We start from the raw sequence: 72089 nt of genomic DNA on the forward strand, positions 1-72089 counted from the left end.
GAGAAATAAATAGAGAGAGAGGCTATTATGATTTATTAATATGTTATAAGAATAATATATTAAAGGAGAAATCATATTTGTTTAATTAATATTGGTCAATAATTAATAAAGAATTAATTTTGTGATCAAGTGTAATTAATTAAAGTATAGGGGCTGAATTGTAATTATGTGATAGTTACAAAATAAGGTAAGGATTATCTTATATATAGGGTGAACGGATTTAAGGTGATAATGCCTTAGAATTCGACTAGGGTAAGGGTTTCTAAGACTTATCTTATGGTTACTTGGTGGGCAAGCAACTAGATAAGGATAAGGACTAAAACCCTAATCTTTACACCTATATAAACCCCCTAAGGCTCATGAATTCGTCTAACCCTTCCCAAGAGGTCCTAAGGATGAATTCCTACCTCCCTCCTCTCTCTTTATACCTTCTCCACTTGCTTATGGTGTTTGTAAGCCATTAGAGGAGTGACACTTGTGACTCTCAGCTTTCCAAGGTCAATTCAAGGAGGAATTGGATTGTTATTGCTATATAACAATCAAGGTATGTTCTTAAACCTAATTACATGTGAATTCTGATTTCCATATGCTAGAATTAGGGTTCAAAGTCTTGGATTCAAAGTATGTACAATAGAGAAACCTAGATCCAAGCTTTAGGGTTTGTATGAGGACATAGGATGTCTTATGACCAAAACCCATCACCATTTGTGTTGACCTGATGAAAATCGAAGTCGATGAGAACAACTATCTGTCTCACACATTTGATTCACTAGATCCGTAATTGTTAATAGACTCTTCTCTCTCTCTCTCTATCTCTCTCTCTCTCTTTCTCTCTCTCTCTTACATCGATGCCATCTCCGCCGATATCAGCAACTATGATCATGACGGCAAGTCGTCGACGTTCGGCAACCTAGCCTCCCACACCGAAACTCGGTCGTCGTCATCTCCACCGCTGACATCGAAGTCGGTAATTCTGACTTTCTCTCCCATAACAATCAATTGGTGAGCAAGTTGAACCGATTTCAACGAATTAAAGGTCCAGGATAACATCTTTTTGGTTAGGATTCATAGATTGGAGAAATTTTCCTCTTATCTCTTACAGATTTCAACTGATATGATGCTAGGTCTTGATCATTAATTATTTATAACTCCTATTCTGTAGATAGTGATCTCAGCTACTTGCCTTTTCTGCTCTGCAATTCCTACACTTCTGGTTAGTTCTTGGAATCTTGAACTTTTTACCTTGTTGTTTACAATCATTTACGACTAGCATATACTAATATAGTTTTCCAGTTTTACCCTTTTGTTACAATGCAAACATAGCTACAGTACCAGGGTGTGACGATCTTGGCTTGTCCTTACAGTATCTCATTTGCACTAACACATGGCTGATAAACGTGACACAAATAACTCAACATGCGTTTTTTACACAAGAAACACGTTTTCTAGGCTATTTCTAATGATATATATGAGGAAGGCATTAATGTCTTTTGCACAATCGAGAGATCAAGAACAAGTCTATATCCTATCTTTACTGTGGGCAACAAAAGCAAACGAAACTTAAAGTTAAATATGTTGATCATTTACTCCTGTTTTTGAATCTCCTATTCGGTTGACTGAACTCTGGCTTTTAAAAGGGCAATAGAGTCTCTTGAAAAACTGCTTGATGTAACTAGGGAAGAGCTTCCTGACACATTGGTTGTTGTTCGTTTATCAGGAATGGAAATTAGTGACTTAACAATGGCTAATGTTCGTTTATCAGGAATGGAAATCAGTGACTTAACAATGGAGCTCAGTGATTTAGGGTTAGCATTCTTTTTTCCCATTAATTTATGTCTGGATACACTGCTCTTTGGATAAAATATTAAGTGGAAGGAAAAAGTAAATGAGATCATATTTGTAAAAAGTCAGGACTTAACTTAACCCAGTAAGCTATATATATGAGTGTTTCTTTTTTTACTTACTACATAAAGAATGACTTAATAGAGAAAGTCAAGAAACTGAACTTTTCCCCCTCAAGTCCTATCTTTTTACAAACTTGCCCCAAGGGTGCCCTCATTTCTCAGAGACTTTTTAAACATAATTTATCCACATAACAGTGTATTCAGTTATTCAGCCAAGAATTAATCTGAAAAAAAAAAGAAACAAACACCATAGTCAATTCTGATATTTCTGCAGGCAGGAGATAACCCAAGGTGTTAAAAGCTCCACACGTGCAGTTCGTTTGGCTGAGGAAAGATTGAGGCGATTGACAAACATGAATCCATCAGGTTAGCAATAATCTATTCTCAACATCATTCCTAGTCATACACACAAGGGTAAAATGGTCATATACTAACACTTGCTACATACAAAGATCATTTATCTATTCAACACTTTATCTAACTAGTAATATTATGTTATAAATTTACATTACTTTATTTATTTGGTAATAACCGTGTCTTAATATAATTTATAAAGTTAATGCAACAAAAAAGTTGCAAGATGAATTTGCAAAAAAACTAACAAATGTAAGGGGGTTTTTTTTTGAAAATCTATATAAGTTTAAAAAAAAAAAAAGAATATACTTTTTGGTGCAAAAATGGTATTATGGATTGAAAATGGTCTTAAAAAGGTCTCATTTTCCTAGTTCCACATGTTTTGTCAATATTTGCTTCAATTGCTTCCAAAATATAAAAAATAAATATAAATTAGTTTCTCGTATTTTATATTATACAAAAAGATATAGCAACGTACTTTGTCTTACACAGGGACCATTAATGTAATTTAATTTTACACAGGGACCATTTATGTAGTTTGATTAGATAATGATCAAAATAACACAACATTCACATTTCAAAATCATAATTCATAATGGTTCATGTTCGAATTTTTTTGAATTTTTGTATTTGTCTGAATCATGGTGTGACAGTTGTAAGTAAATCACATGTAATTCATATGTGAATTTTTTTGGCTGTCAAACCAACAAATGATGGGATAAAATAATATTAATAAAAATCAAATCACTGTCATTTCTAATACTAAAGATAGTATAGAGTAAGCAGGGTCGGTCCACAGGAATACAAGACTTCTTATCTTGCCATATTTTCACACATAATACAAATAATATTAAAATGTGGGATTGTGTTTGAACTTGAATTAAACTTCATAAATAAGAAAGATTGATAACAAACGCAGTAAAAGAAGTACATTTCCGATTCTGACTCTTATACATGTATTATGTTGAAAGATGTAATATGATTATAACTCATGTTCAATCTAGGTTGGTAAGTTGGATATTAATAAACGCTAATATCCAAATTGGTAAAAGTATTTTATTCAAAACAGACTCTTCAAATAAAACTTCATTTAATTGATTCAATTCAAATAAGCTCTTGCATCAAATCATTAAATGACATTAAATTCTTGCACTAATTACCAATAATGTTTAACATTCCTCTTAAGCTTGGGAATATAAACATTTAATCTTTGATTGCACTAATTTTGATCTAATTACAACCAAGTAAGTGTGTGTTACTAACATCAAATCATATAACATATACGAATTTCATAATTTGATTAACTAGATTGACTAGAACCCTAATTCATTGATCAAGTGAAAAAGAGAACCAACCAAACACATGATTAAGATCAAATCAAAGATTACTAGATGTTAAACACAAGTCAAATTCAAGTTACAACCTAACAACACATACTTAAGAATTCAGATTCGGAAATGATAGTGAAATCAACCACACATGTCTAGGTTGAACTACAAATTAAACAAGTTTAAACTTCAAATTGACTTACAAAAAGGAAATTAAAGTGTTTCCAAGTGTTAATCTACTTGCAAAAGCTCTGAAAATCGTCTTCTCTCTGCCCAAAATCCGACCTAACCTCCACAAAACTGATTGTCTGAATTATATTAGAGTAAAACTACTTTAAAAACTGTCGAGACGTTTACACGGCCCGTGTAAATTAAAGGGTGCGATTTACACGACCGTGTAAACAAGAAAAGTAGAATGCTTAATTCTTCCAGGTCTTCAAAGTAGAATGCCCTTGTATATACGTTTACACGGCCCGTGTAAATTGTAGGTATACGTTTACACGACCGTGTAAACTCCTGTGAAGCCAAATTCTTTATTTCTTCATTCTCTCTCTTCTAAGCTCCAAAACTTCTGCAACTTTGTCTCTAATTCTTTTTAACTTCCTCCAACAATTTCCAACCTTCAAAAAGTCCCTAAAATATCATAAAAGTGTGTGAATGGAATTGCATCATGAAAAATCCCGAAAAATATGCAAAATGCATGAGTTTAAACTTAAATGCAATGCACTTTTATGAACTAAAACTACAAAATGAATGCATGAAATGCACCTAACAGAATTACATGTGATTCACATGTAAAACACATATGAATTACATGTAATTCACATGTAATTATGAATTACATGTGATTCACATGTAAATTACATAAGAATTACATGTAATTCACACATGATTCATATGTAAATCACATGCAATTCACTTATGAATTACTTGTGGTTCACATGTAAATCACAAGTGATTCACATATGAATTACATATAATTCACATGTAATTCACATATGAATTACATGTAATTCACATATGATTCACTTGTGATTCACATGTAAATCACAAGTGAATCACATATGAATTACATGTGATTCATGTGTAAATCACTAGTGAATTACATATGAATTATATGTGATTTACATGTATATAATATCTAATTTACATATAAATTACATGTGATTCACATGTAAATCACATTTAATTCATATATGATTCACATATAAATTACATGTAATTCATATATTAATCACATGTAATTCACATTTAAATCACAAGTGAATCACATATCAATTACATGTGATTCACATGCATTTTGTGTGAGTGGTCTTTGTTAAAAAAAATTATTTTCTTGTAGATTTCACATTTGAATCTTAAAAGATACAATCACATGTGAATATCACATTATATAATCACATTTGAATCTTACATGATATAATCACATGTGAATATTACATGATATATAACTATGCATTTTTCTGAGTGTTCTTGCATTAATTATTTTTTTTTTAAAATTTTCTTCTATATTTTGAAGAATTTGTTGAAAATATTAAAGAGGTGAAAAGTGATAAATTGAAGAAAATATGGAAATTTTGATATGAAGAAATGATAACACTGTGAATCTTTGTAGTTTTTTTATATTTTATTTTGTATCAAATAAAATACTTGTATTATGTTTATAAATTGATTAATAAAAATGATATTTTTTATAATTTACTTACGAATATTATAGTATAAGAAATATGCATTTGAAAAAATATGTATATATGCACCTAAAATGTTGATTTTTTTGTTAAAAAAATGCAGTTTTGAAAAAAATTGCACTTTTTTTATAAAAATCATAGTTTTTTTTTTTGAAAAAAATGCAGTTTTTTTCTAGAAAAAATGTTGTTTTTTTTTTTAAAAAAATACATCTTTTTATGAAAAAAAAAGATGCAGTTTTTTAAAAAAATATTTATTTTCATTTTTTTTGAAAAAATCATGTTTTTTGAAAAAAATTAAAAAATATCCATTTTTAAAAAAAATCGAATTTTTTTTTAAATAAATCCGAAATTTTTAGACATTTATATTAATATATTAACTAACACAAAAAATAATCATTAAATGAGATTGGTAAGATGACGATCATGTCCTTAACGAATTATTTTTGATCCAACGCTCCACTTTTAGTTCTCGGGAAACTATGAGTTCTCAAGCGATCTCAACCTTTTATATATATATATATATATATATATATATATATATATATATATATATATATATATATATATATATATATATATATATATATATATATATATATATTATTGGTTATGTGCAATATTTTCAAAGGTTATTTAAAGATCGAAATGGAGCATGATTGGTTCTATGAAATTTAATAGTAAAGTGTTGACAATGTCATTTTCATGGTGACATACCAGCTGTTGTTTAATCGATTGGCACATACCTCTTGTTTTTGCGCATAACTCTTGTTTTTAATGATTAACAAGTTATTTATTAAAATTATAAAATTTTGTAGATCCATATTATATGATCAAAGACAATTTTGTATATTCGAAGAAATACAATTCAGAGTACTTCTTCGTAGAGATTCCACTACCAAAAAATAAATAAATAAATAAATAAATAAAAACACACAGTTTTAGTGGCATTTAGATTTTGTGCCACTAAATTAGCTTTTTAATGACCTTTTATATTTTATGTCATTATATATATATATATATATATATATATATATATATATATATATATATATATATATATATATATATATATATATATATATATAAAACTTTCCCAAGATGCATCAAATTTAATTTTACATGAAATATATATTAATTGTTAGAAAGAGACTTAGAATTGACGATGACATATAAAAAAATATATATGCATTTAAATCTTAAAAAAAATATCTTATCTTATTTTGAACGAAAGATATATTCACTTTTTAATAATGTCGATCTATTTCTTTGTGGGTCGAATTCCTATATGGTCAAGCAGCAAGGTTATATCTAGGCAACACACATATCAGGTCTTCTACTGGGGTTCAACAAGGAGACCCCTTGGGACCACTTCTCTTTGTCATTGTGTTGCACCCGCTCTTGCATAATATTAGAGACAATTTCAAGTTTCTTCTCCATGCCTGGTACTTGGATGATGACACACTTATCGGAGATTCGGAGGAGGTGGCCAAAGCATTGGACATCATTACGGTGACTGGCCCAAAATTAGGCCTTCAGCTGAATATCAAGAAAACCGAGCTCTTTTAGCCCTCGTGTGATGGTAGGAAGTTACGGGAGGGGCTATTTCCGGCAGACATTGGGAGGCCGCCTTTGGGGGTGAAACTTCTTGGGGGAGCTGTTAGTAGAGATGCTAGTTTCATTCGCAGTCTAGCCATAAATAGAGCCGAAAACGCTGTGAATTTGATGCGCCTTCTTCCACAATTGTCTGACCCCCAGAGTGAGCTCCTTCTTCTTCGGTCTTGTATGGGTATTGCTAAGCTTTTCTTTGGGTTGAGGATGTGTCAACCCGTTCACATGGAAGAGGCGGCAATATTCTTTGACAATGGATTGCGCGGGGCGATTGAGGACATTGTGGTTTGTGGGGCCCTTTCTTTGGTGACATACAATGGTGAATTGCTTCCTTACCCATTAGGTTTGGGGGTTTGGGTTTATACTCAGCAGTAGAGGCCACCTCCTATGCTTTTGTTGCCTCATGGGCCCAATCTTAGGTATTGCAAGACCATATCTTACAGGATAGTGGTATACATGCTATGGATTCTGATTATGATTATGACTTGGCATCCCTTCACAACAAGCTTCCAGATTTTGACCTTAACAATTTTACTACTAAAGATACCACCCCCCTAAATCCCAGAATACACTGGCGAGTGCCCTTTTTTGTAAAATTGTCCAAGATATGGAAATGCATTTCGACATGATGGCTCAGTAGAAAGCGGTTTTCCAGTGCTTACGTGCTCCACATGCTCAAGATTTTCTTCTGGCTATCCCTATAGATGGGCTTGGCCAACACATGTCTCCCGTGGAGTATCGTACTATTCTCAAATATCGACTCATGATTCCCATTTTCCCAGCTGACGAGATATGTCATGTGTGTCGCAAGGCATGTTTGGACTCTTTTGGAGAGCATACAGTTCACTGTAAAGAACTCCCGGGGTTCAAATACAGGCACGATATGGTTAGGGATGTTTTGTTTGACATATTTAAGCGTGCCGGGGTTTCTGCTAAGAAACAGGCACCTGTTAATTTCTTGACTGATCCGACAGAAGGAAGGTCAACCCTCAGACCGGCTGACATTTTGATTTTTGGATGGGTCGGAAGGAAACACGCATGTGTCGATCTTACAGGGGTATCCCCTCTCGTGGGCCTGAGGGCTGAGGGTTTCACAGCGGGACATGCTGCTTTAAAAGTAGCCACAAACAAAGTCACCAAACATGAGAGATCGTGCATGGAAAATCAACACGTGTTCATACCATTTGCATTTGATACGTTTGGTTTCCTCGCACCAGATGCGGTAGAGCTTCTTAAAAGAGTACAACGAGTCATGCATAGTAATGTTATATCCCTAGATCTTCGGATGTAGTCTTTAAAATAATTAGCTTTACCATTCAAAAAGGCTTAGCGGCACAGCTTGTTGCTCGTTTGCCATCTCACTCATTGTACGATGACAATTGAACTTGTTGCTGTAGTTGAAAATGAAAAGTATTAAATATACTCAAAAAAAAAAAAATTAATCATATTTGTTTTCATTAATATGTTTTAGGTCCCTGTTATTTCTTCAGTCTCTAACAAGTCTGTATCAGTTAACCAGATGTCACCAGCAAGAAGTCAGGATAATAATGGTAAAACCTTTATTGTTTCAACTTTTCACATATGTAGTGGACAATACTTTTACTTGCATTTTGAATCATGTTTTCATTGTACGCATATTGAAAGGTGTTTTTTTTAACAGGTAACCGCTAGTATCATTGCTAAGAAAGAGTTCACATGAGGATCACGTTACCCGCATGAAGATTTTGAGAGAGGTTCAAGAGCGTAATGATTTTGTGTGTTTTATCTTAGATTTTTAGACTTAAATTGACATTTGTAGCCATTTGTTTCCAAACTTTGGGAATGTTTTTGGAAGACGATTTAAATTTTAATTGAAATGATGGTATTATGATTTCTACATTTTATTGTTTTGTTTATCTTTTATATTGTAAATAAATAATGATTTTAATTAATCAAAGCTAATGTGATAAATGTCTATAGTGGCATTTAAGTTGGTAAAAAGTTTTTTCGTAGTAAAAACTATGTGCGATTAAAATTAGTATAGACTTTTAAATAACAATAGTTTTGAGAGACACAAAACTTGTGCTATAAAAGCCTTTTTATATATTGTGGCAGAAAAAAGTGTCACTAAAACCTTAAATGTTTGTAGTGGCAAACCAAAAAGTGTCACTAAAAGTTTTTAGTGGTATCGATTTTAGTGGCACTTTTTTTGTGTGCCGCTCATTCCTACATGGGTCTTTAATAGCACTTTTAGATTTTTTGTGGCACTTTTTGTATGCCATTAAATGGCTATTTTTTTTGTAGTGCTGGTTTAGAATTATGTAAAATTATGGTTATGATCGTAAGATCGTACGATCCTAGGGCTGACAAATATGTATCACAGAAAACCATCCAACATGTTACCAACCGAACCAATTAAATCGGTAGTCAAGTTGTTTGGTAGCCAATATGCTTAGTCGTTAATACCATGCCAATTAAGTAGTCTTGGTACGGTAACGATATGAAATTTTGAATACCACGGTTGTACCGTACCAACCAATATATATATATATATATATATATATATATATATATATATATATATATATATATATATATATATATATATATATATATATATATATATATATATATATATATATATATATATAAATTCATAAATACAAAGAAATATGAGTTCTCATATCTTCATGTTTTAATTAGAATAACAACTAACAAATCTTAGAATTACTAAACTAACACATTGACCAGCAAATTTCTTGATGCTTATTGTTTGATATGCACGAGATCGGTGATAAATACACTAAAACTTAAAAAGGAATACTAACTTCTCATTCATTGTACTTGTACTGTTACCATTTGTTTCCTCTAGCAACTTGGTAGGGGTGGACCTTTTTTAATCCTTTTAGTGGTTTCCAAAAAAAATACTACTAAAAGCGAGTGAAGCAACGGCCAAATGTCCACAAATTCAACTTATATTCATGTATACTATATATTAGTTAAAAATTTTGGTATATACCAAATACCAATATATACCAACGAAATTTGTTGGTAGCCAAATTAATTGGTACCAAGTACACTTGGTACGGTACTTGTAGCTAAAATCTTATATCAACTATAGTTGGTACGGTACACGGTTCGGAAAAAAAAAAAAAAAAAAAAAACTTGGTACCGTACAAAATGAACGTCGATTTTGATGTGTTTGTTTCGTTGATGTTGGACCAGATTGGTCGATGGGTAAATTGCACTAATGGTATCACAAAACAAAAGAGTGGTTTTCGTGAGTAGAAGCTCAGTGAGAAGACTACGCAGCCATGTTTTTTTCTGTAACTATGTTTACACTAATGTTATCAATACATCCCTAGACATCGCACAATGACTTTATATTTACCAAAATATTTTGTTACTACCATTTAAGTATCCAAATTTGATTAATTACGTAAATAATAAGCATAGTGTAGGGATGTAAAGCGGTTTGGAACTGGCTTGAACCAGAAGAATCGAAAACCATTTAAGGAGTTAATAAGGAGCCAAAAACCAGACCGAATATCATTAACTGGTTCCAACCACTTTCGGTTCGATTTTACTAGGAAATGTGTTATCTAAAAATGTGTCTGGTACTAGAATCGGCTCGAACCGGACCAAGTGATCTTGAAGAATAACTATTTTGATAAGTCGATAGCTTCGAGACAGGTGCTCGTGATTCATAACTTGTGTTTCAAGTCGAGTATTTATTAACATACATATTATAAAACTGTTTAATATTATGTTCAAAAAATTTTATATTTCTATTTATTTCAATTTCATTTTGAACCATAAGTTGACCGATAATAGTTATACTCTTAGTTACACCTTTAAAATTTACAAAAAAAGATTTATTGTCGAATGAATCATGAAAATTTTACGAAAAATTGTCAATAGATTTTATAAGTGTTGTCATTTCATTAATAATAGCCTCTAATTGTGCATCTAACAATTCAAGTCATGTAATTGTTATTATCAAAGACAGTGGTGTAGTTTAAGAGAATATTAGAGAGTGTATCGTCATTCTAAAAAAATCTAACGTATCTAAACCCGTCAATGTTTTAAATATTTCACAAATATTAAATAAGACTACGTTAGATGTTGGAAAATAAGTTTGTGATAACATCGTTGTTGCTTGATAATTTTTTTAGAGCAGCTTACACGCACACACTACTTTACTCTTAAATCCATACATTTCGTCCACAATGAAGACATGAACCCTCAACCTTTAGCTGAGGAACATTTATCCGTAAACTCCAAAAACTCAAGTCGTGAAAAAAAGTCCAATCAACGAGGGTATTTTCATCTTGGAGATAGTAGGAAAGATGGTCTTTATAGTTGTAGAGACCGCTTTACACGTACCTAAGACCTTTTTATTGTGGTTACATTCAAAAAATGACCGTTGAGTTGGATCCGGATCCGGATCCAGATCCAGATCCGTATGTGGATTGAAACCACCTTTGACCAACTCTAACTAGGTTTTGTAGATCGGTTCAAGACCGAAACGACCCGTCTATGGACCAACTTGAGACTGCAATAAGACCATCCAGTACATACATGATATCAGAGACCGACCCGATACCATGGGTCTAAATTAGACCAAGACCAAACAGTCCTAAACCACTCCAATCTTGACTTTCTTTTTCCAGAATCACTGTGAGCCAGGCCTTATTATCATCTACCATAACCCCATCCTATTTGATGTCCCCTCCACAACAAACCCTACTTTGTTGTCTCATCTATTCATAAATACTAATACAACGTGCATTTTAGACCGTGCATTAAGCATACGTATACAAAAAATTGTGCAAGTTTTTACGATATTTCTTATAGAAAAGTAAATTGTTAGGTTTAATTAGGAAGGTTGTGATATGCAATTACAAAAACTAGAGTAAAATAAATTGTATCACCAAAGAATTAAAAACAACTTTTGATAATACACCATATACTCGTATAGGAAATTAGGAATGTGATTAAAACATTCGTTAAGAAATGTGATTCGTGGATATTAGTTAACATGTCACCAGTTTTCTATGAATTAACTAATTAGTAATTACTAATTAATGGAAAGTTTCATGGATTTTGACAAGTGTCACAAGTTTGTTACGATCAGAATTATCTGAGAGAAATTTGTTATGATCAGAAAATCTCTCTCCGTCATCCTCCTTCCCCCGTCGCCACCTACAGCCTACTTGCATTAACTATCTCCGCCGCCGCCGATCGATCACCAATAAGTCGCTGTTATATATTCAATTGTGCGTACACATACGTGCAGAAGCGCGATTAGAGAATGGAGCCGGAGAAATTTATAGTAGAGGTTGAGCCGGCGAAAGAAGCGAAAGATGGAAAGCCGTCTATGGGACCTGTTTACCGTAGTGTGTTCGCTAAAGACGGTTTTCCGCCTCCGATTGATGGTTTGAATTCATGTTGGGATATTTTCCGGTAAGCGTTTGTTTAGATTTGCACTTTTTTCGTTGAATTATGTATTTGATAAAACTGCTTGTCGTTTCAATTAACGTAGACGGATCAATGTGATCGTGCATGTCGTTCGTTGCGATTGATATCATATACTTGCTTCATAGTAATAAAATTTCGAAGCACATTACCTAGATTTCATTCCGGAGATGAGTAATTTTGGACAAACCGTAGACACAAATGCAAATAGGCAATGGTTCTAAGCATCTTTTTCACAACCTCATTCTTCCTAACCTAATGTTTGCATTGCATTTGGCAAGTACGGTTTATGAGAATCGAAAAGCTAGATGAGATGATATGAAACGCCAACAAATCGTTTGATTTTGTAAAGAACTTGGAACATCATATGGCATTCGTGATTTGAAATTGGATTTGGAGCTCTTGTATCAAAAACTTTTTTTCTCCAACATTAGTGCTCTAATATGCATTTAGTTGGACTTGGCATAACTAAATTATGGTTTTGACTTGATACACTTTCAAACCGATTGATTGAAACAAGGAAAGTTGTGAACATGCATTAATACTGGAATTCTAGATAGCTTGTTCGAGTCCTTTTCTACACTCTGTACGTATAGTATATATGCCAACCATATAAACTAGAAACACCTTTGTACATACTACATATATAATGAGAGTTGTATGCCCTTTCTTTTGGGATCTTTTAAAATGTTTGTTTGGACATGTTGCAGCCTTGCTGTCGAGAAATATCCGGATAACAAAATGCTTGGGACCCGTGAGTTTGTCAATGGAAAGGTATAATACTTCAACTGTAATCATGATACTGTTCTCTATCTGTCAGAGTGTGGGATTTTAATTTTTATGTTTCTGTGTTTCAATTGGCAGCATGGGAAGTATGTGTGGTTGACTTACAAACAAGTATATGACAAAGTCATACAGCTTGGGAATGCTATACGTGCTTGTGGAGTTGAGCCAGTAGGTGACCTTCACCTTCCTATTATATATATATATATATATATATATATATATATATATATATATATATATATATATATATATATATATATATATATATATATATATATATATATATATATATATATATATGCTTTTCTATAACACATTCTGGGATCTGTAATTCATTCCATTTACTTAGATGAGATGTTCATGCTTGCTTACAATTACAAACATTAATTGGTGATGTTAGGGAGGAAAGTGTGGTATTTATGGTGCCAATTGCACAGAATGGATAATCAGCATGGAGGCATGTAATGCTCATGGCTTGTACTGTGTACCATTATATGATACATTAGGTAACTACTTCAATGGTTCTTCTTATATATTTTTAATTCCAATCAAACCCTTTCTTTTTTACTTTTATTTCATATACATATGTATTATAGGATTGAGGTAATGTAGATTTTAAATGATCTGTTTTATGTAGGTGCTGGTGCAATTGAATTTATCATATGTCATGCTGAGGTTACAATTGCTTTTGTAGAAGAAAAAAAGATTAACGAGGTAATTATTTGCATTCATTAAGACTCTCAATACATTTACATAGGAGGTCATCTATTAGCAACTCTTTCGGGCGTTGTTTTATAGAAATTTAGTTGTTATACTCCATAGAAAACAAAATCTATATATCTCAAAAGATTTATCAAGCTATCAATAAGATCTGTTTGTTGGTTCACAGTTGTTAAAAACATTTCCGAAAGCTGGAGAACATCTGAAAAGTAAGTTACTTATAGTGTCTATTTTTGGAACATTCGTAAGATATACTAATATTTCTCTACTTCCTGTAGCAATTGTGAGCTTTGGACAATTTACTCCTGAACAAAGGGAACAATTCAGTAAATTTGGTTTGGCAATACATTCATGGGATGAGTTTTTGTCTCTGGTAAGTTTTTTTGTTTTTTTTGTTTTTTCCTCTGTTTATATGAGACTGTTTCTGATTATTATTATTGTGTGTATGTCTTATTGGGTTGAAGGGTGAAAACAAAAAGTTTGATCTGTCAGTGAAGGACAAAGATGACATTTGTACAATCATGTACACGAGTGGAACAACTGGTGATCCTAAGGGTGTTCTGATTTCCAATAAGAACATAGTCACACTGACAGCTGGCGTCCGGCGTTTGCTAGAGTCTTGTAATGAAGCAGTGAGTTCTATATATATTACTCTATACCCTTTCAGTGAGTGGATTCAACACCTGTTTAGGATAATAATAATAATAAAAAATATAAGATTTTGAAATTTTGACTTTGGGAATTGTTACAGTTGACTTCAAGTGATGTGTATCTCTCATTTCTACCTCTAGCGCATATATTTGATCGGGTGATTGAAGAATGTTTTATATATCATGGAGCTTCAATAGGATTTTGGAGAGGGGTAAATAAAATGATCTTTTTATATCTCAATAGAATAGATTCATCAAGTTATAAATATATATATATATCCAGGATGTTAAATTACTGATTGAAGACATTGGGGAGCTAAAACCTACTATTTTCTGTGCTGTTCCTCGAGTCTTGGAGAGAATTTATTCAGGTATTTTCAATTTTTGCCTTCATTTTTGGGAACTGAATTTGACATTAACTGATTTCTTTTATAATATTAGGTTTGCAGCATAAGGTTTCTTCAGGGAGTTACTTCAAATATAAACTGTTTAATCTCGCCTACTCTTAGTGAGTCTTCCAACAACAAACAATTCTTTATTTTTTTTGCAAAAAAAGTTATAAATATCTTCATTATCTGCATCGATTAATGATGGATGATATGCAGTAAGTTGCATAACATGAAGGGCGGAAGTAAACATGAAGAGGCATCAATATTGAGTGACAAACTTGTTTTCACTAAGGTCACACGAGACATCAAACTCCTTAACATACAATGCAAACGTATGGTGAGGTCCACTCTCATTATCTCCTTCATTTCATTTTCTACAGGTCAAGCAAAGTCTAGGTGGCAGGGTCCGCATCATCCTATCTGGCGCTGCTCCACTCGCGCCACATGTCGAAAGCTTTCTCAAAGTTGTTGCATGCTGCCACGTCCTACAAGGATATGGTAGAAACAAATAGATTTTTGGTTTATTATGTTTATATGAATATATGATTAAGTATAATCCAATCCATGTAATTAATGATAATTGTTGAAATGGTGCCACGTAGGATTGACGGAAACATGTGCTGGATCATTTGTGTCGCTGCCAAATCAGATGAGCATGGTGGGAACGGTGGGCCCGCCAGTACCAAACCTGGATGCCCGTTTGGAATCTGTTCCTGAAATGAATTATGATGCTGTTTCAAGTACGCCGCCACGTGGAGAGATATGCATAAGGGGAGACACTCTGTTTTTGGGGTACCATAAACGTCAAGACCTCACAAAAGAGGTCTTGATTGATGGCTGGTTTCATACAGGTATAGATTTAATATTACTTTGATTAGAGACCAATCAAAAATAAAGTTAATCATAAAACATGACCTTATCTTAAATATTTATCACAAAAGAACTATTTGTTTTATAAAAAAACATAGCAGAATTGTTTTTTAAGTGGTCTCCAGTCTCCACTCCACCATCATATTTTGTGAATTTGTATTTTTCTTTTGCGAAAATGACCAAAATTTGGATTTTCAGTCTTTTTTCACGAAAAATGTTATTTTCATGAAATTAAAAAAAAAATCTTGAAATTGGCTAACATAAATATTTCTTGAAAATATACATAAAACTGGTTAAGGTGTTTGGCTAAATTTAATGTGAAAATTATTGGTCTTAAGCTTAAGAAGCCAAGCACCTTAACAGATTTTAATGTAATTATTTTTGCTTACATTTCAAATGTATCCTGATTTTACCTAATTTATTGGGGTTTTTTTTCTCCATGAAATGATCTGCTTTCTGCAAAAAGTTATGTCATTTTTCATGAAATTGATGTCAGAAAAGGTAATTTTGTGAATTAACGACCATTTTCCGTGAAATGACATTTTTTTCACAAAAGAATATTATTTTTTGTGAAAAACTGGTCATTTCTACGAGAAAAAAAAAATCGCAAAATATGATGTTAGAAAAAAGTAATTTACCTAATTAGAAAACCTCTCTTTATGCAAAATAGATGGTCATCTAGTGATAAATGTTGAAAATATGGTCAATTTTTGATATTTAACTTCCTATTTATTGTCAATTGTGTGATTAATTAACTCTAAAAAAAACATGTGACTTGATTTGAGCATGCATGTTTTAGGTGATATAGGTGAGTGGCAACCAGATGGAAGCATGAAAGTAATCGACCGCAAGAAAAACATTTTTAAGCTGTCACAAGGAGAGTATGTGGCTGTTGAAAACTTGGAGAACATTTATGGACTTGTTCCTGCTGTTGATGAAGTATTTTTTTTTTTTTTTTGCTATACTATATCTTTATCATATGATTTAATTGCAAATTTATATTCACGTTTTCGTTTCTAATAATAAAAAATCAGATATGGGTGTATGGGAATAGCTTCGAGTCGTATCTTGTTGCTGTTGTAATCCCAAATAAACATGCTGTTGAAAACTGGGCGTCTGGAAATAATTTATCAGAGGATTTTACTTCTTTATGTGGAAATCCCAAGGCTAAAGATTATATACTCGGAGAGCTTAATAGAATTGGAAAAGAGAAAAAGGTTTGTCTTGTCCTCTACTCTATTTATTTTAAGCTTCATTATTTATATATTAATTATTATTATTATTTTTTTTTTTTTAAAAAAAAAAAAAAAACCCTACTATTTTTATTAAATTTTGCAGTTAAAAGGGTTTGAATTTATTAAGGCTGTACACCTTGAGCCTGTACCTTTTGACATGGATCGTGACCTTTTGACCCCAACTTTCAAGAAGAAACGTCCCCAGTTACTTAAATATTATCAGGTATGTAATCGTATACAACACTTTTTAGCCACATACAACAAATTATGCTTCATAAAGTTGTATAGTATAATCATCTAAAGCATAAATTGTTGTGTACAAATCACCACCATACAGCTACACATGTTTTATATATTATTTGTTGATGTCGTTCAGCTAATTATAGAATAATATGATATAGGTTACTCTTCATCTTATAGCATGATATAACTTTAACTAATTGTATAGGTATGTTTATTCTCAAAAGCAATGATTTTGGAAGAAAAATTGACTGTAAAATAACATGTCAAACAATTCTATCCATTTAGGCAATAATATACTTTATATTATAAATAACAACTTACTTACATGTTCCTCAATAATGGCAATATCTAACCTCAAACTTTTGACATGCTTACTTACAACTGTATTATCAGTAAAAAAAATGAAAGTATGTTGCTATTATGGGTAATATGTTGCTACTGCGGTTAAAATATAAAGTAGCCTACATTGACAGTTCAAGTAAATTACATAAGAGATGATTTTATTGTATAAGGTACAAAATGTTATTTAATTATATGACTGATCTTTGTTGGCAGAGTACCGTTGATGATATGTACAAGAGCCTTAATAACAAGTGAAGTGATGTTTGGGCTTTTCCTTTTTCCTTAAAGTTAAAGGGTTTCCTTCCTATTATTTAAATAACATGTCCCTTTCTTTGTACTTTGCTATTCTTTTGACATAATGTTTATGAAAACAATTTCATGGATCTTTGTTTATTTTATTAATTTATATCTAATTAAACATGTTAATTAATTATTCCATCTTTATTTTACTCAGAATCTTAATAATTAGTAATCCCTTGCTTGAAGGTCCGTCCTAACCGATGTTAACCCAGATCCCTTAATTCAAAAAAGGGTCTGATTTGATTTGGCAATTTCCGGTTGATATTTAAATCAAATTTTAAAATATCTTTTAAAAATTCTATTTTACAAAGAATAAAAATACAACTCAATTCTCTTAAAGATGCCTCAAATTAGTATTATAAAACATAAATATGCAATGCAATTTATTTTACATTCCATATATAAATAGTAGCTAACAAAAGGATTAAATAGCATACAGAAATCATTCATTTAGGCCTATATATATATATATATATATATATATATATATATATATATATATATATATATATATATATATATATATATATATATATATATATATATATATAGTACATCACCAACTCCTTTAAGAAAATTTTGAACTTGGGTAAATAATATATGGTCAGATATGAAACACAATCATCAACCAATCAATAATAACGATCAACAAATTAAAAGAACAATACCTCAATGTCTTTATGAAAAACAACAAACAAGCCTGCTCATAGTAACATAATACTTCGCACTTGTTTAATTTTTTCACAATAAAAGCTTATCATTCGTACAAACTTGTTAAAAAGGATTTTCTTTTTTTCAACAAATACAATAATGTTTTTCTACTCGGGTGACATTGACATACCTGAATCACTGGGAGGAACAATCGCCATGGACGCAAACTGCATCGATAGTAATTCTGCTCTGCTATATTTCAACCTCTCATCTGTCATACATTTCATATTTAAAGAAAATTACAAATAAAAATCAACAGTTTCCAAGTCTACTATATCTACTTAAAAATCATACCTATAATGGCAGACATTTCATATTTAAGTGGTGATGATGAAAATCTTCTCCTCACACTTGTTTGCAAAGGTGAAGTATGTTTCGCTTCTTCAAAATCACAAACAAGTTCATGCCTTATTTTGATCCCAGGATGCCTCTCAACAAATGAAAATATAACATCTTTGGTCAGCAGCCAACATCCCGTCAAATCCAGTGATTTTAGAAATGGTGGAGGGTTAAAACAGTCAATTCCTGCGCTTGTTAAAATCGCATCTCGAATGCTCAGAGTTTTTAACTTTGTGACAGATGTCAAATACTGCAACGAGACATCTGTCAAGAAACTGCTTCTAAGAGACAAATGGCTAAGTTTTTTAAAGTTTGAAATCGGGCCCACTCCTTCATCCTTGAGTGGGGTTTCTTCAAGATTTAATTTTTCCAAATTCTTGAGGTTTCCAAGAACTTCCAATGAGGAGTCGACACCTGTCACATACGTAGCCTTTACGTCGATAGCTTTTAGTGAAGGTATCATGGCAATGTATGAGATAGCAAGATCATCAATTGGTGTGGAGGACAATGATATAGTCTCAAGTTTCGGAACATGTCCAGCTAGGATACCAACTCCCGCTGATGTCACTCTCGTATTGCTAAGATTCAAAGTTTCCAAATTTGCCCCTACAGATGCAATAAATTCAACCGAATCATCCCCGATTAAGTTCCCACTCAGATCTAAGTTTTCTAGGGCTTTCATGGATAGCAAAAAAGATAGGTCGCGAAGAGAGGAGTTTGATAAGTCTAAAAAAGATAGACAGATGGGATCGAAATATGAAAAGGCTTTTGTAACATCTTTAAATGAAGTTCCAGAAAGAATTAACTTTTTTAATGTCGCCTTATTGTCATTGTCATTGAATCCCCCTTTAAAGATGGAATGTATAGTACAATTGCTCATGTTTAGGCATGTAATGGAGGGCAAATTTGGCAATACTGTCACTTTTGTCCACGCGAGATTTAGAAAGTTTAGATTTGGGAATTTGACAAGAATAGATGCGCCTTCGTTTGTTACATCACTTCCCCATATATCAAGGTGTTGTAAATTTGTCAAAACCTAAAAAGATCATGATAATTTGTCAAAACCTTAAAAGGGTAACTTTCAATTTGGTTAATTTTTTTAGTGAAGAAAGGAAATGAATACCCGAAGAGATACAAGGGCAGTGTCGGTAATAAACAAGCCTCCCAATTCCAACTTGGATATTTTTTTGAGTGATGAGAGAAGTGTGACACCATTTGTGGTTACACTTGTTTCTGATATGCATAACGTTTCAATGGTTCGAATAGAGAGAAGATGTTTAATGCCAGCATCATTGACTTTAGAGCATCTAGAAAGATCCATCTCCTTTAAATGATTCATACCTGAAGCAAGATACAAAACATGAAAGAGTGTATTAATGAAACAACATATTTGCAAAATATTAGCAAAAGAAAGAATGTATATTGCATATACCTGAGAGAGACCAAAGTGCAGAACTGTTGATTCTATGACATTCGGAAACATTTAAAGAGTACAAGAAGTGAAAGGCACCAAGATATGCCATCCATTCTGCATCAACAGAGCTTTCACCTCTCAGATCAACCTTCTCTACATTGTATTTGAATACTCTACACATGAAAGGCATAAATCAATAAGTTCAATAGGTTTGAGTTTGGACTTCCGAGTAACATAAACTTGAGACTGACGTGCACCAAAAGATAATACAGAGAACAAGTAGTGAAGGACTTGTTAGCACTTGCCATCATTGATTCTCTCCTTCACTCTCAAAATCAAGCAGTATCTCCTGTAATTAGTGCATAATCTTGCTACACTCACTGGAGAAAGATCGGTTTTATGCATCGTGACTTACCATGTTCAACAACTTACAAGAGTAAATAAGTGCAGGCGTTTCAGTATTACGAAAGATACAATGTGATAGAGGTTGCTTCCAACAATATTTTCAATAGAGATCATACTAAAACTATACGGAACATTAGTCTATTGTGGATCTAAGACTCTAAATACGCATATATCTTCAAATCAAATAACGATTTCAGCATAACTATATTCCTACTTAGACTTCACTTAATATCGAATACTAATGGCATCTATTTGTTACAAAGACATATAATACGAAATTTAGAGGGCAGAATGCTACATAGTGATCGAGAAGCTTACTCGAGAAGAGATGGATATAGGAGGCGGCGGCTGAGAAGCCGGTGGAGTAAAGCTTCAGCGAGTTGAGATGGCAAGCGTTCGAGCGTCCGACGCTGTCTCCGCCACATTTCTACGGCGTCTGCGCTTTGTGTTGCCGCTTCGATGCACCGACGAACAAGAGGACTCTCCAGTTCTCCTCCTGCTTCTATAACCAAACTATGATCCGCCATTTTCACTAAATTGAATTTTTCTTTTGATGTCGGACAGGCTTCCGATTACGTATCTGTCTGTTTGTAAGGACTTTAGGACGATTGGATCAAAAACCAGATTGGGGAAGAAGACCGACTATTTTATCCTTGCTCGGTACGAAATGGAATTACGAATTAGTCCTTATATTTAGGGGACAAAACTGCAAATTGCAAATTTGGGTGGTGAGTATTCAAAAAAAATTTGGATAGGGTCCAAAAAGTTTCTAACTTGCATAAAAAGTCCAAAATTAAAGTTTTTCTGGATTTTTGGTCCATGATACACTTGAAAAGTCAATTTTGCCCTTTTCATTTCTTTTTTCTATTTTTTTTATTTATTTTGGTATTTAAATAATTAAAAATAAAAATAATCTCTCTCTCTCTCTCTCTCTCTCTCTCTCTCTCTCTCTCTCTCTCTCTCTCTCTCTCTCTCTTATATTTCTTCTATATTCAAAACAGTTTTCCTTAAATAACCATTTCAAACAAACCCAACAACAACAATCTAAAATCAAAAAACAAATCAAAGATATGTATGTGTTTGTCGTTCTGTGTCGTCTCAAGAACAATTTCAAACAAGCTTAGCAACAATAATCGAGATGGAAGAAGAAGGGGGCAAAACATAAAAAACACATCAACAAAAAATTTCTTGGAGTCTAATGCTGAAACTAACAAGAACATATATATACACACAAATTTCTTGATTTCTTCTAAAAATCCCATTTTTTGGACCTCCGATTTTGGATCTACGTGTTCTTGGACCTCCGATTTTACTCTGTAACTCAACTTTAGATTTTGTCTTCCCCCATAGAGCCCCGACGAATAGAAATTGGTTCAAAACTCGATTCCAGAAGTTCAAGGCTTCCAGATCAAAAATCGATTAAAAAAATAGGTTGGATATTTCAAGAAGATGATAGTGTTGTATATTTGGCAATTCATGTTCCTGAATTGAGATGGAGGAAGACGGAGACAAAGTTTTGTTGAGAAATCAATATCTTGCCTTTAATTTTCATTTCGTTTTTAAGGTTTTGTTGAGATATAGGCTTCGCAGCACCGCCTGCCATGGAGGTTATCTCAGGATTTTCAGAGTTAGGGTTTGCAGCAATGGTGAAATAGTTATGGTTTTTCTGCTTAATCTTTGTTTCCTGGCGCGAAGTAAATGAATGTGAGGACGACAAGGCGAACGTGTGGATCGGAAGAGAGGAAGGTTTCATGCAACCAATTACAAAGAAAATCCTCACCGGAGCCGGAGTCGAGAGAGGATGTGAGCGAGGAAGATACAACGGTGTTCTTGAATGATGAAGAACAAAGCAATAAATGTAAGTGTTATTGGTTGCAGACGAGAGAGAGAGAGAGAGGGGGGGAGAGAGGTTGGGTGAGATTTTATTTTTTATTTTTTATTCTTAATTATTTAAATACCAAAATAAATAAAGAAAATATAAAAAAAGAAATGAAAAGGGCAAAATCGACTTTTCAAGTGTATCAGGGACCAAAAACCCAGAAAAACCTTGATTTTGGACTTTCCATGCAAGTTGGAAACCTTTTGGACCCTATCCAAAGGTTTTTGAATACCACAGGGACCAAATTTGCAGTTTTGTCTATTTGGGGTCATCATATATCCGATAACAACAAGTGTTAGCCCACTTGACTAACAACAACCCTCTAAACACTCTAAACAAGGTGTTTCTACTATAAAGGTTATGGATTCAATCTTAGAGATCTAGACCGAGGATGAGAAAGCGATGTAGTGGCAAATATAGAATCGAAAACTTAACCGAATACCCGATTTCGGTTCTACAAGAAGTGTGCTCTTTAGGGATGTGTTTGGTTTCGGACCAGGACTGATAACCAAAAATCGGAAACCGATTTAGTTGTAAATATAGATTTTAGAACCGGACCAAATACCATGGTTCCAGGATTTTTCCAGTCCGGTCAGTAACGAATTGAATTTTCCACTCCGTCGTCGAGGTTAGTTTTCATTACATTCGTTTGTTAAGATTATCATTTTATATATTTCATCATGTCAGAGTCAAGTTTGAGGGGCCAAAGTGTAAGAAGATGGAACTTGATTGTGTATAAGGGTCAAGGGGTCATTTGGCATACTTTGGGGTCCTATACTCTTACTTGTGGAGTATTTAATCATTGTTGACCCTAAAACTCGGGAATATCATCCCATTTGCAGCCAACAAACCCTAGAGTGAGTGAGAGAGAGAGAGAGAGAGAGTCGTGTGTGCATGCCATCTTTGGAGTAGTTGGAGTTGAAGTGAATACTTCTTGCCTTTTGTGGTGTTCTTGGATTTGCTCCCCTTCCTATCTCACCCCTTGCAACACCATGAAATTTCTAGTAGGTAAGTGGTTCTCCTTTGTGTGTTTCTTCTGTCCTTGCATGTCACACTCGTGAACAAGCCATGGATGATGCAAAATAATGGAAAAAGGGTGTTGGATTGATCCTTAGTTGTAACGTCCCAATTTTCAAGACTAAAAATTCCATTTTTATAAAACATTACTTAAAACACATTTAGCTAGCAATCCATAGCATAATCAGAGTATTGATTCCAAAACATATTTCTATTATCAGAGTAAAACATTCTCAGGTTGTCTAATCTATGGTGTGTGCCATGCGATCACCCCGAGCTCTTCCCTCCGCTACCGGAAATACCTGAAACCAAAACTGCAAACCGTAAGCACGAAGCTTAGTGAGTTCCCCAGATACCACATACCATACAAACCATCTGATCCATACATGCCATACATAGCCAAGAGCCATACATAACCAACATATCCATAATCAAGTAAGGTGTTATGTGCCAAACATAGTCTTTCCAAGGTGCTATGTGCCAAACATAGTCTTGCGGTTATGCTACGGGCCGCACGTGGTCTTCCTGGTCAAGCCTGGGGCCACTCCCTGGGTCTTACAGACAAGTGCCAAGGGCCACCCCCTGGTCTTTCATGCAAGTATCACAAAGACAACTAAACGTACTACTCTACTAGGCTACTCCGCATATAGTGTGCCAGGAGCCACCTCCTGGTCTTTCATACACAATAGCACAGTATGCCAGAAGCCACCTCCTGGTCTTCCTTACATAATGCCTAAGGCTAATCCCCGGGTCTTCCTATCATACATAACATACTGTGTGCCAGGAGCCGCCTCCCGGTTTTTCATGCATAATGCCTAGGGCTAACCCCCGGGTTGTGACATCCCCATTTTCACGGCCAGAAAATACCGATTTTGTTTATGCTTTATAAAAGTCAGAGTACTTGTTTTCATAAATATGTTGCAGAATTTGTTCCCAGAAAAACACGATAAATACGTTATTAAAACATTTTCGAAGAAACGTATTTTATTCATTTTAAAACATTTGGGATGTCATTGTCAATACATAAACATAAGCATAATCAGAACTTACATTTATTTAGACTAGTGATCTACATGTCTTTAATCTCTCAGTGTAATGTGACTTCATATCAACACCTGTGATGTAAATAAACTGAGTGGGTCAGGTTGGGAAACCTGGTGAGTACATAGGGTTTTCAACCCACAATAATATAATTATTATGTTTAAACAATCAAGCAATAAACCCAATTACCCATCCCCATTATCTTCTTTACTCTTAAGGATCTACCCTAAGAATCAGCTATTTCTTGTTCATTCATTCCTAAGGATTATCCTAAGGAATCGGCACGAAGTCTATCGTTACCAAAACTTATAGATTACAACTGGTGAACACATAGTCCAAAACATATGGTAAACACTTAGTTTAAAAGCAACTAGTGAACACACTTAGTTCAAAATACATAGTGAACACACTCAGTTCAAAGATGCGTAGTGAACACACTCAGTTCAAAGATACGTAGTGAACACACTCAGTTCAAAATACCTAATGAGCACCTAGTTCAAAAACACCTACAGGTTACGAGCTTACTAGCGTTCCACCGGACCGTCTAGTATCGCCCATGGTCATCATCTATACTCCACTAGATGACTGGATCACTGACAACATTGATGTCTCCCATCGTGTTATCACAAAACAACTATTTCATCTACCCAGGTTTTACCCAACACATTTTGTAGATATAAACTACATATATAGTTTAAATCATTTAAAACATGTATAAAAATCTTTCACCCATCATAGACAGCAAGTATTCAGACAATATGCACACACAACACGTAATTTATATTAAAATACTTCATATCTATGTGTAAGATGAAAGGGACTATGCACTCACCTGAGAAGGTGGTGACTCGGTACTCGGACAGCGCTTCGTTTATTTTAAAATAATTTCCTTCGACGAAACCTAGTATTATTACCACTAGATTTTATTCTAATATTTACCGTGACTAATTATTAGTCTTATTATTATTATATAAGCGTTTAAACAATACTTTCCAACCACTATGTACAGACAGGGGCCAGACATAAAACATCGGAGGGCAGGACCATTTTGGCATATAGCACTTCTGAAATCCAACAACCCTATGCGGTCCATTAAACCAAATTCCTCGTACTGCGAGTAGTTAAAAAGATATTATAACGACACTTATATAAGTCATAATAATAGCTCAAATATTTATTATAAATTTATAATAACAATACTAATTTTAAATATAAACTATATTTAAAATAGGATAAACATAACTTACTTACAAGGGGATTTTAGCTAGGAGTCGGGCTCTGTAGGGGCAGAACTTCGTCGTTGAATCTTTCTAAGAAAGATTCGTGCAGCGCTTCAGCGCTCACCTTACTATACTAAAACTACAGAAAGGGAAGTCGAATCACGAGAGACCGAAATGCTCGGGGGATAAGGAGAGAAAGACTCTTGAATCAAGAGAATGGTGCAAGAAATATGAGAGCGCAAGCCTCTTATTTATAGTAATTGAATTTACAAAAACTACCCTCCATAATTACTTAATGGCCTTATAGTTATATAAACAACTAAACACCCCTTTATAATACTATTTTAAATAGATTTAATAATATTTGCACTAAACTAATGTCGAAAGGAATCAACATTAGTCTTATAATTACCGCATCGTCGATACCTTTCTAATGATATATACATATGTATATATATGTGTACGTATATATGATTTATACTTTATTTTAATACGTAAATATGCTATTATAATTTGTAACTCGTTCATACAAACTCCGTTTTTGACGTTCTTTATATCCACGCGTAGATGGAGACGTACTCTACAACTTTCGTTTAGACTTTGTCGGCTAATTTTGACTTTATTTTTAAAGTTATATTTTTAACAGGCCGGGACAGGATTGGTCCGTTAAATCCTCATAACTTCTTCATCCGACGTCCGTTTTCGCCCATCTTTTTCTCGTTATGCTACTCTTAACGAGATCTTCGATTCTTGTTCAGGTCGTGTCGGCTAAAAATCGCTCGATCTAATATTCGAATTTCGGGCTGTACACTGCTAATCCGAAACTTCGAAAAATCATAACTTCTTCATACGAAGTCAGATTTGGGCGTTATTTTTATCGAAGTTCTTAGTTTAACATATTCTACGACTTTCATTTAGAGCGCCAAGGCTAAATCTCGCTCTATCGTAAATTCACTATTTACGCCTCCCGGTATCGAGCCGGTTCCGTTGCGAAACTTCGATGGGTCATAACTTCTTCGTTATAACTCGGATTTCGGCGTTCTTTATATGTATGGAAACCTAGTGACATATACTACAAATTGGTTCAAATTATTTATAAGCTTCTATCAAAAAGTCGTTTTCGACACTTATTGCCTCTAATTTGACTAGCCCGGATTTGCAGGCGTTACACAGGTCTTCCTATCATACATAACATACTGTGTGCCAGGAGCCGCCTCCCAGTCTTTCATGCATAATGCTTAGGGCTAACCCCCGGGTCTTCCTATCATACATAACATACTATGTGCCAGGAGTCGCCTCCCGGTCTTTCATGCATAATGCTTAGGGCTAACCCCCAGGTCTTCCTATCTTACATAACTACATGGGCCGGCATTGTGGCCGTAGACCCATACAAACAGCGAGGAGACTCACCTGCACTGTTGAACTTGTTGATAGTCCTCTGGCTGCTGTCTGATAACTCTGAACCACTACTCCACTAGCTCCCTAAGCTACCAATATCAATATAACACTTAGTCTAACTGCCCTCCGGAAGCCAACTAAGTCCACTCTGGCCAAAGTCAAAGTCCTGGTCAAGGTCAACCTTCCAGGTCAACCCTACTCGCCAAGTCTGCCTACTGACTCGCCGAGTTCATACACTCAGAATCCTTTCACGACTCGACTCGCCGAGTCAGCCCCTGACTCGTCGAGTCTACCGATTTCCGAGTCCTGTCCTGTCCAACTCACTGAGTCCCCACTCAACTCACTGGTCCGAGTCTTAACTCGAAGAGTTTGGGGGTTTCACGACTTGACTCGCCGAGTCCAAGAACAGGCTCGCCGAGTCCAAGGCAATCTTCAACAGACTCGCTGAGTTATTCATCCAACTCGTCAAGTTCATCTCCATCTTCATACTACTCGCCGAGTCCACTCGAAGGACTCGCCGAGTCGCTTCAGTTCTTAATCCATACAGTGGCTTTTCGAGCCATGTTGGGGTTCCAAACTGTAGATCCACTCTTCCTAAGCCTATTCCTCACGTAAAGTTGCAAACTTTACGTGTAGCTAAGGAGAGCTAGGCACAAAACACTCAAAACTAGGGTTTATGGAAACCATGGTTCACCAACACACCAAAGACTGCTACTTTATGGTTCTCTAGGCCAAGACACACCTAGATCTGAAGTAGGAACTTCAGATCTGGACTTCTAACTCCAATTGGCTCTTAATCATGCCATAAAAGCCCCAAATCTCATATTAAGGTAGATCTAGATGCAAAAGAGTGAAGGTAACGACTTATTACCTTCAAATGAAGCTCCAACTGAAGTCGATCTCGGATCTACACCTCTCCTTCGAAGCAAGCCTCTTGATCTTCAAATTCCTTTCAAAGATTCCCTCTTCCAAAGTTCTTTTTCTCTCAAATGATGAAGGCTCACTCGTTTCTAGGGCTTCTGGAACTCAATTGGGGAGTAAAGAGGCTGAGGGAGGAATATAATGTTCTTTATATAGGGCACAACCTCTGGGATTAGGGTTTTCCCTCTTCAACACCAACTCGTCGAGTCTAGCTTCCGACTCGGCGAGTTGGTCACTTAATCTGTGTCCCAAACCCGCTCCAACTCGTCGAGTTCCTCCTTGGACTCGACGAGTTGACCCTTTGACTTAGGGTTTTCTTTCCTTTCTTGACCTTTCTGATCTTGGGTGTTACATTAGTGTTTCAGCCGCCTGGAACACTTAACCATATTCTCTGAGGGTTAGAAGCATCCCAAAAGGGGTGTTTATTGGACCCAAACTAGAGTAGAGAAGACAAAAATGTAACATCCCGAGTTAAGGAGTGCAAGTTCAGGGTTTGATATTGCCATATTTATACCTATTTTTAGGCAATATTTAACTACATTTTTATTAATAAGTTGATAATATGTTTAGAATAATGGTACTTATGACTTTAAATTGTTATTTTTAGTCAATTAAAAGGATTTTCGAAGAGAGGGACCAAAAGTGACAATATGTAGAACATGGGAGACTTGGAAGACAAGAGATGAATAAATCCACGAAAGTTACTAAACCCACGACGTGGCAAAGTCAGCCACGACGTGGCATGAAAATTCTAGAAGATAAAGATCACGATTCGAAGGAATCATTGCCCGGTACGGATAACTTGGAGCCCACGACGTGGCCTGGATATCCACGACGTGGCGCGGGATTTTGGAGTCTATTTAAGTGTTCCTAATCATTACGAGAGGGAGAACTTTTGGCTGAAGGAAGGAGTTCCAGAAGACGATTTGGAGCGAAAGAAAGGTTCTAGAAAAATGTTTTCAACACCAAAAAGAGTAAAGGTCTATATTTTAGTTAATTAAGAACATGTTTTCTATTACTTCAATTTGTGTTGGTTTATTAGTTGCTATGATGAGCAGCTGAATCTAGCTACTCTTGTTTAGCTAGATGAAGCTTCCAACTTATGAATAACTCAACTTTTATGGATTAAGTATAGTTGGTAAAAATTGCTTGTGTTTGATTGGTAGTACCTAGCATGCTTATGTTTGTTTTTCTAATTGCTTGATTGCATGTTCTGTGTAGCTTAGTGACCATTAACTGCGTGAACTTGTTTACCAAATGATATAGTGAACATTGAATTGTTAGAGCTAGGATTGACCAATCTTAGTTAGTAATTAGAATAAATAAGCTTAGCTGTGCTAGAGAACGTGTATTGTGACTATAATTGCGTTTATATAACAAATCTTACATAGCATATTTACATTCATAATTAGTTCTGTGTTTAATTATGTGTGAACATACATGGTTTGACATGAACTAGTTAATTATTGGTAAAGTTAGAACTAAATTACTAATACAACTAAAAACCAACTTAATAATCCGTAATCATTAGCTAGCCATAAGGAAGAAGTAGATTCAAACTAAACAAGAGTGTGTTTTTACTTATTGAATTTGATTTAAGTTCATCTGATCTTGTAAAATCAGATAAAAAACCCTTTTAAACTTGCTAATAAGTAGGTTAATTTAATAGTAAGTAGATTAATTAGTAACACCGTTCCCTATGATCGACACCCGACTTACCCAAGCTATATTGTAATCTGATTAGGTACACTGCCTATAAGTGCATAGTTAGTTTAAGTTAGTTAGGTTATAAATAGTGAGTACTTTTGTGCACATCAAGTTTTTGGCGCTGTTGTCGGGGAACGACACGTTTATTAGTTTATTTAGTTGCATTAAATTAATCGACCCCTTTTTGTGGAATAAAATCTGCAAAAAAAAAAGGTTAATTGGTTATTTATTTTTGTTTATTAGCTTAGCTTAGTTGATTAGCATAAATATTAAAAAAAAATCACAGAGTCCACGACGTGGCCAGATACATGCCACGACGTGGTTTCTGAAAATGTTAGTTTTTATTTGTTAGTTAGTTTTTCTTATTTTAGTTCAGTTTTACGTTTTTAGTTTAGCAAGTTGCAGGAGTTCATGACCAGAGGCTCAAACACACCCTTGGTGACACCACTTGAAGATCCCGAGTCTGCAATTCACAAGAAAAAGACGCCCTTACAAAAATTGAAGTCAACTTTTTCAAGGAAGTCGGGAAAGAAGACAGGAGAGTCAAGTTCATCCGCGAGGCACAAGAGCAATTTTGAGCACTTGGATCAAACACCCGTCCAAACCGAGTCCGAATACGATACCGAGCCGGAATTTGAAGAACACACAAGCGAACCCGAGAACGAGCCAAGGAACGAGATGACAACAATTGAAGAGATGTCCATAGGAGATTACAAGAAGTTGATCCAAGAAGATATGGGTCCCGTTTTAGTCCAGCCCGCAATACCTGTCACTGCCACATTCGAGTTGAAGGGGCACATATTGACTGCACTGAAGGATATCCCATTTTTGGGAAAGATCATGAGGATGCTTTTAAGCATCTAGATGAAGTCAACGACATTGAGGATTATTTCAATGTCCCAAATGTCAACAAAAACACAGTCTTACTTAGGATGCTTCCCATCACTTTCAAAGGAGCTGCTAAGGAATGGTTAAAAGCACTTCCACCGGGTACAATTACCACTTGGGCTCAAATGTGTGAGCAATTCCTGGACCAGTTTTGCCCGCCATCCAAGATAGCCAAACTCAAGAACGCAATAGATAACTTTGAGCAACAGCCGGGGGAGTCATTATACGAAGCATGGGAGCGGTACAAGGGCTTGCTCAGAAATTGCCCTCAGCATGATCTAAATGTGCAACAGGAGATGTCAATCTTCTATGATGAGGTCAACGTTATGACAAGACAACTCCTTGATTCTCAAGGACCTTGACAAAGAAAAATCCAAGGGAGGTCAAGGAGCTGATTGAAGAATTCGCGAAACACTCTCGCGAATACCACAACCTTAGGCAAGATGGAATCAAAGGCGGTGGAGGGGCCCAAACTGAAGAAATAGCAGCTGTAATAGCCATGCTGAATAATTTGGATCGAAGGATAACACAAATGGACAAGTCAATACATGCCATAAGAGTGGGTTGTGAAAGATGTAGTGGTCCATACTTGACCAAGGACTGCAATGTAGATGATTTTGGGAACAAAAAAGCTCAATTGTGCTACTCTAGTGGGGATAAGTTTGATGAGGACTGGAGGAAACCGAAGAAGGAGTGGCTGCCATATGAAGAGTATAAGAAGCAAAAAGAAGAGAAGTATAGGCAGATAGGTCGAGACTTTTATCAAAAGGAGCAACCACCAGCCAAGTAGAAACCCGATCTAGAGACCATTTTGATGAAGTTTATGGAAGCTTCAGAAAAGAGACTTGATGCCACTGATTATGCTATTATGTAACAACAAACTTTAATAAAGAATCAGCAAGCCTCCATCCATAACCTTGAAGTACAATTTGGTTAACTAGCCACTCTGGTTCATGAAAAATTGTCCCCGAAGAATCCCGAAATAAAGACCCAATCTCATGTAATGGCCATCGATACTGAAGAAGAAGCAATCTCTGAGTTCCTAGAAGCATTGGAAGAAGAACCACAGCAGCCCGATCCAAAACCCAAGAAGTCAAAGTTCGAAAGTGAAAGGGTTGCTGAAACAGCTTCGCCACGACGTGGCACTCCTCTGGCCACGACGTGGCACATGTCTGATCAAAAAGTCTTTGAACTCGTTCCTGTTTGTCAGCCACCGTTGCCATTTCCACCCCGAGCTGCACTTAGTCTACTGGAGAAGGAGCATATAGAGTTTGTCAAGCATGTGAAGGGGATCCCGATTAATACTCCCTTTGTCGAGTCCTTATCCAAAACTCCCAAGAATCAGAAATTACTGGAAGATTTGATAAACACTCGCATCCAATTAAAGAAGCAGTCTAAGGTGGTTCTAAGTGAACACACCTCAAAAGCCGTGTTGGGAGAGACACCAGAAAAGATGGGGGATCCTGGACGCCTCACTCTTCCGTGTGAGTTTGGTAATAAAATGAAGGTTAATGCTTTAGCCGATTCTGGGGCTAGCATTAATTTGATGCCTTTTTCATTTATCAAAAATTAGAAATTCAAAAGATGAGGGCTACAAAAATGAAGATTCACATGGCGAATCGTTCAGTGACACAACCCCGGGGCATAGTGGAGGATATTTTGGTAAAAATTGGAAAATTTGTTTTTCCAATAGATTTTGTAGTGTTGGATATGAAGGAAGATCCCGATGTCCCAATTATCCTTGGCCGTCCATTGCTTAACACTGCTGGAGCTCTTGTTGATATTCGTGAGTCTAAGCTCACTTTGAGGGTTGGAGATGAACAAGAAGTTTTTGGAATACAAGATGACTTTCAAAAGGATCATGTTCAAGAAGAGGTGTTCACAATTAATGAAGACAATGAACTAGAAGAACTGGAAAAGCTTATGGAAGAAGAGATCAAGGCAGCTCATCAAGTCAAAAGAACAAAACCGAGGGCATCTGTTCCATATTTGATTGAAGTCATAGCTTACAAGAGTCCGCCTTCTTGGGTGAGCAAAGAGGATCAGGAGATGACAAGTGATGAAGAGGAGGTCACTTCAAGAATGACAAAGCCGGTGGTGAAAGAAGAGGAGGATGCTATAGAGTGCAAGGAAGAACCCAAGGGCACAAAACGCAAGCTTGAAGAAGAGGGCAAAGCTAAAAAAGAGAATTCAAAGAAGACATATAAAAGGCGAGTTCAAGCTTACAAGAGGCGATTCAAGGAACAAAAGATTTTAGTGGTGGACTCTTCAGAAGATTCAACGTAGAAAGCACAGAGTCCAGCTCAAGACTCCAAGAAAAAGAAGCGCTTCTCGGGAGGTAACCCGAGTTTGGTTTGCATTTTCTTTTCTTTTAATTTTTGAGTTTTTAATTAGGAAAGATATCAACTCATCATCTAATAACTGATACTTAGTGAAGAATTAGCTGTGGGGAGCTTTAATTAATAAATGAAATGCAAAGTAGATAGTTAAAATGTATGATTTTACAAAATTTTGCGATCAGGCATTTGCCACGTCGTGGTAAAAGTATAATCACGGGATGAGATGAAAAATTCAAAGTCCACGACGTGGCCGTTAAAAAGTCACGGGGGGGGGGGGGGGGGGGGGGGGGCATTTCTTAAAACCCTTTGACCAACATTCCCACTCCCCATTTGCTACTGCCGCACGAACGGGAACAAGGTCCCCACAGCTAAATTCTTAATTTGCTTCCAAATTCTTTGCAAGTTCTTGTCATTTAACTCTATTTGGTATGTGTTCTACCCATTAATTGTAGTTATATCTTACAATTTTAAATTTTCATGGTTAGGGTTTATATGAATAACGAGATTCACGAAATTGGTTGAAACTAGTTGTTGATTCTAGGTTGCATGTCCCTTAAATATCCATAGGAACAAACCCCAAGCATTATTTTTGGTAGAAATCACATACAAACTAACCGATCTATACACAGGTTGCGACTGCGGTCCACGACGTGGCGAGCCTGGCCACGTCGTGACTTCTGAACAGACAGTTTAAATTGTTTTAATATTTTGGGTGTTTGCTGCTTTGGTTTGATTTTGTATGTAGAAATGGGACCACGAAGAGCTATTCCACATGAGGAAAACCCGATTGATGTGGCGAGTATACATCCTTTATATCAGTTTCCTCAAAACATTCCCCGACCATTGTTGACTACATATGAAAATCGGCTGGGATGGTTGTACAATAGGGAATTTGCGATAGCCCCAATTATCGATTGGGGATGGCTCGGTGGTGTGGGAATGGTTGCTGAGTTGGAACGCTATTGGACGAAAACATATGAAGGGGATCAATTTTCTTTCACTTGTCACGGGTGGAGGAATTTGTTTGCAATTCAAGAACCCGTATACCGGGAATTATCGGTGGAGTTTTTCTCTACCGTATGCTTCGAGGAACGCACCATTGATTTTACTTACAACCGGGCACTTGTGTTTCGTTTGGGTGGTGTTTATAGAGAGTGTTGTCTTCGGGAATTCGCTTGGCGGATGGGGCTTTATACCGAAGTGGAGACTCAATCTCCATTTTTCATACCATTCCTACTTAGATGTGTTCGGGATTTTAATCCTGGCATTATGGATGTTCAGTTCTGGCGGGGCATTTCTAGCCATGAGTATAATACTCGTGATTCGAGTGAGTCACAAATTCGGAATCCTGTTTTCCGATTTCTACATCGCCTGACCACTTTTTCTATAAATCACAAGCATCATGGCGATAAAGTCCCTATTCAGAATTTGTTTTATCTGTGGACTCTTATTACCCCGGGGGTTTGCTGTGATTTACCGTATATGTTGGCGAGGTTCATGGGGAAGAAAGCGGCTAATTCTAGGCCCGGGAGTCCGATTACGGGGGGCATTTGGTTACTCGCCTTGCTAGGTCGTATCGTATTTTGACCCATGATTTTGTGAGGAATCTTACTCGATTCCCGGACACTGATTTGACCATTCAAGTCTTGGGAGTTATGCGGGCGGTGGTGAATGTCGGGGGTCGTTTTGTTATACCGCCGATAGATGAGGAGCAAGAGGAGGCGCAGCCAGGGCAGCAACCACCAGCCAGACCGCGGCGTCGGAATGTGCGAGCTAAAGGAGAGATCGAGAGAGAGCGTGCTACTTTACAACATGTACAAGGAGTGCCCACCGACCCTTTTCAGAGTCGGGTGGGAACTTATTTGGATAACCTCCGGGGGCACACCATTTATCATACCCAACTTACTGAGGGTATTTATTCGCATTTGGGAGTGACCCGACCACCTTTTATGCCACCACAATATCCTTATTTTCCAACATGGGAGGAGCTTTGGCGTCCACAAAATGACGGGGCAGGAACAAGTGGAGCGCAGGACCAAGGAGATGATGATTGACTTTCTTTCTATTTTGTTTTGTTTTGAGTAGTGTTTTCTTTTTATGTTTGAATTTGGTTTGTAATGTAAAACTTTCTTGAACTATGATGTTACTCTTTTATTTCTTTTGGGTTGTTCTGTTTCTCAGATTAGCATTGGAATTCTAAGGAGCATATAAGGTTAACTCTAGAGTCGTGTTTGTCTAGTCAAGTCAAGGAAGCTTAGAGTCGTGAGTTGGAACCCACAATTCAAGATAAGTGTGGGGTACATTAGTAGGAAAGAGGTTACAGCTGGGAAGTATATTTACATAGAAGCGTCTTAAACCATTTAGACATTGGTCAAGATGCTAGGATGCATCAAGAAATAAGGCATTTTTGTGATGTCCAGTTTCCATGACGTGGGCTCCTTACGCCATGTCGTGGCGCTCATGGAATTTGAAGAAATAAAAGCAGCCTGCTGTTCGCGTTTTCATCTTATATCACGACGTGGTGCTCTTTGCTACGACGTGTATCAGTTTATCCTTTCCAACATTCTTCTACTTACTAGCATCCACTTTGAAGAATTGAAGTTTCGAGTCATGTTCGTGGTTTATTTACATATTCATCCAGTTCTACACCGAGTTTTTATTTTTGGAGGTCCATATTCAGGATGCACGTTTTCCACACTTTTGGAGAAGTTCACGCCACTATCCCAGGGGAGTCTGTTCCTTTTTCTCCCTTTTCTTTAATTTTGATTTATTTTTATGCATACAATGAGGGCATTGTATGAAATAAGTGTGGGGTAGGGGCAGAAAAAGTAAATTGCTAGATAATCATAGAATTTGATAGTAAAAATTGAAAATTTGAAAAATTGAAATTTTTAATAATTGAATCTAGTAATAATTTGAATTATAATTGCTAGTGTTATGTGGGATGATCCGATGAAAGTTCAAATGTTTAGTTGAGCCAATACACGTTATAGTGCATTTGTGGCCTCCCTTATTTTAGTGAAATCATGGAACAAAAACATAACCCCGCTTGGTTTGAGGGATGCAATATGTTAAGCAGCCTAAACCTGAAATGTATCCAGGAAAATTATTATCATTAACCAATAAAGGTAGAGGTTGAGCGCCTCTGCTTAAGCATGTAGGTTTTGAGTGAAAAAGTGAGGTACATGTAAAAAAAGAGAGAGAATTACGAGAAAAGTTTGAAGAATTTTGGAGCAAATAAAGTGAAGATCAAAAGATCAAAATTCCAAGAAATGCAAAAAGTTGAAGATACCAGAGATCAAATCAAATAAGGTGGTGAATTCAAAGAAATCAAAGATCAAATGTCAAAGAAGTGAAGAATTCCAAAAGAGCTCCATAGTGGTATCATAGATTGTAATTGTAGATTATGTATGCTTAGGTTGCTCAACTAAAAATACCTTGAGGATAGGGAGGTTTTCTGCGGATGGATTCGGAGGGTTGCATAAAATGAGCATTGTTCGGAAAAAGTGGGCGAGTGTTTATGAAGATTGTGAGTATTTAAAGTATGGGGGTACTTTAGGAAAATTTTAGACACAAATGCATGCGTTGAGGTCTTGGCATAATGGCTGAGCTGGAGTCGGATTGTTCTATGTGGTGTTAGTAATTAAGGGTTAAGTTTAAATTTGCTTGAGGGCAAGCAAAGCCTAAGTGTGGGGTATTTTGATATTGCCATATTTATACCTATTTTTAGGCAATATTTAAGTACATTTTTATTAATAAGTTGATAATATGTTTAGAATAGTGGTACTTATGACTTTAAATTGTTATTTTCAGTCAATTAAAAGGATTTTCGAAGAGAGGGACCAAAAGTGACAATATGTAGAACATGGGAGACTTGGAAGACAAGAGATGAATAAATCCACGAAAGTTACTAAACCCACGATGTGGCAAAGTCAGCCACGATGTGGCATGAGAATTCTAGAAGATAAAGATCGTGATTCGGACGAATCCTTGCCCGGTACGGATAACTTGGAGCCCACGACGTGGCCTGGATAACCACGACGTGGCGCGGGATTTTGGAGTCTATTTAAGTGTTCCTGATCATTATGAGAGGGAGAACTTTTGGCTGAAGGAAGGAGTTCCAGAAGACGATTTGGAGCGAAAGAAAGGTTATGGAAAAAGGTTTTCAACACCAAAAAGAGTAAAGGTGTATATTTTAGTTAATTAAGAACATGTTTTCTATTACTTCAATTTGTGTTGGTTTATTAGTTGCTATGATGAGCAGCTGAATCTAGCTACTCTTGTTTAGCTAGATGAAGCTTCCAACTTATGAATAGCTCAATTTTTATGGATTAAGTTTAGTTGGTAAAAATTGCTTGTGTTTGATTGGTATTACCTAGCATGCTTATGTTTGTTTTTCTAATTGCTTGATTGCATGTTCTATGTAGCTTAGTGACCATTAACTGCATGAACTTGTTTACCTAATGTTAGAGCTTGGATTGACCAATCTTAGTTAGTAATTAGAATAAATAAGCTTAGCTATGCTAGAGAACGTGTATTGTGACTATAATTGCGTTTATATAACAAATCTTACATAACATATTTACATTCATAATTAGTTATGTGTTTAATTATGTGTGAACATACATGGTTTGACATGAATTAGTTAATTATTGGTAAAGTTAGAACTAAATTACTAATACAACTAAAAACCAACTTAATAATCCGTAATCATTAGCTAGCCATAAGGAAGAAGTAGATTCAAACTAAACAAGAGTGTGTTTTTACTTATTGAATTTGATTTAAGTTCATCTGATCTTGTAAAATCAGATAAAAACCCCTTTTAAACTTGCTAATAAGTAGGTTAATTTAATAGTAAGTAGATTAATTAGTAACATCGTTCCCTATTATCGACACCCGACTTACCCAAGCTATATTGTAATCTGATTAGGTACACTGCCTATAAGTGCATAGTTAGTTTAAGTTAGTTAAGTTATAAATATTAAAATTAGTGAGTACTTTTGTGCACATCAGGGTTCAAAGTGAAAATGTGAAAGGGCAACTCGGCGAGTCCATGGGTGGACTCGACGAGTAGGGTCGCGATTCTGGTCGCGTGTTAAGTGGCCAACTCGGCGAGTCGGCGGCTGGACTCGGCGAGTTGGTGTTGTGTGGAGAAAACCCTAATTTCGGAGGATGAGCCCTATATAAAGGACATTATACCCTCTCCCCAACCTCTTTACCCTCTCTTGAAGTCTAGAAAACCCTAATGCGCGTTTGTGAGTGATTGGAGAGCATTTGAGCCTTGGAGAAGAGATTTTGGAGAGTTAAGAGCCTTGGAGCAAGAGGCTTTGCAAGGATTCGGATTTCTCTTCTGTTGGAGCTTTCTTTTGAGGTATTATTTCGTTGGTTGGGCCGTTATTCATCTAGATTCATCATTTTGGAGTATTTGGAAAGAATAGCTTGTGATATTTTGAGTTTAGAGGTTAGATCTGAGGTTTCTACCTCAGATCTGGAATGGAGAAGGTCTAGAGTGCATTAAAGTCCCTGTTCTTGAGTGATTGGTGAAGCCATCTTTGTCCCAAACCCTAACCCAAGAGTGTTATATGCTTAGATCTCTTTGGATTCACGTAAAGGTTGCCACTTTACGTGATGGATGGGTTGTAGAAGGGTAGATCTATGGTTTGGATCATCTGCATGGCCTAGAAAGTTTCAGTATGGATTAAGATCTAGGGGTACTCGGCGAGTTGCATGAAGGTGGGCAGGAACTCGAAGAGTTGGAAGAACAGCTCGATGAGTTGGTTGAAGATAGCCTTGGACTCGGCGAGTCTGGTCGTGAGGTCCTAACCTTCTTCTGGTTGAGCCGTGAATCGGTGAGTCAAGGGAGGACTCGGTGAGTTGAGTGCGAGGGGACTCAGAGTTATTGGACTCGGCGAGTCTCGGGGTGACTCGGCGAGTTGAGTCGCGGATTGGGGAAGTTCTGAGCATGGGGACTCGACGAGTCATCGGGTTGACTCGGCGAGTAGAGTTAGTCAGGAGGTTGACTTTGACTTTGACTTTGACCAAGGGTTGAGCAGTTGACTTCCAGGGGCATTTTGGTAATTATTGACATTTGTTTTGAGTTCAATGTTGGTGTTGGCTAATGGTGGAGATCGTGTCAGTGGTCGGAGCAGCTCAGTCTTATCTTTTCAGTCGGCAGTTGCGAGGTGAGTTATCCTCACTATATCGACAGGGTCTACGGCACCAAGGCCGGCCCTTTATCAGATTGTGATCCAGGTATCGTTGTTATGTTATTGATTTGCTATGTTTGCATCCTGGAAGTTAGGATGGTATATGTTAGAGACCTGGTTAAGGTCGGTATCCTGGTATATAGGATGATGCTATGCTAGTGACCGGTTAGGTCGGTATCCTAGTTAGGATGATGTTATGCTATGTGATCTGCTAGATCGGTTTGATTGGATGTGAATTGTTATATGATTGAATGTTTATGTGCACATGGTTGTTGGACTGGGGTTGGGTTGAGGCGGGTCCTGCTTTGTGCTGTAGGCCAACATACCCAGGGCAGACCGGTTATCCCGAAGGCCCAGCGAGCGGTCCGGATAGGCAGTAGGCCCCAAGAGGGCGGACCAGACGTGCCGAGGCTCAAAGAGTGGACCAGGCCAACTGAAGGCCCAGTGCGGGCGGACCAATCATACTGTAGACTAAGAGAGTGGACCAAGTGGATTGAAGGCCCGGTGTGGGCGGACCAATCACACTGTAGACTCGATGTATATGGCTAGACTCAGAGAGTGGACCGGGCCGACTGAAGGCCCAATGCGGGCGGACCAGTCATACTGTAGACTCAGAGAGTGGACCAGGTGGATTGAAGGCCCGGTGCGGGCGGACCAATCACACTGCAGACTCGATGTATATGGCTAGACTCGGAGGGTGGACCAGGTGGACTGAAGGCTGGTGCGGCGGACCAGTCACACACTAGACCCGAAGTGCATGGTTGTTCTGTGTTCTGTTATGATATGGCATGTTGTGTGTGTATGGTATATGTGGTTGGTATTTTGGGGGTATCTCACTAAGCTTTCGGGCTTACAGTTGTGGTTTAATGTTTTTCAGGTTCTTCAGGAGACCATGGCAAGGCAAAGGCGTGATCGTACCGCTCCTCATGATTATGTTTTATGATGTGGTTCTGAGAAGACTCTGATAATAATTGTATTGAAAACCTTTTTGTAATAACTTTATGAAACCTGGTTGTTTTTGAAAAGTTTAAATTGTTTGAAATTTTTAGAGTGTTACAAGTTGGTATCAGAGCCTTGGTTTGAGTGAATTGGAGGAACATTCGTGTGAATCCAGTCTCAAATCAAGGAGAGTTTTCAAAAGAGAATTTAAAATGGTTTTCAAAATGAGTAAAGGAGGACGCGGAGGTACGATCGGCCGGAGCCAGTAAGTAACCCCAAAATACCATACATGATATTTGTTTTTTTGAGCTATGATAGAACAACATGCTAGTACTAGGCTAGGGATCTTCAAGATTTCATGATAATGTTGCCTGATTTATGATGCCTGCTAGCCTAGGGTTTCTTCTGTGGGAGATTTCCAGTGCTCCTCTAGGAGTGAGGGTTGAGTGCTTGTTATGTATGTTCTTCACTAGGGTGTTGTGGTGATAATTGATATAAATATGGGTAGGTGTGGAAGGTAGTATGGGCACGTACTACTGAAAGCACAGGACCCATACGCGTATCAAAGAAGCCACAACCTCTAGGGTTGGGTTGTGGGTTGGTTCCCGAGATAGTGGGAAGTATTTGAGATCTTGCGATGTTTTTCAGTATGGTGGTTACGAGGCATGCTGGGAGTGGATCCGGGTCAGGATCGGGAGCAGGAGAGAGCGGTCAGGGTGGGTCAGTACCGTCCGAGGTTATTGGTTAGATGAGCACAAGCGATTTGAATGCTAGGATTCGTGAGATCCTGCATGATGAGGTTGCTGCGTTGTTCCGGGCCGAATTGCCGGAACTGTTTGGGTCGATCAAGACCGCCATGGTTGAGTATTTTGATGAGCACTATGCGGCTCTCACAGAGATGGCTGCCGCGGCGGCTACAGCAGTTGTAGCAGCGGCAGGGGGAGGAGCCAGTCGAGGTTTTTAGTATCGGGACTTCGATAATACGAAGCCCCTACCTTCGATGGAGTTTAGGAGCCGATTGTTGCTATGAGATGGTTGTCAGACGTGGCGGGGTGTTTCTTCACGTGTTCATGCCCTACTGATCAGAGGGTGAGGTGTTGTCTGAACCTGTTGAGGCTCGGGGCGAAGGATTGGTGGAGATTGACCACGGGGTCTTATTCGGATGTGCAGAGGGCTGCGGTTTCTTGGGATCAGTTCCGGGAGATGTTTAACACTCGTTATGTTTCGCGGGTTGAGAGAGAGAGGTTGGCTCAGGAGTTCCTGGAGCTGAAACAGGATTCGGAGTCGGTGACGGAGATCACCAGGATGTTTACTGAGAGGGCGATGTTTTGCCCTGAGTTCGCTTCAGAGCAGGCTCAGATGTCCCAAAATCTGAGTATGCTCAAGAGGGATATCAGGCAGTTTTGTGTCTACGCAGATGTGTGAGACCTTGTTAGAGTTGCAGGAGGCTGCCAGGCGGCGTGAGTTGGAGATTGAGTTGCAGTTGAGAGAGCAGAGGCAGGCCCCAACACAGTCGCAGCCGGCACCGAAACGGTCCAAGACCATTGATTCTGGATTGGGAGATCAGAGCAGCCGCACTTGTGGAAGGTGTGGGAAGGGTCACACCGGAGTTTGTATGTCCAGTGGTGCATGCCGCAAGTGTGGAAAGTATGGGCACTATGCGAGGGATTGTCGGCAGACAGCCCTGGTTCGGGATATGAGGATTTGTTATCATTGCCATCAGGTTGGACACTTGAGGGTCAACTGTCCACAGCTTGCTGCAGGACTGGTGCAGGCTCCAGTACCGGCCACTTTGAGGATTACGGGTGAAGGTCAGGGTGGAGCGGAGCCCCCAAGGGCTCAGGGTCGTGCTTTTCGGCTTACAACAGAGGAGGTCAGGGCAGTGCCGCATGCAGCTGCGGGTATGTTTCTTTCTTGATGTCTTGATTATCTTGTGATTATTATGGAATATTGTATATCTGCTAGTCTCGTTGTGTGATTTTTGGTATTATATTCGTTGTTCCTTGAGGGTTATGGTAGGGTTATGGGTTTGGTGTTGGGAATTTCGTTGGTTATCATTCATGAGGATTATTAGTGGGAAATCTGGCTTTTGGTCTGAATGTTGGGTAGCATCTGCAGTCTGAGGAGTGGTTAGCTGAAGGTCGGGTTTCTTTCGAACCCGAGATGTTCAGTGTTATGTAATTTTGTGAAGGTTGCTCGTTCTAGTGGGAACCAGTTCGCGTGTAAGGGATTGTGCTGTGTAGGGTTGTTGAGGGAGGTCGGTGATGGCGACCGGTGGTTGATAGTCAGTGCTCTAAGTGGGGAGAATTCGAAAATTCTCCGGAAGATTAATAAAATACCTAGGGTGAATTTTCATTCTATTTAACATAATGAGATGCTTTGAATGAAGTGATGATGTTAAGATCATGCTAGAAGTGAGGGATATGTTTTGATGATATTTTGTATTAATTATGCATGATGTGATTTTGAATTATGCTCTTTTATGAACTAGGGAATGCATGCTAGTGAAGTAAATTGCTTTAAAAATGTGTACTATGTTTCATGTTTTACTATGGGACGAATTGGAATGTAATATGCCATGATATAATGAATTGATGGACATGCATAGTTACATAATAATAGATAGAAGAGGAAATAATGTATGACCCTTATGCATGAGTTAATTATGGGGATACATGTAGCGGGGGTAAAGGGGTAGTAACCTAAACCTAGGTGTTTCCCCTATCCGGATTTAACGGTGGCCTATTTGGGTGGAACATTAATGATAAGCAAAAAGCTTAAGCCAAAAAGGTGTTGAATGGTTTTCTAAGTAACCATTTAGATGCACGGTCTGAACATTCGGGGACTGGAGTGATGTTTGGGATCTTGGATGCCATGTACAAACATCACGTTTGAGTATGGGGTATATACGATGAAAATACCAAGTTGGACCACTCTCGAACGACAACGCCTTGTTTAACGTCGGAGTAGTGAACGCGGAGAACTTGAGACAACACCTCACTTAGTGCATTGGGTCGCTAGGTCATGTCAGTAGCGGATGAGGTCTTTCATGGGGTATTAGTGGTGTTTTAGACCCTTGATAAATATAGACATTATAAGTAATTATAACATAGATGAACATATAATAGTAATTACAGTGAAATGTCGATAATTAATATATATACATTACATAATGATAATAGTAAGAGGTGTAAGGTGAATGGTGTGAAACATGTTGCATGATTATATGTGTGTGACGTTGAATTGTATGAAACATACATGTTTCCATACCTATTGTACTTGAGATTAACTCACTATGATGTTGCTGACACTTTATCTTTTTGTGTTTTCCATGTTTTCCTTATGATGGTAGAGGTAGCTAAGGAGTGAGACTTGGTGAGTTTGTGGTGCACTTTTGAGTAGTTATTATCTTTCAATATTGACACCACTTGGACATGTCATGTTGGCCTTCTTGGGTTTTGAACTACTCTTTTTACTTATGATTGTTTTTAAGTATCGTTGGTGATTGTTAAACATTTTAATAAAGTCTTCCATTGCAATTTAACGTTAAATGATGTTTTAAAAAAGAAAAAAAATGGAGAAGATCACGGCGTTACATGGTCCAATTTAATTGGGTAAAATCTCATCCTTATTTTACAATAACATCAAATGCCACACCCATCAAGAATCATATTAGAATGGAATATTGGAGGTAGAAGTCGAAGTTAAGTATCCCTAAATGGAAAATCGACTGCGTAACTAAGATGACGTTCTGTATGTGCACAATGTAAACTAGGCTACTCGGTTTACCTTATGGATAACCATGTTTATATTGTATTATTTTTTGCGCAACAAATAGTAATTCTTTTTATCCTTTTCATTTGTTAGGTACGAAATACTTGGAAAAAGTACTTACCATTATAGGTGCACCTATATCGGTTTCAGTTTTCATTTTTCTTTAAATCGGTTATATGTAGACCGGTTTCAGTTATAACTAGTTCCATTTTTCTCGTTTTTTTAAGTGAAATTGCGTTAAAAAGTCAAGTTTTTCGGTTGAAAAATAGTTTGATTTAGGGGTTTTGGAAAAACCAATAAAAAAAAAAGCGGTTCTCGGTTTTTTAAAAAAAATTCCAAACCGTCAGTTCGGTTATTCCAATTTTAGTTCTCAAAAAACTGATTCGGGTTTTTTCACTCCGGTTCTCAAAATATGGTTAGAAATTTGCACATCTACTTCTTACCATACACATTGGAAAGGTGATCAATGCGTTGCAAGGCTCAAAGGGCATGTATTGGTACGCAAAACGTGCCAAAAGGGCATGTGAAGGTCGTATTTTCCTGGTCTTCGGGTGTGATGGGAATGTAATGAAAACTCAAGAATCCATCCAGGACACAATAATAATGTGATGAAAACTCGAGAATCTATCCAACTAGTAATAATATAATTTTCCATCCACCCTTTCTAGCATCTAATTGATAAAAAGGCAGCGAAAACGGGTCTTTTCTGGTGGCAAAGTTCAGTTTATTGTAGTCGATATAGACTCGCCATATTCTTTATTCGTTATTTTCAACTATTGTAAGAACTGCTTTCTTGGGTACTACTTGAACTAGGCTAACCCACTTGTACAAATAGAATATATCATCCCAATGTCCAAAAGCTGCATAATCTCCTTTTTTACTAATTTCATCATTAGTTGATTCAAACGGTGTAGGGCCTTTCGAGATGGCTGATCTTTCTCCATCTTGTTTTGGGTTTTCTATGCATCAAATACACTATCTAAGGTAGCGTAAACAATCAAAAGATTTACCTAAGTGTATATTCATCCTAGGATCTAGGTTTTACAAGTTTTAGCAAAGTACTTTAAAAACAAAAAAAAATTACTAACCTCTTAGATTGCTTGATTGTGATATCGAGATGTCAGTTTGTTGCTACGGATGAAGGATCCAAAGTAGCACCCCTCTAATTGAATCAGACCCACAACACCAAAAGCAAAAGGACAAACCCTAGATTAGGGTTTATACAAAATTCACTAACCCTAGGAGAGGGGGTTAGAATTTTGGTCATGGAGAGAGAGGAGAGAAGAGGTGGATGAATTTTTACAAGGGGAATCAACAGCTCTAAGGTTTACCCTTATCAATCTATTTATAGATTGTAGATAGATTGCTAGAAGGATTAAAACTCTAGGGTTAATCCTTATCTAATTCAAACATGTCTTATCCTTATCAAGAAGCCTATCATTTTTGTCCATATTAGTTTCTCCAGAGGCTTCTGGAGTATTCCAGAAGCATATCATTAATTTCTTGGGTTAATTAATATTCAAACTCTTTAATTAATTAAAACCTTTTAATTAACTACCAAAATAATTTCTAATTAATTTATTGATCTTTTAATAAATTAAAATTTTATTTATCTTAATTGCTTTATGCTATTTGGGTCATGAAGCAAACCCAAAAGGACACTGCTATTATTAGAAATATTACCAAAACAGTTAATGAACTTGGACACTATTTCCAATAATTGTATGTATGCATAGTGATAGATTAAGACTTTCATATCAATAATAGTCCATTTTATTACTCCTTTGTACTATTTCAATGTTGTGATCATCTCACTTTCCTCATCTTTTAACAACTTGTTAGAGACGACAACTAGCAATGTTTTCCTCGAGATATGTGTACTTTCGGTGGCCCATATGTTATTTGAGCTCCATAACTTCTTTTGAGTCTCATACATAGATTCTTTTGCTAACCCATATGTGTTGCTAACTTCAAGATCTCTTCAACACTTTTTTAAACTTTTTAGGAAGTTCCTTGGCTGCATTTATGTTAATATTTTTATGGAGTAGTAATGCTAGCAAATTTTAACACCCATCTTATGCCAATAAGGTCTCATAGTCATTGCTTACAAAAGATTTCCAATTTTAAGATCGGTTTTGGAAACGAACTGATCCAACCTTGAATCGAGAACACCGAAATTGGAAATGGAAATTTAAGGAACCAATAACTTAATTGATTTACATATTCAGTTCGTATATTGTTATATGTAACAAGCCAAAATTTAAAAAGATTTGACTTTTAATCATTTTTAACAAAAAAGGACAATTTGGTCATTTATGAGAAAAAGATGAAAATATGAAGTTGTAACTTCATGAAGATGGACAAGACAAGTTTAAGTCGCTACAAGAGGTTATATGAGTGAGTTCTAGAGAAAGAATGCATGAGAAATGCATTTTTAGCCAAAAGGGTAAAATTTGTATTTTTATAATTTTTAGGCCAACTTTGTGACTTAATATATTAAGGTCATTATTAATTCAATGAGATATGACTTCATAAACATGTAGAGTATGTTCCCACCTTTGTGTGGATATAAATATCACTGAAAACAAGTAAGAAATGAAGAATTTATGTGCGTTTCGATCATTCTTCATGGAGGATCAATTGAGAGCTGAGATGGGGTGATTTTGCTACCAAAATGATGCCGAGAGAAACTAGAGATGGTGGATTACAAGGATTAACATCATCTCCCTATTAAGGTAATGATTTCTTCCTCTTATTAAGCTTTGAGCTTCAATGGTGGAATCGTTAATTTGGTTAGATTGATCGAGTTAATCATTTTATAACTGTAACATCCCAAAATTCAAGACCAAAAAATTCGTTTTCATTAATTAAAAACCGCTAAATAAAACTTGCTCAATCATTTAATAACATTCTCAATAAGACATTTATCAGAGTTTTAAATCCCAAAGATCATCTAGTGCGGAAAACATGGTGTGATGCGCTGCGATCGCCCCAAGCTCCTTCCTTGGAAAAACATTAATACCTGAAACAAATAGTTGAAAGTCGTAAGCACGAAGCTTAGTGAGTTCCCCAGATACCACACACCATACATATCAACTAATCCATATATGCCATACGTAACCATGAGCCATACATAACAAACATATAGATAATCGAGTAAGGGGCAATGTGCCGAACATAGTCTTGTTGTTATGCCATGGGCTGCACGTGGTCTTCCTTGTCAAGCCTGGGGCCACTCCTTGGGTCTTACAGACAAGTGCCAAAGGCCACCTCCTGGTCTTCCATCCAATCATCACAAAGAAAACTATACACACTACTCTACTAGGCTACTCAGCATACGGTGTGCCAGGAGCCACCTCCTGGTCTTTCATACATAACAGCAAACAGTGTGCCAGGAGCCATCTCCTAGTCTTTCATACATATTGCCTAGGGCTAACCCCCATGTCTTCCTACCATTCATATTAGCATACTGTGTGCGAGAAGCCTCCTCCTAGTCTTTCATGCATATTGTCTAGGGCTAACCCACGGGTCTTCCTACCATACATAGTCTAAATGGGCCAACATTGTGGCCGTAGACCCATACAAACAGTGAGGAGACTCACCTCACACTGCTGAAGATTCGCTGAACACTTCTGACAGCTAACCGACACTTCTAAACTGTTGACCCTTCGGCTTCCCAAACTATCAATACCCAAAACAACATTTAGACCATAATAATCCAAAAGTCAACCCTAGTACGACTTACTCAAAGTCAACGGTCAAAGTCAACCTCCAGTTGACTTGAATCGCCGAGTTGTTCTACCAACTCGTCGAGTCCATACCCCTACAACCCATAACAATCCTCGACTCAACTCGTCGAGTCTAGCAAGAACTCGACAGGTTCTCCTTCAACCATAATATCGGGACCATCTTCAACTGACTTTCCGAGTTCATCCTCAAACTCGTTGAGTTCATCATCCACATATTAATGTGTCTAGTCTGTGACTCACCGAGTAGTATGAACAACTCGTCGAGTCCATCTTCATAACTAAGGAGATTTCCTTAGACTCGCCGAGTTCTTCCTTGAACTCGTCGAGTAAGATGAACTTCATGACCATTATGGACTCAAACTGGTTGAGTCCCGTTCCAATCTCAACTTATACCCTTAACAGAAGGGTTTTTGGGGCAAGAACCGGCCTGACTCGCCGAGTCCCACAAGTGACTCGTCGAGTCCCTCTATGTCCAACTCTATTCAGAAGATTTCAGACAAACTCAAGGCATCCAAGACCCAGATTTGGCCTCCTAGGTAGGGATGTCAAAAAGTCCCGTGGGACCCCGAACCCGTGGGGCCCCGATCCCGAATGGGGAATATTTGTTTAAAAAATCGGGGACGGGGGCGGGGGCGGGGGCAATGTTAACCCCCGTTTTAGTTTCGGGGGCGGGGGCGGGGGTAGGTAGTCCCGTCCCGAACCCCCAATGGGGACCCCGTTAATATATTATTTATATTAATATATATTAATTATAAAAATATAATAAATAACAGCAATGATTTTGAACTTCCAAAATTCAATTAAATATAATGTTTTTAAGTTTATAGTATAACGTTTTTAAGATGTTATAATATTTTTATGTTAAATATATAAACTTATGCTATAAATAACTATTTTTATCCAAAATGGTTTCTTTTAGCTCAAAAATAAACTTCTTTTAGCCTAAACAACACCTTCGTTGGCCAAAAAAAGGCAACCTAAACGGGGGAGGGGAAATGGGGGCGGGGGCAGGGGTAATCCTGGGACTCGGGGGCGGGGGCGGGGAAGGGGGAACAGGAAAATTTCGGGGGTGGGGGCGGGGGATGCAATCCCCTCCCCGTTTGCCCCCGTTGACATCCCTACTCCTAGGGTCTAGATATCACACAAAGTCACTACCTTTGCACCCATGCATGGACCTTTTTGCTCAAAAGGCCAAAACAACTCCTTAGACTTTGCATGGAGAGGTACAATGGCATAAAGCTTCCACCTTTCTGCCTCTACTACTCTGAACACCTCTAAATTTGGAAGGATCTAGCTTGGGGACATCCAAATCCCAGAAGACGTCCTTCTTGGATCATAAACTCCATAAAAAGGGACATAAATAGATCTATCAAACTAGAAGTCAAGGTGACAACTTGATTACCAGAAAATGAAGAAGATGAAGCAAACTTCCTGGATCTACAATCTTCTCCTTGGGGCTCCAACCTCCTCCTTCTTCTTTTAGACTTCAAAAACATTCTAAATCCGTCAATAAAGGCTCCCACACTCAAAGAGGACACAAGGGTTTCATGGGACATGTTATGGACAATGGAGGCTACAAATGAGGCTGATATAATGAGAATAAGATGCTTAAATAGGGCATCAACTCCCGATTTAGGGTTTTCCCAAAACCTGGCCAACTCGTCGAGTAGGTCACTTAACCCGCGACCAAAATCGCTCTCCTACTCGTCGAGTCACCCATCTACTCGATGAGTCACTCCCTTATTTGAGGTTTCCTTTCCTTTCTAGACCTCTTAAATTTAGGGTGTTACAACTCTCCTCCACTTAAACTAGACTTCGTCCTCAAAGTCCGCCACGGTTCACTACCTTACAATCCACTTACCACTTACCACTAGTTACACTCTTCGTCCAACTGATCCAATCCTTGGAAATGTCATCTTCCGAATAATCCGATCTCTACTACCTTCGAGTACAACACTTTTACCCAACCGGTAGCCCTACCGGTACTCCCGGTGCACTTACACTGAGACACAAGGCGTCCACCCCTTTTCCTTATACTGTCATCGGCCCTTCCAAGGCATCTTCCTAACAACAAACCTACCAATCTCCTTCAAGGACCAATCCTCTGTTGAAACCGCAATCCCGGCCACTACCAGTGCCGGAACCATCACACAACGATGCTCCAATACTGAAAACTCCACTCAACGTGAGAATTCAGACAATCCTTTGAGTAGCAGATACCTCTCTGCTACGTTTAAGGCTCATACGAGAACAACATCATCGAGCCAATTCATTTACTCTGAGATCATTTGATTCCGCGGTGAGCAACTCAGCACCACCCGCTCAGCTCACGACTTCTTACACCAAATCCCTTACCATCATTCCTGCCTGAAGTCCTGCTGAGTCCCATCCGCCTACCAGATGAACCGAGACCGCCCTGGTCCCAACTGATCTACCATTCCCGAAATACCGGTCCCCCACCGGTTACAGAATGCGAGAACATTCCCTAAGTCGCTCTCAGCGACTTCAGAAGATACAGTGACTACCTGAATTGCTCTACAAACCAACCACTCTGACTCTAGAAGATATAGGATCCCCTACCCCTACCTTACCCTACGGTCTCTACCAGGTCCCACATGTTGCTAAAGGAACACAGGCCTCGCCTACGGGTCTCACCCATCTATACTTCGGAGCGGCCTCTCCCATAGGTCTCACTTATCCATGGCTATGTAGACCCACTCCTCCTCTAATCTCAACTATCTAAACTTTCCTGGTTCTTATCATGTTAACTCAAAGATACGGGCCCCCGCCCACACTCCGCTAACTAAGCTGCTAATGAATGCTACGGCTTACTCGCAGTCTTACATCACTCCTGGTCTCCAATGACCTACCGCCTTCCGAATCCAATCATAAAGTGGCCCACTCACATCCGAGCGGCTGGCCCGCCCTATCTTAAACTATCTGAAAAACCCTGCCAGCGAATCACGCATCTTATACATTTATACTGTCGAATAAGGACCGACGAATGCTACGGGCCACCCGGTAGTCTTATTATACTCGTTCTGCCAACTAGTGAATGCTATGGGCCACCCCCATAGTCTTACAACACTTCTACCATACCAGCCAACTAATGATACGGGCCACCCCGCAGTCTCACCACACTTCTACACTATCTGCCGACTAATGCTACGGCCACCCCGTAATCTTACTATACTAATGTTACGGACCACACTGCAGTCTAACTATACTTATATACGCTTGCTACGGGCCACACCACAGTCTTACAACTCCTTTACTCTATCTGCTAACTAGTGAACGCTACGGGCCACCCCACAGTCTTACAACACTCGTACACTATCTGCTAACCATTGCTACGGACCACCCCGCAGTCTTACCGCACTCCTCATACTATCTAACCACTGGTGAATGCTACGACCATCTGGTAGTCTGAAAACACCTTCCACACCGTCTGGCTGCTGACCATGGTCTTTCGCCCACTACTAATTCTTTCATACCCATAATCGAGCATACAAGCACAATCTAGTACCCCAAGCTGTACTCATGTCCTAACTGAAACTCCCAACTGATTCTTCTGAAACCTGCTATTGGGCATCCCGAGAATGTGATCTCACAATTGGCAAGTTTTCCAAACTTCCAATTCACACTATCCTCAATTCATACAGCCGCCTGAGCCGTCTTTCTCCCTGTCAGGAGAGCGAAACTTGCCCCAGTTTCAAAACCGCTTCTACTCCCGTAACATGATTGTTTCTCCCCCATTTAGCTTCGACTAAGTCTTTATGGCACACGAAAGTCCGAGGATTTCCATTACTTCCTCCCTTACACAATAGACATGATAACCGAATACTAGATGAACACTTCCTGCATCCCCCATTTAGCTAGCGATCCGTCACTAGTCCACTCCAAATACCGTACGATTACCGAATACTAGATGAACACTTCCTGCATCCCCGATACTGATAATCCCTTGAGCTCAAACTGACGTCCTTAAAGTCCGAATAACTAATGCTCAGAGCAACCTCTTCAGTGATAGACCACTTCCCTTGATGCTTCCAAAAGCTATTCCAAACATCAATACTAGAACCACCGAACCCTGATGATGGTGGATGACTACTCCATGGACCCTACCGACCGACCTCCACGTAACGCTCCTGAACCGTTTTCGGCCGTAACCGAGATATTACTGGACACTTCGAACCTGAAGTGAGAGATGACCTTACACTAGCTACTAATAGTTCCTGGTATGCAATTGGCATATGAAAATTCTGAAAATACAATCCGAATACAAGAAGAGAGACAACTCATACATACTATCACCTAAGACCGAGGTAAGAACAATCCTAATACATATAGAATCGAAAATAGTCATTGATACATACCTGCAACATTCCCTGCTGTAATCCAGATCTCCCCTGTCTGCCACTGCAAAGCCCTACCCTCTCATTCATCCATAATCCTCAAAGTTGTCGGGGCAGACACACTCCCTGCTACTCCCCTCATTGTCGGGCAGTCGACCTTCTTGTGGCCCACCTGATTGTAGTGAAAACATAATGGGCTTGCCCCCTGTGGGCAGTCCCTGCTGACGTGACCATCACTGCCACACTTGTAGCAGCCTGAACCCCTGGAACGACAAACTCCCTCGTGCAATTTCCCGCATGTGCTGCACTGACTTCGGCCCTGCCGACCTACTAATCGCTGATCTGAAGTCTTGGGTCTCTTCCCGGGACCCTCCAAAGTATACATCGGATCCGACCTCCTCTTCGCAATGTGCTCCAAATCAATATCACTTTCTCGCGTCCTGGCAATCATAGAGTCCAGGGTCGGGCATGCCAAGAAGTTGACATGCTCCTGAATATCAGCTCTCAACATGTCATGATAGCGGGTCCTCTGCATCTCCTCATCCCCTGCACCCGGAACCTGGCAGTAATCTCCGTCACCGACTCTGTCGCCTGTCTCATGTCTAGGAACTCCCTGGCCAGCTGCTGAAGCTCCATAGTCAACGCAAACTCCACCCTAAACCTGGTCACAAAGTCGGACCAGGCCATAGCCTCAATGGTTGAGGCTCCCAAGGAATCACTAACTAACTCCCACCAGTCTCTAGCTCTGTCCCTCAAGCATCCAGCAGCAAATCGAACCTTCGACCCCTCGAGACAGAAGCTCATCAAATGTGCAGACTCAATTTTTGTAATCCATCTCCTGGAAACAATGGGGTCCACCCCGTGGAAGTCTGGCGCGTCACTCCCCCTGAAGTCCTTGAAGGGCAATGTACGCGATTCTAACTGGCTAGATGCCATATCACTTCAGAACGCTATGAGGCGATCCTCCATCAGCTCAACAATCCCTTGCTTGATCGACCCAAAAATGAACGGGGTCGACTCAAGGATACCTTTCATGATCTCAGACGCGATGAACTCGCGTATCCTATCATCAACCTGCTCGGATCCTGCCCTCGAGCTTGATTTTGATCCTGACCCAGCCCCTGATCCTCCTGCTCCATTTCGTGTGGTCACCATACTAAGAATAAACACATAAACGTCAGGATCATACATACTCTCGGGAGGTCTCACACACCATCCAAGTTTCCTAGTTCCATCTCGGCCCTCCTTGACTTGAGTACGGATCCTTTGCTTCCAGTAGTATGGGCCCATACTACCTTCCACATCTATCCGTACTTTCCTCAAGGATTGCTTCAACTTCACCAAGCCCCTTTGCCGATACCCTTTTCAACTAATCTCGTCATAGTCTTTCCTAGGGCACCCTTCGACCAACTCTCCGCCATCAACTAAACTAGGAGTCCTTACTTCCTTTCCCTAACTAGCTTGTGAATACTGTTACATATCCACTCACTAGTTAGTTAAAGTTAGCCAGGACCCCTATAGCACAAAGCAAGTAGCATTCGTGCATTGAGCCATACGGTGTGCCAGGAGCCACCTCCTGGTCTTTCATACATAACAACAAACAGTGTGCCAGGAGCCATCTCCTGGTCTTTCATACATATTGCCTAGGGCTAACCCCCATGTCTTCCTACCATTCATATTAGCATACTGTGTGCGAGAAGCCTCCTCCTAGTCTTTCATGCATATTGTCTAGGGCTAACCCCCGGGTCTTCCTACCATACATAGTCTAAATGGGCCAGCATTGTGGCCGTAGACCCATACAAACAGTGAGGAGACTCACCTCACACTGCTGAAGATTCGCTGAACACTTCTGACAGCTAACCGACACTTTTGAACTGTTGACCCTTCGGCTTCCCGAACTATCAATACCCAAAACAACATTTAGACCATAATAATCCAAAAGTCAACCCTAGTACGACTTACTCAAAGTCAACGGTCAAAGTCAACCTCCAGTTGACTTGAATCGCCGAGTTGTTCTACCAACTCGTCGAGTCCATACCCCTATAACCCATAACAATCCTCGACTCAACTCGTCGAGTCTAGCAAGAACTCGACGGGTTCTCCTTCAACCATACTATCAGGACCATCTTCAACCGACTTGCCGAGTTCATCCTCAAACTCGTTGAGTTCATCATCCACATATTAATGTGTCTAGTCTGTGACTCGCCGAGTAGTATGAACAACTCGTCGAGTCCATCTTCATAACTAAGGAGATTTCCTTAGACTCGCCAAGTTCTTCCTTGAACTCGTCGAATACGATGAACTTCATGACCATTATGGACTCAAATTGGCTGAGTCCCGTTCCAATCTCAACTTATACCCTTAACAGAAGGGTTTTTGGGGCAAGAACCGTCCTGACTCGCCGAGTCCCACAAGTGACTCGTCGAGTCCCTTTATGTCCAACTCTATTCAGACGATTTCAGACAAACTCAAGGCATCCAAGACCCAGATTTGGCCTCCTAGGGTCTAGATATCACACAAAGTCACTACCTTTGCACCCATGCACGACCCTTTTTGCTCAAAAGGCCAAAACAACTCCTTAAACTTTGCATGGAGAGGTACAATGGCATAAAGCTTCCACCTTTCTGCCTCTACTACTCTGAACACCTCTAAATCTGGAAGGATCTAGCTTGGGGACATCCAAATCCCACAAGACGTCCTTGTTGGACCATAAACTCCATAAAAAGGGAAAAGAGATCTATCAAACTAGAAGTCAAGGTGAGAACTTGAATACCAGAAATTGAAGAAGATGAAGCAAACTTCCTGTATCTACAATCTTCTCCTTGGGCCCCCAACCTCCTTCTTCTTCTTCTAGACTTCAAAAACACTCTAAATCCGTCAATAAAGGCTCCCACACTCAAAGAGAACACTAGTAGGTTGTTTGATCATGTCGCATCATGGACTTTGACCGAAGATACCTAGTAGGTTGTTTGATCATGGTGCCAAAGGATAATGTAAATGGTTAAAAATCCATTTCATTTGAAACATTTTCAAGCACAAACCAACTTATTATCATTTTTTGAAAACATATGTAGATTTTGCAACCTTACAACAATTTAAAAAGTAAACCGATCGGTATGTACGGATAAGAATAACGGGATATAAAATTCTAGTTTAGAAAAGTTGTATTGTTTGACTTTAAGCAATTGGTAATATATATATATATATATATATATATATATATATATATATATATATATATATATATATATATATAGGCTTAGCTTATTTTGTTTTTACTAACTATTGTGTGCCAGAATGCACAAATCTGGACCAACGGATGAAATTCATCAATGGACATTGATTTGAGAGTGTATGATATTACAAAGGGATAACATGTACCATATAATCACACAAATTTTAGCAAAAGGGTATTTTGGACAATTAACTATAATTATAAAAGGAAATTTTCAGATATTTAAGGATAATTAATTCTCTTAATTTTAAAAATATGATTTTTTTTAATTAATCCAATTTTAATTCTAACATAATTTGTAAAAATAACCGATTTATTTTGTCAAAATATTTTTTTAGTTAGAATGACGCTCTTTCAGAATTTTATTCTATTAGAATATTATTTAATAATAACAAAGTTCTGGAATCCGAGGTTAAAAAATAACTACATTCTAACATATTCTGTAAGAATAACATAATGTCAATCATAAACTACTAAATACATTTTGAAAAGAATACACAAAATAGATTCTTGAACTAATAATATACCAAACAATTAATTGTGATTCTTTGAATAATAACAATATTCTGAAAGAATAACAAGTGTAATTCTTAAAAAATAACAACATTTTTAAACATTGATTGTGATCATTCTTTAATTCATTCTTCAAACCTTTTCCATCAGTTCTTCAAGCCATTTCTATCACAAATTCTATTAGAATACAACAAAAACATCAAAATCCAACAAAAAACACTAATTCATTCTGAAAGAATAATGTTGCTAAGATTCATTTTATATATTCTGGCGAAATATATTCTACTATAAGACACATTTGTTCTCTATATTTTCTTTCTTTTCCACTTGAATGACAAACTCTTCAAAACCTAAAAAGAAAAAAAAAACTCATTAAAATCTAACAAAGACACTAATCTATTCTAAAATAATATTATTGATAAGATTTGTATTATAAATTTTTGCAGAATAAATAAACTACATTCTGCTAGAATACAAAAATTCTAAAAGAATGGATTTACATAAATAAATTCTGACAAAATACACACAATTTCATTCACACCTCATGCTCAACTTTCACATCATAATAGACTAATTTCTTCTAAAAAAAACACCAATTGGCTTTTTAATACACTTTGCAAGAGTTCATATTCAATTTCATAAAACAGTGCAAATATTCAATATGGAGTTCAGTATGTGGAGTTCTCATGAAAATGTAAAATGGAGTATTAAAGAATTCTTCCACTAACTTGCAAACTTGAATCTAATATTTATCAAAAGTTGCTAATATATAATAACTTAAATGATATTGTGCGAATCGTAGTAGCATTTTTCCATTGACTTGAAAATCTTGAATCCCCAGCGTGGTTGAATTTTTCAAAATCCAACAATCAATATTCATATAAAATAATCGATCAAATACTCTGATATAATTTAGAATTACAAACTAAATTAAATAAACCTAACTAACCTTCATAAAAACGCCGACAATTTATAAATTTAACAAAAAAAATTGAAATTGAACAAAACCTATATAATCATAAATCTTCACAACACACCAAAATTGAATTCCAAAAACAGGTGAAAGATGAAATTGTAACCATTAAAGATAAAAGTGAATCAGAAATCAAAGCCAATTGAAAAAAAAAAAAAAAAATTACCTGGTTCATACCAAACAGAATTACTACTCCCTTCGTCATACCAATCACGCTCGTTGATGGCGTCAATGGAGTATGTGTTGGTGTTTCATGGAGATGCGACGATGGTGCTCAAATGCCTGGGATCGATTAGTGGTGGAAAAGAGGAACACGAGTATCGATGATTTGAGGAAGACGTTGTACTCTGAATCGCAGGACCAATGCTTGGAAAACGAGAGGGAAGATAAATCGTTGTAGACGTGATTAGGCAGAATATGGTTTTTGAGAACGTCGATGGTGATTTTTGAAGCATGAATATGATTTCCAGAGAAAGAAAAAAACGGCTAGGGTTTTTTTCAACAGATTTTGTTGATATCCCATATTTAAAGGAATAATAAAGAACATATTAATTATCTACCATAATTAAAGATGCCAAGATTACTATAATACCTTTAAATGTCTTATTTAATAATTTATTATTTCTTGAATTCTCATTGGAACATACAGACACACAATAGTTGTCAAAAACATTTGAACCTATATATATATATATATATATATATATATATATATATATATATATATATATATATATATATATATATATATATATATATATATATATAGGTTATGGTTTGTATAGAAAATAATTGAGTGAAAGTGTTGAAAGAAGAAAACAAAAACATGAAAACAAATATGTTGCACATTCTATATTCATACTGCAAATTAAGGAAGGAGATGTTGCCAAATTTACAACAGCAGAAACAAAAAGAAACAGACACTCGCTACTCCAAAGCTGTTTTGAAGTGTAAAAAAACAACACAAAACAAAACAAAACAGAAGACAAAAAAACAAAAACAGAAAATAACCATGATCTCTCACTTTTTACCTTGTTGAGAGGTATAATTATCTTGTATACTCACCCAACTTCATAAGACCTAAATGAAGGAGGAGGTGAAAGAGGATGAGCACTTTTTATAATAAATAAACTCTCTTCACTCCTTTCTTCCTCTATGCTTCAGACCTTATTCACCAAACACTCGTAACTTAAATTCAATTTCCTTTCTCCTTTTTCCTTTTTCTATACCTTCACATTTAATTTCTCACAAACCCCATAAAATCGTAGCTTGTTAAGAATCTTGATTTTAGGCCAATGTGTAGCTTGAAACTGACACGTCGGCGATTGGAGCACTATGGATGTACACAAACTCTATGCTTTTGCCAGCTGGCAACGAGCTGACCCACGTCGGAAATCCATAAGATCCCCCGTTTACGTTCTTGGTCAAACCCCAGAGTGGACCATACAGCTTCGATACCCAAAGGTTCAAATTCTTCATCGTCTTCCCGGATTTGTTAGTCACCACGGCGGAGTATCTGTAATATGTTTTTCCGTTGGCCACCCATGAAGCGGTAGCCTTTTGATCGATCGCAATTGGAGCGGCGGAGGCGGTCGGAGACGCTTTAGGTTTTGGTTGAACAGCGATGGGTTTAGCGACGTGAGGGATTTCAACCGGAAGTAGCTGGTTGGAGCCGGAGTGGCCACCGTGTAACCTGGCTAAAACTCCGAGAAGAGGAGCGTTGTTATAAGTAGCGGGTTCAGTCTGCTCGTAATTGTCACGGTGGTCGGCGAAGTTGTCATAAGCATCAGGACCACCGACAATGGCGCCGGTTAACAGATTCGGGTCGCTTGCTTTCCGGCTGAACCACGTCGCATATCCGCCTCTGCAACTCACGAACGACGGGTTAACCTTAACGGAGACGATCGAGGAACCACGGTGGTGGACTTGTTGCGGGTAGTTGTTTCCGTATCCGACCATGTAGCTTGTCGCCCTAGGGTTATCTCCGAGAACGTAATCGACCTGAGATTTTGCAAATGCGAGAAGCTCTGACGGAGCGACACTGCCGGTAGAACAACGAAGATCTTTCCTGGCGGAAGTTAAGTAGTCGGAGTAAACAGTGAGGAGGAAAGAGGCGCTGGTGACGAACTGCAAGTTATTCCATCGTTGCTGGTAAATCAAACCTCCGGGAGTCCTTTGAACATTGTGGTAACCTTTACCCATACACGAACACATAAACATCTCCGCCTTCTCTTGGTATTTCCCGAACACCGACGAGTGTTCACCGGCTTTCCCACCCATCAAAAGCTTGGCGACAAGGGTCTGAACGCCGGCGTACTTGACATCCCAACCGAACTCCGTCATCGCCCACCCGGTGCCGCCGAGGGCGTCACCGTTTTCCCCCAAGTAATTCAAGTAGTACTCTTGGTTTGTTGCCTTGTACAACCAAGCAGCTGCCCAAAGTAATTCATCCTGTTTTTTTCATAATAAATAAAATTAAAATTAAAGAAAATGGAAAAGGGCAAATATGTAAATTAAGAAATGTTTGGTGGTGACGTACGGCGTATCCACTGACAGATCTGTAGTACTTCTGGGCCACGGAGATGCTACTGTCGTATTTACCCCTGTATTTGTCGGCAAAATCAAACAGCTGAAAAGATGAAATAAGAAAATTAGTGACACGTCCAGGGGCAAGATAGGAAAGAAACAAAAAGTTTAAATAGTAACTATAGAATGTGCTTTAGCAGTTTGTACAGTACAACACACCGACAGTCAATGGTGTCACGTGGCAAGCGGTGACAACACTCAAGTGGTATCTTGTTTATTTCCCGTGATAGACGGGTAAATTGTAACACACTAAAAAACTAAGATTATAAATTTTGGAATATACAATAAATTTAATATTTAATATAATATATAAGTTTAATATAAGCATTTAGCTTTACATAACTTTAAATTTGTCACTATCAGATTCCATAATTATCATGGTATTCTATGTTTTGTCTGTGTCATTTTCGGGTTCAATACCTTTAAATTTATAATCGATATAAGGTATAATATTTTAATACTTATGCAAGTGTTAAAAATCTCTCTTTCAAAAATTACAAATAATGGCCAATGATGCATTAAACTGAATAATATTATGTAGCTCACACAACAAGGGATGTTTTTTTGTTTATTAATTTGAGCAAAATGGAAAATATAGTTAATGCATAAATAGTAATTATAAAATGATGCAGCCATCCATGAGTTACATAAATTAGTACAAAAAATTAGACCTTTTTGTCACTATGTATCAAAAAAGAAAAAGGTATTTGGAGTAGTTTAGCATATGCTAGAAAAGTACAAAGTAGCAGAAACCCATGCATTAGATAGTTGTAAGTTAGCACAGAAATGGAGACTTCCCATGTGAAATTTGTAATGTCAATCCTTGTACCTTGCGCAATAATACTTGCACATGGAGTATGAAAGCAACAATTCCTTTAATAAAAACGAAACATGCAGGAAGCTTTCTGCTAAGCTCCACCGTCAACAACCAACCTGACACTATACTAACCGTCTTTATTATTTTCAACCGACTCACTAACTTACGCCTGGCTTCTTTGCTAACATACGCCACATTGTTTTTTTTCAAATAAAGTTTCCAATTTATATAATTTTAGAAAAAAACAGATGCAATAGGTGACTCGAGAGATATGCACCATATTTGGGAAAATTGAAACTTGAAACTAACATTGTGGTTTTATTTGTTAAAAGTTGATTTTTATTAAAAGTAAAGTTCTATGATTAATATAATTTTGTAGATTGAATTTAGTTTTTTTAATCAATGAAGACAAATCCAGCAACTTGTACATTATGCATTAATAACTTGTACGATTTCAACTACAAGATAAAGAATCAGAGAATAGGAACCAACGGACCTGGTGAGCGTGAGTGAGAAGTTCTCTCGAATAGGCCGGGTTGGCGCGGCGGAACACGATAGAAGCGGCGGCCATAGCGGCGGCAGTTTCACCGGCGAGGTCGGATCCGGGGTTGTTTTGGTCAATTCTGTAAGCACTTCGTGAAGTCGTCATATCCTCCGGTCTTTGCCAACAGTAATGATCTGTGTTACCATCTCCTACCTAAATCAATCACCATCAATTTCGTTAAAACAAAACCCTAAAAAGTTAATCCTAAACGTCGCAATCAAAAAATGATTTAGACATATTAGAGCGACAATTATAATTTAATCAAATTAGGGAGACAATAATTACTTCTCCATATAGAACATGAGGTTGTGGATGAGCTTTAATGAGGTAATCAGTCCCCCACTTCACAGCATCCATGGCATGACCGAGCTCACCACTCGAAGACATTTGTGAACCGTACTCCAAAATGCTCCACGACATCATGGTAACAGTGAACGCCATTGGAAGCCCAAACTTCACATTATCCCCAGCATCATAGTATCCTCCAACCAGATCCACCTACACAACAAAACCCATCGAATTACTCCCAAATATGATTCAAAAAACCCTACTCTGTACAGAATTCTATTGAAGAAATAAGAAGAGAGGAAGATGAGTTACCCCACTGGCTTTGCCATCGAGAAGACCAGAGTTTCCTCTCCATTTAACTCTTTGATTACCAGGAAGATAACCAGATCTCTGAGCTTCAAAGAACAAAATGCTCTTAGTGAGTGCCTGGCCATAGTCATGTCCACCTCCCAAAGCCAAAGGTACAACCCCCAATAGCAGAAACAGTAGACCTCCCATCTTCATAAATTTCTCCATCAAAAACAAAAAAAAAACCACAAATGTGATCTGTTCAATTGACAATGTTGGTTTGGTTTATCAGTTTGATCCGATAAACCGCTTCCAAAAATGGAAAGACCGATTCAGAAAGAGAGAGAGAGAAACTGAGAAGAAGGCGTTGGTGAAGAAAGATGAGCAAAAGGGGTAGTATATATGGACTATGGAAGCTTGAGTATGAACATACGTATAATTTATCTTTTTACACTATTTAATAATTGAATTTGAACGGTTATAATGAATTTTATAAAAGTTAAAACAAGACCAGTTATAAATGCAATATTATTCGATCAATAAATGGTGGGCGTTTGAATTATTGTATTTTATTTCTGGTAAATTTGAAGAGGTGAGAGAGAAAGAGAAAGAGAAAGAGAAAGAGAAAGAGACAGAACAAAAGCATGTGGGTTTTGCTTGATTTCAATCGGTGTTGGAACAAAATTTAATTTGTAGTATTTCAATATATTTTATATTAAATCATATCAGTGAATTGCTGCAAAAAATCCGGAAGAATAAATTAATCCCAAAATTAGTTGTTATAAATTTTCAAAATCTATTTACAGTATTTGAATCTTCAATCTATCTGTTTAATATTTTTTTTATTTAATCTTTTTCAAATCTAATATCTTTTTATAAGATCATATATTTTATAATTTATAGCATAATTTATTTCCATGAATGTTACACTTTTTACCAATTGATAAATATGAGCCTTTTAATTTTTATTTTCTTGGAAAATAACTTGAAGGATAATAAATTTTTGTAATTGTACATATTTCATTACTTCTTTTCGTACACATTTAAACAACAAGCTTACATAAAATGTTTGGAAAAAACATTTAAGAAAAGATCCATTATTACCAAAGACTGTTATTTCCGAAGAAATTCAGTAACTTCTCTACGACTTTCACCTATTTGTTCTCATAGAAACAAAGTTTTCATCCATGGTATCATCTTTCCTCCATTTCATTGTATGCTCAAAAGAAAATCGGGACCTTACATATGGGATAGTTCCTTGTTTAAACGGAAATCACATCATCCTCACCAAACATAGAATCAATCTGTGTACCTTTATATTAAATGTGAACCCGACTCCAAACATGCACATGAACATCTGTTTCATTCACTAATTCATCCAACTTAGCTTAACCCATCAGGTTTCCATCGTTATCGATAGCTAATTGATAATACATATGTGGTCTACTCCTTTGTAGACTTATTGTATACCCTAAGGTAGCATGGGCTAACCCTTGAATTTTTCCGTCAAATGTAAATTTAGTGTAAATATGTTGGTAATCCACGATAATGATTTTAACGACGGACTCATCACACACCAATACCTATAAATATTGTTAAAATGTTGATGGAGTCGAGTATTAGTTAGTGTGTAACCCCTACAATTTTTTACAACCCCTAATTTTTATGGGTCCACTTTGTATTTCTCTTTCTAAATCTCTCAAACATTTCTCTTTATGCTCGATAATGGAATATCGCAAGAGATAGGGAGTATCAGGATGTTCCATCATCGACCTTAAAGTGAATATCTTGGTGATTTCATGATTTATTTTCCCAAAAAAAGTAGTTGGAAAGCTAAAGAGAGAAATATCATGGTAGATGTATTCCCCATTGAATTTCGGTAGCGATGAGAACATGATGGGTTGAGATGGATGAATTAGTGATGAAGAAGTTGTTTATATGCATACTTGGAGGGTGGGAGATCCTTAAGAACAAGGGAACATGATGTATTTCTCCATTGAATTTCAGTAGAGCCTGGAACATGATGTGTTAAGCTTGATGAATTAGCGATGAAGTATTTGTTTATGTAAATTCTTGGATGGTGTGATCTTCTTTAAAACAATGGATCATTGCATAAATTCTTATATGACATTTTATTTTGGTTTACCTTTGACTACGTAACAAAATGTACGAGAGATAGTATCATGGATGGACATTTGGTGTCGTCCAGAAAGGGTATGTGAAAGTCATTAGAGAAGTCGTCATAAATCTTTTAATTGGGGATCATAACGATATTTCTTAAACATTTTATGTAAGTTTATTGATCAATTATATAAAAGAAAGTGATTAAAACCAAGTTATTCACATAATAGCACATGAAAGTTTCACGTTTGGTTTTAAATGATTGTTTAACTCTTTTTAGGATCCCTTAGAGTTTAGACCATTAAACTCGGAATTTACCTGTCTAAAATATCATGTTTTTTTTTTTTTTTTTTTTTTTATTAACAGGTTTTCAGGTTAAAGTGTTGATGTGTACATTGACTTTAGATAGTCAAGGGTTTCATAGCCACCTAGACATATCTTCATAAACATAAGGAGTCAAACCCATATGAAATGGGAAAACTTGTAACTCTTACCCTTCATCTTCAATGAATGCTCCAAGACCCAGTAACTAAAGGCCGTCGCCTCCAGCTGCACAAATCAACATCCCGTCAGTATTAGTTCTCGATCTCATCTTTTTTTAGAAACCATTTTTTGCTCACCTTTTCGTTTTGGATCTCATCTCGACACATACATCATTACTAAAACATAACTGAACCTTTTTCTTTAGATTTTTGGGTAGCCTTCTGTCACACCCCGAAACCCAGGGGCGGAAACGTTCCAGGGCGGAGCTGACTTCATGTTGAATATCATAACCAATGTATATAGTAACACAGTAAACACAAAACATTACATTACATAGAATTGTTTACATCTGTTTGAAAGTAAAGTTATATAATTGTTATACACATATATCATATGAACAAAAGCAAGACGAGTCTTCTAAACGCTCCGTCTTCTCCAAAAGACGGCGATGTACCTGTCTAATGCTGACCTGAGAATACAAGCAGTTTGAAAATCAGCATAAAGCTGGTGAGTTCATAAGCGGTTTAGTTTTGAAAAGACCGAGTTTCCTTTGGTTTTTCTGAAAAATCCGTTATCCAAGAAAGCCTCATATTTTCTTATGAAAACAGTGTAGTTATCTTTCGATACACAATTTCCTTTATGAGTAGATATGTTGCTCCAGGAAAATATCATATTTTCCTATTAGTTTAGTTTTCCATTCGTTACACCATTTGTTTATGAGTTGTTATGTTATCCCAGGAAAATCTCATATTTTTCCTAAATGTTGCGGTTAGTTCTTAGTTCGGGTTTCGATGTACTAATATCTACCATACTTATATTATTAATTACATGTTCTGACAAGTTAGTTACCCTACATTCGAATAACGATTATCTACTATACTTAGTTGTATTTTCGAATATTTGGATACACTCAGAAACGTACATTAACTGTATATTCGAAGTTCTGGTGATTTCCAAAAGAGTACATTAGACGTATCTTCGAAACTCTGTCGACATCCAAAGGCGTATGTTTTTCGAAACTCAGTCGATGTCCAGAGGCGTACTTTCGAATTATTTTCGAAACTCTGGTGACACTCAAGGCGTACATTAACTGTATATTCGAAGTCTTGGCGTCATCCAAAGGCGTGCTTTCGTATTCGTATTCCTATTCCTATTCGCATCCGTATTCGTATTCGTATTCATATTCGTATTCGTATTCGTATTCGTTATTTGTATTCGTATTCGTATTCGTATACCTATTCCTATTCGTATTCGTATTTGCATTCGTATTCGTTTTCGTATTCGTGTTCACATTTGTATTCGTATTCGTGTTCACATTTGTATTCGTATTCGTTATTCGTATTCGTATTCGTATTCGTTATTTGTGTTCGTATTCGTATTCGTATACCTATTCCTATTCATATTCGTATTCGCATTCGTATTCGTTTTCGTATTCATATTCACATTCGTATTCGTTATTTGTATTCGTATTCGTATACCTATTCCTATTCGTATTCGTATTCGTTTTCGTATTCGTATTCACATTCGTATTTGTATTTGTGGGCGTATTTTATTAGTATTAATCTTAGGTTTTGATTAGTATGATTTCTTTTGCAAAATGTAACAAAGTTTATAACACTTTTTAAAGAAATCAGCATTTGGTCTAACAGTTTACTCTGCAATTCGAAACATTAGTTAACACGATTTTCGATATTAAAAGCATACATAAAATGAAACATTTGAGCTGAAAATAAGTTTAAGTACAAGATTTCCTTGTACTTTTGCTTGTATTCCCCCCTGAAAACATTTGAAAAACACGGAAAAAGGGTAGGGGTATGAACTCACCGGTTGAGGAACTCGTCGGTTTGGATCCTAAACGTCGGTTCTGGGTTTGCAAATGCACAAGATTCCTATGTAATATGAAAAGATACACATTTGTATCTAATTTGGGTTTGAACCACTAATTAATTGAGGACATACACTTCTAGGTACGAAAACACTTCATTACAAGTGTTTGGAGGGACCCGGGTGACATCTATGGACACATATAGCTTGAATATGGAGTTTACTCTTCAAGAGTAAACTCACACAAGAGTTTTCGGCCATAAAGACCCACTCCCCATGAGTTTACAGCCATTAACTCATGGTGGGGTGTTCTAGAGTGCTAAATGGCCTTGAATCATTTGAGGGGTAATTCTAGGTTTGGTTTCAAGGCATGGGAAAGTAGTTTAGCATCTTAGGGACCATTTGAGGAGTTTACGGCAGTAAACTATGTGTTTACGGCCGTAATCTCTTGTATACATATTCAAAATGTGTTTTGGTGGTCCTTAGTCAATCACATATGATTTCAAGCTATTTTACAAGCCAAGGGGTGAAGTTTGGGCACCATTTGATCATGATTTAGGAGTTTACGGCCCAAGAACCCATCCTTGGGGGGGTTTACGGCCGTGAACTCCTTAGGGAGTTGTTTTCATCAAGTTTTAGGCTTCTAATTCGTTTGTGGTTGCTTATAGATTTTAGTCCAAGGCTATTGGTGTGTTTAAGTGGCATTTACACACTTGGAAATGAGTTTACTCTCCATGATAATGAGTTTACGGCCTAAGCATGTTCTTGGACAGTAAACTCATGTTTACTCCTCTAATGATGAGTTTAAGGTTTTCTAAGTCCAATCCCATAAGTTTATAAGCCATATCTAAGCTCCAATGGTGTTTTGGAAGGGTTTTAAGGCTCAAAAACCCCACTTTTATGTGTTCACGGCCCAAGAATGTTCCAGGGCCGTAAACACATGTTTATGGTCCTAAATCATGATTTGAATTCGAATTTGAAGGCTAAAGATGTTATACTAGTGGTTAGGGTAGTTACCTTGATGATTTGAAGCCTTAATTTGGTGATTTTGGACCTTAAATTTGGATTGAGGAGAGTGGTTAGAGAGAGAGAGAGAGTAGTGAGAGAGTGCAAAAGCTTCAAAATGAAGCTTAATCAACTTTATATATGGTTCGGGTTTGGGGCACGGTGGAATTCTACCCGATACCGACGTTAAACGGGGCTTTTGGTCGCACCCGATTAAGTTGTCGTAACCCGGCGGGACCGATTCTAAAAATTTTCAAATAAATAATTTGGGCCATTTACATGATTTAAAAGGGGTTTAGACACTCATGAGATTATAACGAACATATAAATTTAAATAACTTAGCCCAAAAACGAAATCGGAACGAATTGCTAAATACGGGTTTTACGGACAAATTGGGTTACGGCGATGGACAAACTTCGAGTTGTCACATTATCCCCCCGAAAACCTGTTATTTTTTTTTTTTAAAATGGTATTTTAGACAGGTAAATTTCGAGTTTAATGGTCTAAAGGGTACAAAAAAAAGTTAAAACCAAGCGTGAAACTTTCATGTGCTACTTTGACAATAACCCTAAAAGTAATAACAAACTGGTTAAAGGTAATCATAATAGTTTTGAAAGATCTTAAGTAGTAAGTTTATTAGATATTAGGTGTAAAACCCGTGTAATACACGATTTGATTAAAAAAATTATATACCAAAGTGTAAACAATAAATATTTTTTAAAATAAAATTTTGAAATAAGGAATGAAAAACATATTAATTGCAATTTATTATCACACTAGATGTAAGACCCGTATATCACACAAATTTATTCAAAATAAAAATTTAATATGAACATATAAAAATTAAATATTTTATAAAATAATGTTTTTTTTTTATAATAATATGTAATCTTTTGAAACGTTTGTGAAAGAAATCAATTGTTTGATCATTTATGGGAATTTATTATCAAATTAATAGAATTATAACTTTATATTTTTTTAAAATCATGACATTTAAGAGCTTTAATATAATGTAGTTTTGAAATGATAGAGCCGCAATAACTATGATACCTATCAAGAAATGATATTGCAATAAGTATTGAAATAAGTTTAGACTAATAATATACATGAACTTAAATTCGTAGATATCGATCATTACTTTTGAAGTGTTGCTTTTATTTTTTTAATTAAGGCCTATGAGAACTAAAATTACTAAAAGTGGCAAGGAGGGCATGCTTATAGTCCGATTTTTGCAACGTTTATCTTATTTTTGTTTCATATAAAGTTTATATGTGATTATTATCAATAATAGGAAAGAAGAGATGAGGTTTATGTGGAACCAATTTTGTATTAAAAAGATATTATGTACATAGAAAGAGAGAAATATGAGATATAGAAATAAACTATATATGACGGTCTTATATTGAATTATATGATAACGAATGTAGACATCTTTTAAAATTTTAAAATTTAAAATTGTCTCAATTGCTTCTATATTCGCGTTACTCATTAATAAAATTAAATATTATATATAGTTTAATGATATTTATAATTGTTGTTATGATTATTTAATTTTAAAAAGTTTATTTGCTTAATATTTTAATTTATATCATTATATTTATTTAAAACATCAAATATTGTTTTTGTTTTTAAATGTAATATAATTCTATATATAATGTTACTTTTAACTATTATTGTTGTAAGTTATATAAAATAATATATTTGGAAACTCTTAATTATTTCAATTTAGTTTTAGAAATTTACCTTTTTTTAAATTTATTTTATGAATATTGTTGGTTTCTTTTATTATAATTCTTTAAGACAACAAACATTGTTTTTTTAAAGATAACATTATAATTTTTTATATAATATTACTTTTAACTATTTTTATTCTAAGTTATTTTAAGCTACTTATTTGAAAATCTTAATGATTATAAAAAACAGTTTCATGGTTTTTTTTTGTTAATTTAGGATTACAATTTAGCTTTAACACTGTAATTTATAACTGTTAACTGTTTATAAATTAGTCTCTCGATTTTTTTCAGGTTTAACTGAAATTTTAATTGAAGTTAACCATTTAACATTATATTGAAATTAACAATTTAACTATTTTGCATAAAATAATAAATTATATAAAAATTGTGACTTTAAAATGACAATTGCTCACATACGACAACATATCTAAAGTAATAAGTTAACTATAATATATTAAAAAGTTAAAGTAATAATTTTATAAATAGAAATAAAATATGATATTTTAATATTGTAATTTAGTTAATTTATTATTAGAATTTAGTTTTTTGCATTAATCTAACATTATTAACCATATTATAATAATTATTAGAAATAAATTAAAAAATTGAGATTTCAAATACATGCAGTGCAAATAAAAATATTTCTTTTATAAGTATATTATTATTATTATTATTATTATTATTTGTGCTCCTTTTTTTAATTATGTATTTGGTTTCTAGGTGTTCAAAACACAGTACAACCATTGCATGATACTTTTTTCAATTATATATTTTGTTATTCGATTTTAAAAATGTAGTCTATTGTTTATTTGCTCATGTTCTAAATATATATATATTTATTTGCTCATGTTTCATGTATACATACATCTTCGTATTATCATATATGGACACCATCATCCTTAATGGTTCTCTCTGGCATGCATCTACAATCCACATCATGAGTAATAAATTGATCATGTATTTTATTGTTTTCTCGTTATCTACATTATAGTGTTTTTCCCATGCCTATTTGTTTTAGATAAATCATTAATTGAGATGAATTTCAAATGAAGTAAATGTAAAATAGACATTTGAGACAATTTCATTATTGATGCTTTTTCAATACGAGTGAAAACTATAAAACTAACTAACCTATTTTATTGTCCATGTAAAAGTTGGAAAAAAATACATTTTCAAGTAATCATCATAAAAATATAAGAAATTATAAAAAGACACAAAAAATATTTGTTTTCGAGTCCTAAATAATTAAGAATGTTTTAAAAACATCTTACATCATGGCAAAATCATAAAACCACGAGTTTTGTAAATTACTCCATTTTTCACCCACCATATGGATCTTCGTCCAACTTCGAGACAAAATAATTCCATACATGAAAGCGGAATCGTTTCCTCGCCCTTTCATTATAAATCAATATGCACATAAACAATTGTAGGATATGATCCAAAAGGGAAGTTCCACAAATCAAGGGATCCCTAACTATACAGAATAAGCTCTAAATTGTAGAACACATGCGCTTTAAGGAGTTCATGTGTTCATCTCGGGGATCATGCATTAATAAACATACTTACTGAACCACATAAGTAATATCCGGTCTCGTAAATGTCAAGTATTGAAGAGCGTCTGCCAAGCTTTTATAATGAGACGGATCAGCAAAGGGTGAACCGTTTGACATGTTATTTTTGTGGAGGAGACATTTTTATGCTTTGTTTTGTGGTAGATATCTATCTAAGCTAGGTTTTCCTTTAAGTTTTGTGGAGCAGTAACTGGATTTGGTGGGTTGTTTTGTTAATGGTGGGTTGACTACAAGTGCTGGAGGTGGTGGTGGATCTTGAGTGTTGGTTTACGTTTCTTTCTATAATGGTTTTGTGTACTGTTTGACATGTTATTTTTGTGCTGGTATGGTTTAATCGGTCCCATATTTCTCGTTTGAACTCATTTTCCTTGTTGCCACTAATGCAATCTAGTTGTATGACATATTGTTGATGTTTCTATAACTACCTTATGGTTTTTATGGGGTCTTTGTAAGGGATTTCAAGTTTTGTGATGATTTATGGTGGTGGCTTATTTGGATAGTTTGTATTTGATCCTTAAGTGTATTTGTTGACCTGGTTTCTTAAGGGGTGGTGTTCCTTTGGGCCAAGTAGGTAATCTAGGTTTGTATATTACATTTGACTTCCATGTAGTCATATGACTATGTTTTACTAAATAAATGTATTCTTAAGCTAAACAGGTATCCTGGGTCAGGATATTGTTTTCGACTTTCATGTAGGTGTAATTGGATGACTAAGTTGCGTTGTTTAAAGAATAAATGTATTCTTGGGCTAAGCATGTAACCTGTATCCTAAATTTAATGATTTGAAAATAGAATAAGGGATGACATTGACAGATGCTCCTAGATCTAACATGGGTCTCGGAAAATCAAGGTTTCCCAATTTACAAGGAATCAAGAAAATTCCTGGATCTTTGCATTTTGGAGGTAAACTTTTTAAGAAAAAAAATCAAAGAAATATATTCTCCAACTTTATGGTTTCATTGCCTTTTAATTTCTTTTTCTTAACACAAAGTTCTTTTACAAATTTAGTGTAACGAGGTATTTTTTTTATAGCATCGAGTAATGAAATATTTACCTCCACCTTTCGAAAGGTGTACATTATTTGTTCGTCCTCTAGTTCAAGTTCCATGCATCGAAGTCTTGATGGAAATAATGGAACTGACTTATATTCTCGTAGAATTGGATTTGCTCACTTTGGGGTTTCTTTTTCTTCAACCTTTTCACCATCTTTAACTTCTTTTTTGTTCATGATTTCTTCCTCAGCCTTGACCTCATCTTTTTCTCTTTTCGACTCGTTGGGGTATTTATAAATTTTACCACTTCTCAAGGTAATTACGCTCACGTTATGCTTCGACTATATTCAGTTTGTGTAGACAGTTTACCTTGAGATTCTAGTCGGCTCACATAAGTTGCAAGCTGAGACATTTGTTGTTCTAAATTATTAATGCTTGCTCTCAATTCATTTTGGAATGCATGTGTATGGGTAGCCAAGTTTTTAATGATGTCTTTCTATCGAAATTATAGATGCTAGATTGTTGTTGTGCAGGACGTTGCTAAAACTGTTGAAAGTTGTGTTGTTGTTGATTTTGTTGAAAACACAGTAGCTGCTACAGTTGAAAACCAAACAGGTGTTGATACCATTGTCGCTGTTGAAAGTTGTTATTCTGATAATTATTTTGAATCTCCTTAAAAACATTTTGTTGTTGGTAACCTCCAACAACTTTTACAACTGCAACATCTTCTTACAGTATTGGGCATATATTAGTCGGATACCCAATTTTTAAGCAGATTTCACATGGTTTTATTGCTCGTGTAACTCCTTTTTCTTTTTTTAGTAGTAAAACAATTTTCTCCATTTCAGAAATCTAAGCTTCAAGGTGATAGTTTATTTCTTTAACGCTTCTTAGTTGATTAGAATACCATTTGTCTTCGTTTAAGGAATACTTCG

The 72089-nt window shown here is 36.7% G+C and overlaps 3 protein-coding genes, 1 long non-coding RNA gene and 1 other non-coding gene across 6 annotated transcripts; 1 reads left to right on the forward strand and 4 right to left on the reverse strand.

Annotated features, from left to right (window-relative positions):
* Positions 1 to 11979: 11979 nt before the first annotated feature.
* LOC111918794 (long chain acyl-CoA synthetase 4) lies at positions 11980 to 17985 on the forward strand. Of its 2 annotated transcripts, XM_023914418.3 has the most exons (18): positions 11982 to 12327; positions 13050 to 13113; positions 13204 to 13293; positions 13526 to 13631; positions 13763 to 13839; positions 14015 to 14054; positions 14124 to 14218; positions 14310 to 14477; positions 14597 to 14707; positions 14779 to 14866; positions 14937 to 15003; positions 15101 to 15176; positions 15265 to 15382; positions 15487 to 15735; positions 16554 to 16693; positions 16789 to 16971; positions 17093 to 17212; positions 17788 to 17985. In XM_023914418.3, the coding sequence occupies exons 1-18, from the start codon at positions 12176 to 12178 to the stop codon at positions 17827 to 17829; spliced, it is 1986 nt and encodes a 661-aa protein (XP_023770186.1). In that variant the 5' UTR covers positions 11982 to 12175; the 3' UTR covers positions 17830 to 17985. The 2 variants fall into 2 exon arrangements, with proteins under 2 accessions (XP_052620514.1, XP_023770186.1); XM_052764554.1 differs by lacking the exon at positions 17788 to 17985 and having other exon boundaries at positions 11980 to 12327; positions 17093 to 17310.
* A 539-nt stretch (positions 17986 to 18524) lies between these two features.
* LOC111918793 (uncharacterized) lies at positions 18525 to 21398 on the reverse strand. Its single transcript, XM_023914417.3, has 5 exons — positions 21062 to 21398; positions 20357 to 20511; positions 20048 to 20265; positions 18880 to 19960; positions 18525 to 18796 (listed from the first exon to the last, which is right to left on the reverse strand). The coding sequence occupies exons 1-5, from the start codon at positions 21268 to 21270 to the stop codon at positions 18693 to 18695; spliced, it is 1767 nt and encodes a 588-aa protein (XP_023770185.1). The 5' UTR covers positions 21271 to 21398; the 3' UTR covers positions 18525 to 18692.
* A 9590-nt stretch (positions 21399 to 30988) lies between these two features.
* On the reverse strand, positions 30989 to 31095 carry LOC111918827 (small nucleolar RNA R71). The gene has a single exon (XR_002859343.1). It is a non-coding gene; the product is annotated as a small nucleolar RNA R71 (small nucleolar RNA).
* A 25057-nt stretch (positions 31096 to 56152) lies between these two features.
* On the reverse strand, positions 56153 to 57575 carry LOC122194786 (uncharacterized). Its single transcript, XR_006184623.2, has 2 exons — positions 57065 to 57575; positions 56153 to 56275 (listed from the first exon to the last, which is right to left on the reverse strand). It is a non-coding gene; the product is annotated as an uncharacterized LOC122194786 (long non-coding RNA).
* Positions 57576 to 57725: 150 nt separating this feature from the next.
* LOC111918791 (endoglucanase 6) lies at positions 57726 to 61801 on the reverse strand. Its single transcript, XM_023914416.2, has 5 exons — positions 61446 to 61801; positions 61131 to 61343; positions 60798 to 60998; positions 59438 to 59527; positions 57726 to 59349 (listed from the first exon to the last, which is right to left on the reverse strand). The coding sequence occupies exons 1-5, from the start codon at positions 61647 to 61649 to the stop codon at positions 58186 to 58188; spliced, it is 1872 nt and encodes a 623-aa protein (XP_023770184.1). The 5' UTR covers positions 61650 to 61801; the 3' UTR covers positions 57726 to 58185.
* Between the last annotated feature and the right edge of the window lie 10288 nt (positions 61802 to 72089).

This window comes from Lactuca sativa, chromosome 6 (genome assembly GCF_002870075.4).
Source record: "Lactuca sativa cultivar Salinas chromosome 6, Lsat_Salinas_v11, whole genome shotgun sequence".
Taxonomy (NCBI): domain Eukaryota; kingdom Viridiplantae; phylum Streptophyta; class Magnoliopsida; order Asterales; family Asteraceae; genus Lactuca; species Lactuca sativa.

Coding starts and splice junctions, on each gene's coding strand:
- LOC111918794 (XM_052764554.1), top strand. CDS start 12,176: ATGGAGCCGGAGAAATTTATAGTAGAGGTTGAGCCGGCGAAAGAAGCG. Junction 12,328..13,049: donor TCATGTTGGGATATTTTCCG/GTAAGCGTTTGT, acceptor GACATGTTGCAG/CCTTGCTGTCGAGAAATATC. Junction 15,736..16,553: donor TGATGGCTGGTTTCATACAG/GTATAGATTTAA, acceptor TGCATGTTTTAG/GTGATATAGGTGAGTGGCAA.
- LOC111918793 (XM_023914417.3), bottom strand. CDS start 21,270: ATGGCGGATCATAGTTTGGTTATAGAAGCAGGAGGAGAACTGGAGAGT. Junction 19,961..20,047: donor CTGCCCTTGTATCTCTTCGG/GTATTCATTTCC, acceptor TGATCTTTTTAG/GTTTTGACAAATTTACAACA. Junction 18,797..18,879: donor TGAAATGTCTGCCATTATAG/GTATGATTTTTA, acceptor AATGTATGACAG/ATGAGAGGTTGAAATATAGC.
- LOC111918791 (XM_023914416.2), bottom strand. CDS start 61,649: ATGGAGAAATTTATGAAGATGGGAGGTCTACTGTTTCTGCTATTGGGG. Junction 60,999..61,130: donor CTCATGTTCTATATGGAGAA/GTAATTATTGTC, acceptor TGATTGATTTAG/GTAGGAGATGGTAACACAGA. Junction 59,350..59,437: donor GATCTGTCAGTGGATACGCC/GTACGTCACCAC, acceptor TGAAAAAAACAG/GATGAATTACTTTGGGCAGC.